This window comes from Cajanus cajan, chromosome 7 (assembly GCF_000230855.2).
Source record: "Cajanus cajan strain Asha chromosome 7, NIPB_CcT2T_4, whole genome shotgun sequence".
In the NCBI taxonomy this organism is placed as follows: Eukaryota; Viridiplantae; Streptophyta; class Magnoliopsida; order Fabales; family Fabaceae; genus Cajanus; species Cajanus cajan.
The window spans coordinates 52,921,628-52,992,482 of record NC_138523.1 but is presented as its reverse complement, the minus strand read 5'-3'; the positions used below and the strand labels follow the sequence as shown (position 1 = coordinate 52,992,482).

General features: G+C 30.2%; 8 protein-coding genes across 14 annotated transcripts in view; 7 read left to right on the top strand and 1 right to left on the bottom strand.

The window, feature by feature from the left end:
• Positions 1 to 3,792, top strand: part of LOC109794997 (putative polygalacturonase) — a 3,851-nt gene extending 59 nt beyond the window's left edge. The window contains exons 1-6 of the mRNA XM_020354391.3: positions 1 to 595; positions 796 to 1,128; positions 1,260 to 1,380; positions 1,482 to 1,656; positions 1,770 to 1,840; positions 1,997 to 3,792. The exon at positions 1 to 595 is cut by the window's left edge and continues 59 nt beyond it. Of these exons, the coding sequence (XP_020209980.1) occupies positions 551 to 595; positions 796 to 1,128; positions 1,260 to 1,380; positions 1,482 to 1,656; positions 1,770 to 1,840; positions 1,997 to 2,685 (1,434 nt within the window). The 5' untranslated portion in view covers positions 1 to 550 and the 3' untranslated portion in view covers positions 2,686 to 3,792. The remainder of the gene's footprint in view (positions 596 to 795; positions 1,129 to 1,259; positions 1,381 to 1,481; positions 1,657 to 1,769; positions 1,841 to 1,996) is intronic.
• A 6,898-nt stretch (positions 3,793 to 10,690) lies between these two features.
• Positions 10,691 to 13,179, top strand: LOC109794177 (putative polygalacturonase). The gene is made up of 6 exons (XM_020353653.3): positions 10,691 to 10,870; positions 11,037 to 11,369; positions 11,475 to 11,595; positions 11,696 to 11,870; positions 11,976 to 12,046; positions 12,326 to 13,179. The coding sequence occupies exons 1-6, from the start codon at positions 10,712 to 10,714 to the stop codon at positions 13,012 to 13,014; spliced, it is 1,548 nt and encodes a 515-aa protein (XP_020209242.3). The 5' UTR covers positions 10,691 to 10,711; the 3' UTR covers positions 13,015 to 13,179.
• Positions 13,180 to 27,644: 14,465 nt separating this feature from the next.
• On the top strand, positions 27,645 to 29,856 carry LOC109792169 (putative polygalacturonase). The gene is made up of 6 exons (XM_020351550.2): positions 27,645 to 27,750; positions 27,884 to 28,219; positions 28,329 to 28,449; positions 28,556 to 28,730; positions 28,833 to 28,903; positions 29,075 to 29,856. The coding sequence occupies exons 1-6, from the start codon at positions 27,706 to 27,708 to the stop codon at positions 29,758 to 29,760; spliced, it is 1,434 nt and encodes a 477-aa protein (XP_020207139.1). The 5' UTR covers positions 27,645 to 27,705; the 3' UTR covers positions 29,761 to 29,856.
• A 6,429-nt stretch (positions 29,857 to 36,285) lies between these two features.
• Positions 36,286 to 38,906, top strand: LOC109789073 (heat shock protein 83). 2 transcript variants are annotated; one of them, XM_020347940.3, is made up of 4 exons: positions 36,286 to 36,474; positions 36,556 to 36,697; positions 36,785 to 37,065; positions 37,150 to 38,906. In XM_020347940.3, the coding sequence occupies exons 1-4, from the start codon at positions 36,352 to 36,354 to the stop codon at positions 38,704 to 38,706; spliced, it is 2,103 nt and encodes a 700-aa protein (XP_020203529.1). In that variant the 5' UTR covers positions 36,286 to 36,351; the 3' UTR covers positions 38,707 to 38,906. The 2 variants fall into 2 exon arrangements, with proteins under 2 accessions (XP_020203529.1, XP_029126457.1); XM_029270624.2 differs by lacking the exon at positions 36,286 to 36,474 and having other exon boundaries at positions 36,575 to 36,704.
• Positions 38,907 to 40,531: 1,625 nt separating this feature from the next.
• Positions 40,532 to 44,424, top strand: LOC109815646 (uncharacterized). Of its 3 annotated transcripts, none has more exons than XM_083060062.1 (7): positions 40,532 to 40,987; positions 41,530 to 41,628; positions 41,707 to 41,762; positions 41,867 to 41,979; positions 42,117 to 42,213; positions 42,420 to 43,835; positions 43,939 to 44,424. In XM_083060062.1, exons 1-7 carry the CDS (start codon positions 40,914 to 40,916, stop codon positions 43,941 to 43,943), a joined length of 1,860 nt encoding a protein of 619 aa, XP_082916188.1. In that variant the 5' UTR covers positions 40,532 to 40,913; the 3' UTR covers positions 43,944 to 44,424. The 3 variants fall into 3 exon arrangements, with proteins under 3 accessions (XP_082916188.1, XP_082916187.1, XP_082916189.1); XM_083060061.1 differs by having other exon boundaries at positions 43,931 to 44,424; XM_083060063.1 differs by lacking the exon at positions 41,530 to 41,628 and having other exon boundaries at positions 43,931 to 44,424.
• A 223-nt stretch (positions 44,425 to 44,647) lies between these two features.
• Positions 44,648 to 48,977, bottom strand: LOC109815658 (protein REVEILLE 6). 4 transcript variants are annotated; one of them, XM_029270622.2, is made up of 8 exons: positions 48,624 to 48,964; positions 47,852 to 47,909; positions 46,978 to 47,101; positions 46,731 to 46,901; positions 46,498 to 46,599; positions 45,666 to 45,775; positions 45,415 to 45,474; positions 44,648 to 45,059 (listed from the first exon to the last, which is right to left on the bottom strand). In XM_029270622.2, exons 1-8 carry the CDS (start codon positions 48,821 to 48,823, stop codon positions 45,042 to 45,044), a joined length of 843 nt encoding a protein of 280 aa, XP_029126455.1. In that variant the 5' UTR covers positions 48,824 to 48,964; the 3' UTR covers positions 44,648 to 45,041. The 4 variants fall into 4 exon arrangements, with proteins under 4 accessions (XP_029126455.1, XP_020236024.1, XP_020236032.1 ...); XM_020380435.3 differs by having other exon boundaries at positions 44,648 to 45,064; positions 48,624 to 48,963; XM_020380443.3 differs by having other exon boundaries at positions 44,648 to 44,995; positions 48,624 to 48,962.
• A 10,888-nt stretch (positions 48,978 to 59,865) lies between these two features.
• LOC109793119 (heavy metal-associated isoprenylated plant protein 12) lies at positions 59,866 to 61,025 on the top strand. The gene is made up of 3 exons (XM_020352593.3): positions 59,866 to 60,024; positions 60,130 to 60,205; positions 60,447 to 61,025. The coding sequence occupies exons 1-3, from the start codon at positions 59,902 to 59,904 to the stop codon at positions 60,773 to 60,775; spliced, it is 528 nt and encodes a 175-aa protein (XP_020208182.2). The 5' UTR covers positions 59,866 to 59,901; the 3' UTR covers positions 60,776 to 61,025.
• Positions 61,026 to 62,791: 1,766 nt separating this feature from the next.
• Positions 62,792 to 63,855, top strand: LOC109812643 (heavy metal-associated isoprenylated plant protein 39). Its single transcript, XM_029273016.2, has 3 exons — positions 62,792 to 62,948; positions 63,238 to 63,313; positions 63,432 to 63,855. The coding sequence occupies exons 1-3, from the start codon at positions 62,943 to 62,945 to the stop codon at positions 63,713 to 63,715; spliced, it is 366 nt and encodes a 121-aa protein (XP_029128849.1). The 5' UTR covers positions 62,792 to 62,942; the 3' UTR covers positions 63,716 to 63,855.
• The last annotated feature ends 7,000 nt before the right edge of the window (positions 63,856 to 70,855 follow it).

The window sequence follows — 70,855 nt, the reverse complement described above, 5'->3', positions numbered from 1 at the left end:
CTGTAATTAAAATATACAAGATTTTTCAAATTAAACTATTTATATTTTTGTACTGAAATTTAAAATAATACTCAATCAACTAAAAGTTATTAGTTAAAAAAATTTAATACTTGTCTTCTTAGATTAGAGATTGAGATTCAATTTTTATAAAAAAAAAAATATAGAGTTATGACTTAAAAATATCATTTCATTTATGTAAGAGTCGATCCAATGAGAATAAACTATAAAAAAAAATCAATTAATAAACATGAAATCAATTTGTTAATTATTATTATTATAATTTTCATCATATCATATCATATATTTCATCCATAAAGCGTAAGCTTTTAGCTAAGTCGATAAATTTTCCATACTATTAACATTGTTAAAAAAATCTTTTTATGAAAATGAGAGAAAAATAAAAAAGGGAAATAATACTATTAATTAATGAGATTTTTATATTATAAATCTTCCATATATGCATTTAGTTTTGAGAGTCCTCTGTATATATTTGTCCATATTTGTATCTTCTATGCGAGAAGATCGAGTAGAAAACTAAAACTTCAGTGTCATGTCTCCGACCATGAAGTTGTGTCAACGACTTCGAAATTCCTACGTAATTTTATTTTTGTATCTTGAAATTTTCTTATATATGAACACATTTGTAATGAATCCCCAAATACAGTTTTTCTGATGAATGTACACATTTCCGTTTGAATTTTGATCATTTTCGTAACCAACTTTTTGGTTAGTGTATTGTTCATACACATGTTCTCTACCATGGTCTCATTCTTTAACGTTGTTTATTTTGTGCAGGTCATTGGTGTGATATCCTTAGTTCTAACATTGGGATCACTAAATGTGAAGGTAGCAGAATGCAGGGTCGCAAGTGGACCGGGAAACATAGAATACCCTGCCATCAATTGCCGAAAGCATAGTGCAGTTTTGACAGATTTTGGTGGGGTTGGTGATGGCAAAACATCCAACACTAAGGCCTTTCAATCTGCAATAAGCAAACTCAGCCAATATGCATCTGATGGGGGTTCACAACTTGTGGTGCCCCCAGGAAAATGGCTAACAGGACCCTTTAACCTCACTAGCCATTTCACTCTTTTTCTCCATAAGGATGCTGTTCTTCTTGCATCACAGGTATATAGCCTATATGCACTACTTATAGATAACGTTTTGTTTAGCACTCAGCAGCAATTGACGACACACTTTATTACTGTATTCTTTCATCATCCACTAAAAGGTCACTAATTACTTGACCATATTGACAGGATGAATCTGAATGGACTCAAATTCCTGTGCTACCTTCTTATGGAAGAGGAAATGATGCTCCTGATAGAAGGTCTATCAGTCTAATTTTTGGAACTAACCTCACCGATGTTGTAATTACAGGTAACTATTTAGCCCAAGTAATAGACCTCTATACTTGTTAAAGTTCATTTTAAAGTGGTTTGAGTCAATTTTAATTTGAACTTTTTGAATCTGATCATTAGGTCAAAATGGTACAATTGATGGGCAAGGATCTTATTGGTGGGACAAATTACACAAAAATGAATTGAAAGTGACTAGGCCAGTCCTGATTGAGATCATGTACTCTGATCAAATCCAAATATCACATCTCACTTTGGTCAATTCCCCAAACTGGTTTGTCCATCCAATTTATAGCAGGTTAGATAAGGCTTCTTTGTTCAAATTTCTTAACCATGGTGCATTCCTTTTTTTTCTTTTTTCTTGATGTATAAAGTGTGTTGCATTACTCTGATCAAGCTTTATATCTTCAGTAACATAATAATACAATGGCTTACCATTCTGGCACCAGTGAAGTCTCCCAACACAGATGGAATAGACCCAGGTAAAGACTTTATTCTTCTATACTTAGATTACATAATAGCAATTTAAGTGGTGAAAATAGTGGCATTTATATTAAAAAATCTAATACTAAGCTGATTATATATATTAGTTGACAACCACTGTCTAATTGTTCTATATATTTTTTTTCTCTATACAGATTCATGTACAAATGTTAGGATTGAGGACTGCTATATTGTCTCCGGTGATGATTGTATAGCAGTGAAAAGTGGGTTGGATGAGTATGGAATTAAAGTTGGAAAACCAACCCAACACCTAATCATTAGAAGGCTCAGTTGCATATCCCCTACTAGTGCCATGATTGCTTTAGGAAGTGAAATGTCTGGTGGAATTGAAGATGTAAGAGCTGAAGATATCACTGCTATCAACACTGAATCAGCAATTAGAATCAAAACTGCAGTTGGCAGAGGTGGATATGTGAAAAACATATTTGTGAAAGGAATGAACCTAAACACCATGAAATATGTATTTTGGATGACTGGCTCTTATAGATCACACGCTGACTCTAAGTTTGACCCCAAAGCACTTCCTAACATCGCTGGAATAAACTATAGAGACGTTGTTGCGAAGAACGTCACATATTCCGCACAACTTGATGGGATTTCCAATGACCCTTTCACAGGAATCTGCATTTCTAATGCGAGTATCCAAGTGAGTGCGGAGCAAAAGAAGCTTCAATGGAATTGCACTGATGTTGCTGGAGTTACAAGCAATGTCACTCCTAATCCTTGTAAGTTGTTGCCGCAGAAAGGGAAAATTGATTGTCCTTTTCCAAATGATAAACTGCCCTTTGAAAATGTTCAGTTGAAGACTTGTAATGTCTTTTAATAGCCTGGGTTTATTTCAATTTTGAAAACTGTTATATATCTTACAAATAATAATTAAAAAATTAAGTGTTAAAAGGATGAAAAGGTATCACTCACACCGTCAATTTAGTGTTTTAATTGATAAGTTATATACTCCTTATTTAAGGTGAATAAATATAGTTTTATTTGAATCAATGGTTTGGTAGTTGATTAAAAATAAATGATTAAAGTTTACTTTCTTTTTAACACCTTTTTTGTATTACTTTTTGTTATTGGTTAAAGTTTATTGAAAATTGCATATTAAAGTAGACCTTAAAAAAAATTCATTAAATAAGATATAAGATCTACAATTTTTTTAATAAATTTTAAATAATAATAATAATAAATAAAAAATGTCAGAACAATATTTTAAAAATCATATAAATCCGTGAATTAAAACTCGAATCGATGGGTAGCCAATTAAATTACATGACTTAATTTTTATTAAGTTTTTTTAAAAAATATTCATATCATTTATAGTTTACAATTATAAATTTTAACATTATTTTTGTATTACTTTTTTTAACACTATTTTTGTATTTTTTATTGGTTAAAATTTATTAAAAATTATATATTATAGTAGATCTTAAAAAAAGACTCATTAAATAAGATACAGGATTGATAAAAAAAATTATTTTTAATAAATTTTAACTAATAATAATAAATAAAAAAATGGCATAACAATATTTTAAAAATCATGATAATAAATTAGTGAGTTAAGACTCGAATGGATGGATCACCAATTAAAATATATGAATTGATTTTTATTAAGTTTTTTTTTTTAAATATTCATGTCATTTATAGTTTATAATTATAAATTTTAATAAAATTCATATCAAATCTTAAAAAGTCTTGAAAAAAATTATAGTCAATACAATATTGATAGAACAATCAAATTATAAATTGATTGAAATATTAAATTAATTGATAATCTTACATTAAAAACAAAATACATATATTATTTAAATTAATTGGATAATAATAGAGCGTATTAATTTAATGATCACTAAATAATTAAATAATTATATTTACCTAAATTCAAGTTTTATCCTATCTAAAATAACTTTGGTTTTTATTTTATATGAAAAAATATATAAATTAAAAGTATACTATAAAAAATATTTATGAAGTAAAAAGTCTGATTCATTAGTTAAATCGAATAAATTGATATAGCTTAAAATATAATAAAATAATTGTGTATAACTTCTTGTACTGCATAGTTTGATATATATTATATTTGGGAAGTAAAGAGATGTAATTACATTTAGACTAGTGTTACAGTGGACTTAATGTATCTTTCAAGTATTTTTAGTTAACAATGCATTTAAAACTTAAAACTAAAATGCATGGGAATCATTGAGCATAGAAAGCGCAAGAAGGAGCATGGGAAAGCGTAGCAGAAAAAGGTCCCAAAAACCGGCCGAGTCATGTCGGCTCATATACTTCCTATCCAACAAGAAGCTCAAACTGGCTTAGGTCCGGTTCAACCGCTCCCAGATTAGTATTCATCAAAAATAATATATAATAGATACATATATTTAATGTACACTTATAAATACATAATTAAATTCTACTTTTAGTATTTGTGTACTAGTAAGCACCCTTTCGGTCATGTAATAGGTCGAAAGGGGCGCCCAAACTAATGAAACGCACCAATTGGCACCCTTTCGGTCGGACAATAGGCTGAAAGGGGGGGCCCGAACCAAGGAGCCACACCAACTGCCCCCTCAGGTCAGGAAATAGACCGAAAGGAATGTCCTAGCCGATGAAACACAACACCCCTCCGGCCCCAAGCTTGACCGAACACCCCTTCGGCCCCAAGCTTGGCCGAACACTCCCTCGGTCTCGTGAGTAGCCAAAAACCCAAAGAGAAGGGATCTGAAGCTATTCAAAATACCCCTTCGGCCCCAAGCTTGGCCGAACACCCCTTCGGCCACAAGCTTGACCGAACACCCCTTCGACCCCAAGCTTGGCCGAGAACCTGAAGAAAGAGCCTATGATAAACACGTGGCAAGCCAACTGCCTACTTTGCATTAATTACCATACCAGATTAAGACAGGATTAAGGTTAAGTCATGTATTACCCATTTCCCAAGGATGAAGACCCATCAGGCCCACATATGTCACTATAAATATACAGGTGGTGTGACATAAATGAGGTACGTTACTATTCCCGCTAATGCATTTATTGTTCTGAATCGAACACTGACTTGATCGTCGAAGTGCCTGTGCAGGTACCCTCCCCCACCACGTGGAGCTAGTGTTCGGTCAACACGGAAGATTCAGAAGGACTTGAAGGCAACTAGGAAGGATCAAGGAGAAGAGTGTTCTTACGCAGGAACAATTTGATTTGTAATTTGTAATTTTTTATTTTTAATTAAGTATTTTTATTTTTTATTTTTTTCAAATTACGTAATTTTATTCTCATTTATCGATTGATTGTTAATTAACAATTAATTGACAATGATTTAACATTAAAGATGATACATCATTTTGGTGATAACGTGACAACTTACAAATATGATAAAATGACACTTTAGTGATAAAGTGGATTATTAACACTATTCCAACAAGATAAAAAATATAAATTAAAAAACATATAAAAAAGTAGTCTTGTGAGGATTGGAATCCTTATTGCTTAATGATAAATTAGTTATATAAGTTATTGCTTAATATATTTTAATATAATAAATATAAATATATAAATTTTATCTTGTATTTCTTTTTTAACTATATTTTTCTTTTTTTTAATACATCGGTAATGTTATATTATTTATTTTATAATATGTATTTATATTTATTGCATAAAAATATTTCAAATAATAAACTATATAACTAATTTACTAAAAAGTAATTAACTAAAGCAGTAATTTTATATATAATACCGTGTTCCAAGTTATATATATAAAAAGTAAAATAAAAAAAAGTTAAGTGGCATATTAGTTTAAATAGTGAAATTATAGTAAACGTCATGAGGTTTAGACTGCATAAACTTTTTTTTTTTTTATACCATTTTTATAAAATTATATTTCTTTATTTCAAAAGTACCATGTCATTAACCCACATAATTATTAAAGGCCATTTTTTATTCATGAAATTTATCACGTCACCACCAAAGTGACATTTTATCAAGCTATGTTATTATTAATGTTAAGTAATCGTTAATTAATAGTCAACTAATAATTAGTTGAAAGATGAGACTAAAATTATATAATTTTAAAAATTTAGAGGCTAAAATTATATAATTAGAAATATATAGATCAAAATTACAATTTAGAGATTATTTGGATGGCTAAAAGTGTAATTTGACTTAATTAGTTATTTATGTTTTCCTTTTTAACATTCACAAATCACGAAAAAAAATTCTTAATACTAATATTTGTATTCTTATGTAAAGAAAACATTTAAATAGTCTTTAAGTCATTCAAATCATCACGATTACTCATAAGATTAGTTTTTAATTATCAATTTTAAAAATAAAAAAAGTTGATAAAAAATCTATAATATTAAACTTCCAAAAGCACAATTTAATTTAGTGTTCCGTTTATAACAAAAGCACAATACAATTAAGGTTAAATTTCATTTTTATTCTCCTATAATTATGAGTCCGTGATTTTGGTTTTTTTTTTTTTTTAATTAAGCAATTTTAATTTATCCATTTTTAAAATTACATAATTTTTGGCCCCTTTATCAATTAAAAGAATATTAATAATGATATAAACTTATAGTGTGTTACTTTGGTGATAATGTGAGGACTCAATGAATTGATGAAGTGACACTATAGTGATGATGTTAGCGAATGATATGACATTAACATGTTAAATATGTAAAATTTATTTAAAAATGACATTAGGAGGACTAGAACTCATTACCTTAACTAGTTAACTATAAAATTCACTATTTACACCACTAAATTATTTGAATTTTATAATTTTTATTTAAATAATATATTATATATTACATTACTACACAAGTTTATTATTTTTTAAAATTTGTTATCTAATGTCAATCTAGTTTAAGATTAATAAATAATAAATTTATTTAATAAAAATAATAATTTTTAAGTAAATTAATTGTATAGATTTTTATTTAATATATATTTTACACATTAAATATATACATTCTGTAAAAACATATTAAATAATAAAAATTATATTTATTAGATAAAATGTACAGTAAGAACAAAAAATTGAAAGAATATATGTATTCGTTATTTAGTATATTTTTGTACAATAAATATAAACATATAATTATTTTGTCTTTTATTTCTCTTTAACTATATTTTATATTTTTAATGCACCAATAATATTGTAATATCTATTTTAATATTGTAAAGTTCATATTATTTATAAAAACTATTTTATATAATATACATTATAATATTATATTATTACTGTATTTTTTCATCTAAAAAAATTAAATTTCATTATTTAATATTTTTTATCTGATAAATATAATTATACGATATAAAATAATAATATATGAAACAATATATATACTAATATTTTATTTGTTATTTTTGTTACAGTATTTTTTATATTATATAAAAAAATATATGAAATAATCTTACTAAAAGGTATTTTTTTATTAAATAAAATTATTATTTATTAATCTTAAACCAAATTAACATTAGATAAGCTCATGAGTTCCTATGTTATATATAGTACATTGGTAAAATTATAATCGAAAATTTAAGCAATTTTGTGATTTAAATAGCATTTTTATAGTTAAGGTCACGAGTTTTAATTTTTATAAGATTATTTTTTTTAAATAAGTTTTTAATATTTTTGTCATACCAATGACTCATTGTTGGTGTGCATTATCACTATAATATCATCTCATTGACATGTTAGTTGTCACATTACCAACAAAGTAACATGTCACTGGTCCATGTTAATATTATTGGTAAGTTACGGTTTAATTGACTTGGGATTAAAATTGCATAACTTTAAAAAGTGTAAGAACAAAATTGTGAATTGATAATTATAAAGAGAACAAAAATACAATTAAACTTACAATTTATTAGTCAAAATTTGAAGAGCAGTTAGCAGGATGTGTTGGATTAAAATTTTAAAAAAATTATTTTGATATCAAAATGTGAATTTTAAAATATTATATATCGGCTGAAGGGACCAAAAATATTATATAAAATTGTAATAATTTATAATTTTTTAGCACTTATTTATTTCTAAAAAAATTATAATCGAGTGTAATTAAAATAATAATATATGTATGTAAGATTTGAAAATAGTATATAAAATGTGTAGATTAAAAAGGTATTTGAATGTTTTTTCATTAAAAGTATTATAATTAAAAGTTTATTGTTAAGATTTGTAAGAGAAAAAAAAAACCAATTAAATAAAAACAAATTGTACCCACTTTCATCTGTTTAAAAGAAATACACTTTCTCTCTAATTTTTAAAAACCACTCATCTTTCTCAAAAGTAATGTCGCTAGTTAAAGTATGAGAGAGAAAAAAAATATAATTCATATTTTATTAATTATATACATGTTTATTCTTTATTTATGAGTTACATATAATATTTTATCTTTTTTATGAAGATTTTAATTATTTTTCAATTTTCAAAATAATAATTTGTTAGTTTATTTTTTGAAATTATTCCTTAAAATTGATGTATTTTTTTAAATCACAATACACATAATATTTAAAATATATTTTAGGAATTTAATTAAATTTAGTAAAGAATCAAGTTTCATTCAATTATTAATACTTATATTAATAATGTATTTTTTCTTAATAGTGTACAAATAGAATTACCTTGTATAAAAAATTGTGCATGTCACTTATATAAATAAATAAAGGATGTTAGTGTTCATTTAAAAATTAAATGAGAGATGTGTATCTTTAAAACAATGATAGGACAAATTAGTACAATTTTTTCGTTAATTAAATATGATTTGTAAATTTTAAAATCTCAATGTTTTTAATAAAATTGTTGGAAGTTCAATGAAGGTAATATGTATATTTTTAAATAAAGGATAAAAATCTCAATTTGATTCCTCTAAATTTTAAGATTTGATTCTAAACAATGGATGTAAATTTTAAAATAATTTTTGTTATTATTAATGGCGTGACATTTCTTATTCATTTGTACTGCATTAGTACTACTTTTTAAGAATGATCATTTCCTAACATGACATGATTAGATATATATTACATATTAAACATGATAGAAACTATTAAAAATTTAGGACGACTGAAACAAAGGAAAGAAAAACACAGATAAAATTATATTTGTATGAATTAAAATATATTTTATTCCATTAAAAATTTAAACTCTCATTTCTAAAGGTGACCATATTTTTTATTTGTTTTTTTTTATTAATCTTGTTTAATATCTTTGCACGTAATTTAATAAATTTTTTTATCTTGATGAGTTAACATAATAGTTAAATACCATTTACTCAAATAGAACGATTAAATTGGTGAATGACTTTATGTTCAATCAGTGACGGTTATAATATCACAAATAAAATTAGTTTCTAAATAAAATAGAAATAATCTTAATAAGGTCAGAAAAATTATACTCTTTCAAAATTTTCAACTCATTAAATGTTTTCGGATTTTCCTTTCACTATTTTTTTTTCATATTAAAATTTCCTTTTTATATTAATATTTCAAATTCCCAAGTCTTAGTTTGAATTACTTTTAATTTTTCTTAAGTTTTTATTTTTCTTTAATCTCAAACTTTGACTATTTATACGTTGAAAATAGTTATTTTCATTTTTTAACGAAATATGTTTTACCTCTTAAATTAAGCTGCTTATATTTTTCTATTGAAATTAAAAAAATAATATTCAGTCAATAAATAAGTTTTTAATTTGTTATTTTATTTATTTATAAATATAATTATCTTCATATATTTCATACAGAGTAAACTTCCTATAAAAATAACTGTGTCTCATGTCTTTGATCCTGAGTTTAAATTTTTCAATCCGATGGATTGCCACAGCAATTTAATATCAGCCTCTAATTTGGAGAAAGAGCAAAAAAAAAAATATTGAATTTAAAAATATTTCTTTGGCCAAATTATTGATCAGAAGATTTAGCTTGTATAAATTGTTATTGGTTTAATACCCATACAAATTCAATGATATATCCGTTAGATAAAAAATATATAAAAAAAAATTAAATCCTCTTTTATTTATTTTTTATTTTAGAAGTATCCAATTTTTGGTGGTGAATCGATAAAAATAAGTATCTTTTATATCTATTAATTAATATTGGATTTTAAAAATTTATAAGAATTAATTAGATTGTAAAAAATATAAAATAATTCTAAATTCAAATTTATATAAAAAAAATGAAAAAATGAGTGTCTATTATTATTACGGATCAATAAAAATATATATAAAGCGAGGAGGGTAAAATCTTTCATTTTTTATGATAAAAAATTCATTTATACTTGTTATTTAATAAAAAAAAAACTCAGGATCGGTTAAATTTCAAGTATTCCATCTTACCAATAGAATAGGAAGACTTACTTTATATTTTGAATTGAAGACTATTTGTTTCAAAGGAGTTTATGTAAAATTCTGGAAACGATTACTATCTTATTGTCAAAGAAAGATAGAATATTTTATAAAATAGTTGTAGAGGATAAAAAAAATATTCTTTCAACATTTTCAACTCATTAAATGTTTTTAGATTTTCCATTTACTACAATAATTTTTCATATTAATATTTCAAATTCTCAAGTCTTAGCTTGACTTACTTTTAGTTTTTCTATATTAATTTTTTTTTATCCCAACTTTGACCATTTATACGTTAAAAATAGTTTTTTTTTCTCAACATTTTAACAAAATACGTTTTACCTCCTAAGTTAAGCTATTTATATTTTTCTATTGAAATTAAAAAATAATATTCGGTCAATACACAGATTATGATTTATTTATTTTATTTATTTATAGATATAGATATAACTGTCCTCATCTATTCCATATAGAGTGAAAAAAACTTTCTACAATAAAAAAGTCAAACAGAGAATAATGAAAATTGTGAAATGGTTAAATGTTGTTCCATCTATGCATGTAGCATTGATAGTCCTCTATATATACTTGCCCATGTTGTGCAAGAGTAGAAAACTAAAACTTCACTGTGCCATGTCTAAGACCATGAAGTTGTTTCCACTACTCAGAAATTCCTATGTAATTTCATTTTCGTATCTTGAGATTTTCTTATATGAACACATATTTTGTCATGAATAACCACCAAATATAGTTTCTCTGATGCGTTTATACACATATCCATTTGGATTTTGCTAAATTATTTTTCATAAGGGCTCTGATTGGTTTTTTGTTTTATTTTGTGCAGGTCATTGGTGTGATATCCTTAGTTCTAACATTGGGATCACTAAATGTGAAGGTAGCAGAATGCAGGGTAGCAAGTGGACCGGGAAACATAGAATACCCTGCCATCAATTGCCGAAAGCATAGTGCAGTTTTGACAGATTTTGGTGGGGTTGGTGATGGCAAAACATCCAACACTAAGGCCTTTCAATCTGCAATAAGCAAACTCAGCCAATATGCATCTGATGGGGGTTCACAACTTGTGGTGCCCCCAGGAAAATGGCTAACAGGACCCTTTAACCTCACTAGCCATTTCACTCTTTTTCTCCATAAGGATGCTGTTCTTCTTGCATCTCAGGTATATAGCCTATATGCACTACTTATATATGTTTTGTTTATTCTGTTGTTTCTCCTATTATCCACCCAAGCGTCTCTTATAATTATTACATGACCACATTGATAGGTTGAATCTGAATGGCCACAACTTCCTGTACTACCTTCTTATGGAAGAGGAAGAGATGCTCCTGGTGGAAGGTTTAGCAGTCTAATTTTTGGAACTAACCTCACAGATGTTGTAATTACAGGTAACGTTTTAGCACAAGCAATAGACCTCTTTACTTGTTAATGTTCATTTTAATGTTGTTGAGTCAATTTTAGTTTGACTTTTTTGAATCTGATCATTAGGTCAAAATGGTACAATTGACGGGCAAGGATCTTATTGGTGGGACAAATTCCACAAGAATCAATTGACACTCACCAGGCCATACATGATTGAGATCATGTACTCTGATCAAATCCAAATATCTAATCTCACATTGGTCAATTCTCCATCCTGGTTTGTCCATCCAATTTATAGCAGGTTAGATAAGGCTTCTTTGTTCCAATTTCTTAACCATGGTGCATTCCTTTTTTCATCATGTATAAAGTGTGTCTCACTATTCTGATCACAAGCTTTATTCTCCAGTAACATAATAATTCAAGGGCTTACCATTCTGGCACCAGTGGACTCTCCTAACACAGATGGCATAGACCCAGGTAAAGACTTTATTTTTCTATTATATACTTATTTCCATGGACTTTTGATGGCAAACTGCCAAACTAGAAGGATGAATGATATATATATATATATATATATATATATATATATATATGTAACAGAATTTGTAAGCTTTCTCCCGTATATTTTTATACTTTGCAATTTAATTGGTGAAAATAGTGGCATTCATATTAAAAGAATCTACCACTAAGACTGATTATATATATATTTGTTGACAACCAGTGTCTAATTGTTGTATACTTTTTTCCTCTTCACAGATTCATGTACAAACACTAGGATTGAGGACTGCTTTATTGTCTCCGGTGATGATTGTATTTCAGCAAAAAGTGGGTGGGATGAGTATGGAATTAAATTTGGAAGGCCAACCCAACACCTAATCATTAGAAGGATTACTTGCATATCCCCTGATAGTGCCATGGTTGCTTTAGGAAGTGAAATGTCTGGTGGAATTGAAGATGTAAGAGCTGAAGATCTCACTGCTATCAACACTGAATCAGCAATTAGAATCAAAACAGCTGTTGGAAGAGGGGCATATGTGAAAAACGTATTTGTGAAAGGAATGAACCTCAACACCATGAAATATGTATTTTGGATGACTGGCTCTTATGGACAACACCCTGACAATAAGTTTGATCCCAAAGCACTTCCTAACATCACTGGAATAAATTATAGAGACGTTATTGCAAAGAACGTCACATATTCCGCAAAACTTGAAGGGATTTCCAATGACCCTTTCACAGGAATCTGCGTTTCTAATGTGACTATCCAAGTGAGTGAACAGAAAAAGAAGCTTCAATGGAATTGCACTAATGTTGCTGGAGTTGCAAGCAATGTCACTCCTGTCTCTTGTCCATTGCTGCCAGAGAAAGGGAAATTTGATTGTCCTTTTCCAAATGACAAATTGCCCATTGAAAATGTTCAGTTGAAGACATGTTCCTCTGTGTAAATGTCTTCTAATACCATGGCTACATTTGAATCTTGAACACTGTTTATGTCAGAAATTATAATTAGAAAATAAAGTGTTAGAGATGAAGGGTATGCATTGAGGGGCCATTTTTCTTGTTTAAAGGATATTATTCCTTCGAATGAAATCAATAAGTATTTAATTGAGAGGTTATTTAATGGATATATATGCGTTATAAGCAAACCCATAAAGAAAATAAAGAAAAAAAAAAGAAAAATGAAGGAGAAGAGGTTAACTAATTTGAGTGATTTTGTAGTTTTTTTTTTTTTAATTGAAGTGAGAGAGATAGGGTTAGTAAAAGGTAAAATCTTCTTCAGCATAAAGTTGCAAAGAAGTAACTAATGTTACTGGCAAAAACTATTTTCATCCATGCTTTTGTTTTAAGAAAATGAAATAAAAATGTCAATGGTTGATTGTACTGTCTGCCAAAAGTCCAAATTATTGCTGGGAATGGAAAAGAACAGGAAGAAACTGGCTTTGGTTATTGAGAGGTGTCTAATCTTTGCTCTGATTTCTTACCAAACTAGTTGTGTTTGTTTCATTTATTCTCGTTGATTTTCGAAATATGCACGTAGATGAGGCTAAACGACTAATTTGGTGTAGTTTTACAAACTAATTACTAAAATGGGGTTGTTTTGAAACATATTACACCTTTGGGGCTGTTTTGTACGGTGTCGCTATGGGCCATAGCGACACCAATGACACGTGGCAATTTTTTTTTTTAGGCTGGATTGGGCTGGACCAGTGTCGCTGTAGGCTTGCCCATCACGCAAAAGTGGCGCTGTGGCTCACAGCGCCCCCTTTTTATATATTTTTTATTTCTTTATTAAATTATTTTTTACATTATTTGCTCAAGAGGCGCTGTGGCCCAGCACGCCTGAGTGGCGCTGTGGCTCACAGCGCCCCCTTTTTATATATATTTTTTTTCTTTATTAAATTATTTTGCTCAAGAGGCGCTGTGGCTCAGCACGCCTGAGTGGCGCTGTGGCTCACAGCGCCCCCTTTTTATATATATTTTTTTTCTTTATTAAATTATTTTTTACATTATTTGCTCAAGAGGCGCTGTGGCCCAGCACGCCTGAGTGGCGCTGTGGCTCACAGCGCCCCATTTTTTTTTTTTTTCGTTTTGTAAATAATTTTTTAACATTATTTGTTTTGCAGGGGCTGTGGCCCAGCACCTAAGTGGCGCTGTGGCTAACAGCGCCCCACGTTTTTTATTTTTTTCGGTTAAAATTTTTTTTTTACATGATCTGTTGCAGAGGGGGCAAGTGGCGCTGTGACTCACAGCGCCCCATGTAGTGGCGCTGTGACTCACAGCGCCCCATTTTTTTTTTTTTTTTTTTGTTTTTCAATTATTTTTTACATTATATTACTTATTTTTTTAAATGTACATTTTTTCTTCTTTGAAACCTTTTTTTTTCTTTTATCTAATATTTTTTTATAAATTTTTAAGCAAATATTATAATTAAAAAATATTACATATATTTTTATTACAGGCGCTGTGACCCACAGCGACTTGTACACTATATATACCCCCATTCTGAAAAATCACGTCAATATCTCAACTCTATCTCTGCCATAGTATTTTGTTACGGTATTTGTTATTTTTTCAGTAAATCAGTCAGGTTGGTTCTTTACTCCCGTGAAGTTAAGTTTTAAATTGTTATTTATGATTGAAATTTTTTGTTATTTAAATTGTATGTGTTGTACTAATAATTGATTTTTTCTGCAGATATCATGGATCAAATTATAGCTTATATTTACACTGGAAGGATGTATGAAAGTGCAGAAGGTGTAACATTTGAGGGACCAAAAAAAGGGATGTATATTAAACGAGGTTTAACTTTGGATATATTAAAGAGAAGGATTCACAACAAATTTAATCTTAAGTCAAATCAAGTTATATTATCTGTAACTTACAGATTTGTTGTTTCACAGCATGATGAGAACAGATATTCTTCATTGGAATTGAGTGACGATGATGATGTACAATGCATGATAGAAGGTTTTATGAGTCAGAATGTAATGGCAATAATGGAATTACATGCTGAAATAGGTAACTTAGAATCTTCAACAATTTCGTTAGAAAATTTGTCAATTGAACGATCACCGGTGATGACAAGAGACGAAGATGAAGATGACGAAGATGATGAAGACTATCATGTTTCATTGTCATATGAAAGCAATGATGAATCAAATGAAGATGAAATCGATAATTGTGAAGTATCTGATAGTGACGTGGAGTCAGATGCTATTATTGAAAGTCCAATGGTTGAACCTATTTCAATGTATCCATCTACTGAAGGTAACATTTAAAAATTAAATTTGTTAACAATTTGTGTTATTTGTTTAAAAAATATTGTTTAAATTTACATTATTGAATTTAAAATATTTACTATGATTAAATTAGGTGGAAGTCAATTTTGGGGTAATTTACCTCACTACACTAATATCAATTGGAGTCATCCCGATGAAGAAGAAATCCCAGGGATGGATGTGGCTAATAATTGGTCTATTGGCGAAGATTTATATGTTGGATTAGAGTTTGAGAATAAAGATGCAGTAAAAAATGCAGTAAAGCAAAATGCAATGAGAATGCATCAGAGTTTTTATGTTGTTGAATCGAAAACGACAAAGTGGGTTGTTAGATGTCCAAATGCGCATGATGGATGTCCATGGTACATGAGAGCTATTGAGTCAAAGAAATCTGACAAGTGGAAAGTGACTCAATGGGGTGGACGTCATACATGTTTGAACATGTCTTTGTCACAAGATCATAATAAGTTAGATTCTGAGCTAATTGCATCATTTATACAAGGTAAGTTCTCAACTGCAACTTATAATATTATATTAATAATAATTTATATCATTGATTTTGAATATTTAATATGTAGGAATGGTTAACCAAGATCCAGCAATCAAGATTAGCCTTATCCAAGAAAGAATAACATCTCAAACTGGGTTTAAGATATCATATAGGAAGGCTTGGATGGCTAAACAAAAAGCAATTGTTAAAATATTTGGTGATTGGGAAGAATCTTATGCTTTTTTACCCCGGTGGCTTAAATACATGAAGGAAATTGCGCCTGGATCCTTTTATGATCTGTGTCATGATGAGTTTTTCGTTGGTAATCGTTGTCACCGTGGTTATCGTCAGTTTCACAGGTTATTTTGGACATTCAAGCCGTGTTGTGATGCATTTGATTATTGTAAACCCCTGATACAAGTTGATGGCACTCATCTGTATGGGAAGTATCGAGGCACACTGCTTATTGCCACAACACAGGATGGTAATAACAATGTTCTTCCTCTGGCATTTGCAGTGGTGGAAGGAGAAACATTACTTGCGTGGTCGTGGTTTTTGGCTCATTTGCGGCTACATGTTACAAATAAACAAGGAATATGCTTAATTTCTGATCGCCATCGTAGCATTAAATCGGCCATTGACAACGAGGCACTTGGTTGGAGACCGCCAAATGCATACCACAAGTACTGCATTAGGCACATTGCAAGTAATTTTAATACTCGATTCAAGGATGGCAAGCTAAAACAACAACTTGTGAAGTTAGGTAAGGAAAATTATTTAAAATTATTCGTAATTTGATTATTCTAATTGTGCCCCATTCATAATTTGTATGCAGGTGGGCGCGGTGGATGGTACCAATATGTGTTCTGGGAGACGGAAGGATAAGTGGAATCCTGTGAAGGAACGTAATAAATCCCTTCAGATCTGTCTGGCATCGCAGGGTATATGTGGTCCACAGCCTCAATTGGCGTTCTTCGTCGTCCTAATCCTGCTGCCTCCCTAGACGATTGAGGAACATTGAATGTCCCCATCTCATATGACTCCGAAGGGGGGGTGCTTCCTCAGCTGCCTCAACGACACGGGCGACATAGTCATCAGATACGGATAAAAATCGTTTAGTTTGCTCTGTCACTGCCTCCAATGAAAAGTCATGACTGCCAACAGGGGAAGTCAAGTATGCCAGACATTCAACTACATCTCCCTACATATACAAAAAATGTCATTCGAACTTTATATTTAGACAAAATATTGTATTAAAATATAATTACCAAACGGCACATACCAGAACTGACTCTTTAACTTCATCTGGATCAACGTGCGGCTTCCCTTTCCTTCGGTACCATCTCATATATTCTGAATTCGGACCTAATAGTCCGACCTGTGGAGGCGTAGGTGTGAAGTGATATGCATATCGATGACCCCAATGCTGTAATGCTGGCATTAAAATTGTAGCCCAGTCATCGTCTACCTTGCCGTGTAGGGTCAACGCATGCACATTTGTAGGAGTCATTGGAGGATGTGGAATTGGTTGTTGGCAACCAAATTGTCTCATCACCCTATCTGGCTGATGCCATTCACAAATACACAAACAGAGTAAGGGAACTACAGAACCCCAAATCTGCATCCCCTGTGTGCAGTCAGCAGGCATCTGTTCAGCAGGGGGATATGGCTGCCAAATTATCTGTAAAATAAACCTTTTAATTAGAAAATTAAAATACAATTAATATTGATAAAGTTATATTTAAAACTACAAAACGTTAATTACTTACCGATTTCCTAGTAGTACGCTCAAAGTATTTGCGATAATATTTGATATCATCGCTCATAATTATTTTAGTCCCTGTGTTTGACCACCTGAAAAAACATATTGTAAATAATTAATTAATATTTTAACAACTGATTAATTGTCAAAATATAAAGTTCCAAATTTGCTCGTACCTTAAACCAATTGGACTGGCTGGAGGAATAGGTGGAAATGGTGAAGACATAATGGTTGGGAATCGTTCCCATGCCCATAGCTGTAACAAAAGGGTAAATCCACCACAACTTGGGGTTTTGTAATCGGTTGAGGTGCATAAATTCCGATACAAATATCCAAGCACAGCTGCACCCCATGCATAAGTCCTAATAATATCTAAATCGCGCAGAAATAGCAACCATCGAAAGGACACATACGCTGAAGATCTATCAGGAAAAAGCAGTCCTCCTAGATAACGTAATATCCAGGCTCTAGCATAACGAGCCAAGACATCTACATCCTCTATGTCATCAGGAATGTCCCCAAACATTGCTGCCAACCAAGATAGCCTAACGCGATGTCCTTTTATTTCAGTCTGTGGTGGAACAACCCCTAACAGCTCCTGAGCTACATAAAATCAAACAAAAGAATTAACTATTATTAATATTATATGAATATACTATAAATTTACGAATAATTTAAAGTCAACTTATAATTACCTATTTCCAATATATTTGGATCGCCTCGAGATACTATCGGTTCACCATCAACCGGTAGACCAACAAGCATGCCCACATCTTGAAGAGTAATTGTGCACTCTCCGAATGGCATGTGAAATGTATGTGTCTCTGGTCTCCAACGCTCTACCAAGGCTGTTAGCAAACCAGGACTCACTTTGATATAACTCAAACGCGCGATCCAGCCGAAACCAGCTTGATCTAGCAACGGAATTATTTGTTGTGGAATTCCTGTAATTCCAGTACGCGATGGAGCAGCACGTCGTGCTACTAGTCTCCTGTCTTCATCTCTGTTCCAAACATGTTGCGACACATGCATATGTTGCAACGACAATAAATCATCGTCGACTGGTCCACATGTCACACGCATGCCCGTAGAAGATGATGATGATGATGCCATCTATAACAAAATGTAATCAAATTAATAATTTTAAAACATATCATTTATTTTTTAAATTTCATTGACATTATTAAACCAAAATAATAAATAATAACACACTAACATCATATATAATTTTCAAATAAATGTCAATAATTAATCAATTAAACTAATAATTTCATAAAACCTATACCGACTACTTAATTTTAAAAGAAAAATAAATATTCAAACTAAAAATGATAAATACCTGGTAATATCTGAGATGACGAAATCCACCAATAAATTCAAATTAACTAACAATAATCTGAAAAAAATAAATAACATAGCAGTTATAAAAAAGTATCTTCAAAAAGGTTCTTAAAGCAATTTAAAATATAAATATAAATAATTTTTATTTTTTACCATAAATAAATACAACACACAATTAAATTAAATTAATTTAAAATTTAAATAAACTTATTTTCTAATTAAATAAAATTAACACAGAATTAAATTAAATAAATTAACTTATGAAAAAAAAATGAATCACACACAAATAAATTAAATCATTTTAAAAATTAAAATTAACTTTTTAATAAATATAAATTACACAGAAATAAATTATACCAATTTATATTTTAAATATATTTATTTACGAAAATAATTTAAATTAAACAAAAATAAATTTAAGCAATTTCAAATATAAATAAAATACTTATTTATTTAAATAAATAAAAATCACACAGAAATCATTTTATAATTTTAAAAATTAAATATATTAATTATTTTAATTAATATCAATTATACTGCAATAAATTAAATCCATTAACATAACACATAAATAAATTAATTAAATAACAGACAAATCAATTCACATAACAGATAATTAATTAATATAACTAATAAATAAATTTATTTTAATTAACTTAACAGATAAATCAAAAATTTGAACACATTGCATAAATAACACAGAAACAAAATAAAAAACTAAATTTTAATTAACAATTATTAAGTCAATATTTTTGAACTTTAAATATCCTATAGCGACTTTAAAATATTTATAAAAAAAAAACTTAAAACAAAATTACCTCAAATGCAGAAACTCACGAGCACCAACAATCCAGCAATCCAAATCAACAATAATCTAATTAAAAAGTATAAATTATTATTAATCAAAACGTAATATAAATAAAATAAATTTTTAATAAAACAAAATTTAAAAAACTGAAGTAGAAAATAAACAAAAACTTACCCGGAGAAGGAGGACAAAACGAAGGTAAAAGTGGGGGAGGGGGGGGGGGGACCATCTGCATTTTATAAGGGTAAAAAATTAATTATCTTAACGGCAGCGCCACGTGTCAGCCTCTCATTGGCCAAATCTGCGGTGAAAACGTGAGGCGCTTTGAACCCCAGCGCCTCAAACGCGCCCATGGCCACGTGTCACTACGTCATTGGTCAAAATTGCGGTAACAGGAGGCGCTATGAGCTGTAACGCCTAAGAGGCGCTGCAAGCCATAGCGCCTCATTTTATATTTATTTGTTTTTCCTTTTCAATTTTCATTCACGTTCTATTACTTATTTTTAATAACTAAAATTTGTATAAATGTCTTTTTTTTTTTCTTTTCTATCAGACATTTTAAAATTTTTTTTTTTGCATATTATAAATTTTTAAAATATTATAAACATTTACACAAAAAAACGCCATTTGAGGCGCTATGAGCTGTAACGCCTAAGAGGCGCTGCAAGCCATAGCGCCTCATTTTATATTTATTTTTTTTTTCTTTTTCAATTTTCATTCACGTTCTATTTTTAATAACTAAAATTTGTATAAATGTCAATTTTTTTTTCTTTTCTATCAGACATTTTAAAATTTTTTTTTGCATATTATAAATTTATAAAATATTTTAAATATTTACACAAAAAACGCCATTTGAGGCGCTATGAGCTGTAACGCCTAAGAGGCGCTGCAAGCCATAGCGCCTCATTTTATATATATTTTTTTCCCTTTTAAATTTTCATTCACGTTCTAATGCCTATTTTTAAAAACTAAAATTTGTATAAATCTTTATTCTTTTTTGGTTTTTTATCAGACATTTTTTAAAATTTTTTTTATCATTAAATAAATTTAAAAAATATTATAAAGTTAAAAAAAAACACTAGTTGAGGCGCTATGAGTGCTAACGCCTATGAGGCGCTGCCAGCCATAGCGTCTCATTTTTTTCTATTTATTTTTCCTTTTTAATTTTATTTCATTTTATATTACTGTATTTTTTTAACTTTATATTTTCTAAAATATCAGTTCTTTTTTGTCTTTTTTATCAGACTTTTTTAAACAAATTATTTTTTAATTTTTATATTTATAAAATACTAAGTATTTTTCTTAAATACGAGGCGCTGGAAGCCATAGCGCCTCATATTTTATATTTTTTTTTCGTTTTTAAGTTTATTTCATGTTATATACTTTATTTTTTCTGTTTATATTTTTTAAAATTTAAATTCTTTTTCTGTTTTTTATCAGACATTTTTATAAATTTTTTTTTTAATATTTATAATAAATTTTTTTATTATATATTATTTATATAAAGGTGGTGTTATAGGCTACAACGGTTGTAATTTAAGCCAGGATGAGGCGCTATGGGCTATAGCGCCTCTTCAGAGGTCTCTAGCAGCTACAGCGACTCACACAATATGGCTTTCATGGCTTATATTCAAACTCAAAAGTCCACGTGTCACGGGTGGCGCTATGGCCCATAGCGACACCGTACAAAACAGCCCCAAAGATGTAATATGTTTCAAAACAACCCCATTTTTGTAATTAGTTTGTAAAACTACACCAAATTAGTCGTTTAGCCCGTAGATGACAAGCGACGAGATCTCATCGTTATCTACGAAGCATAGGTACTGTTATTGTGAATTAAATTAAAGAGTAGTATTTTTTAGTCATGTATAATTTTTTAAGATAGTTAATAAAAGAATAAAATTAAAAAAAAAATTGTGAAAAAAGAGTAATATCTTTTACTAGTAGTATACATTCAAGTAATATTGTTATAGTAATTTTGTGGATACCGATATATCTAGTGGTAATATTTCAATATTCTCAATTGTATGCAATATTTTATTATTGGATATTACCATAATTACTCAGATTATACTTTGTATATTGTTACTTTCTTTTCGAAAAAAAAACTCATAATTACCTTAATTAATAAAGGGAAATTAATTTAATTATATATAATTAATATTATTTACATTAATTACCTAAACAAGTTATAATTAAATATCATATTTAATATATCTTTATCAATAAAAAAAATAAAAAGTCTAATTATATTTAATAATTTAAATTATATAGTGTTTAGTTAAAAGGAAGGGAAAGAATTTTTATAAATTTATTTTTGTTTGGCTAATTTTTAGAAAGTGAGAGAAGAGAAATGAAGGGGAGCGAAACTCCTCTTCATTTAATTTTATCTCCCTTCTAATATTGGGAGAATTTGGAAGGAAGGAAGAAAATTTTAAAATATTTTCATATAACATCTAAAATATTCTTACTTATGTTTTTAAATTTAGAATTATATATAAGAGTATAAAGATAATTTGGTTTTTAAAATTTCTCCTTTCTCTTTCGTAAACCAAATAAGAAAAGAATTATTTCATTTCCTTTTTCTCCACCAAACAAAATTTCTAATCTCTTCTTCTCCCTTCCATTAAATTTCCTCTTTTCCTCTCCTTTCTTTTAAATCAAACATACTCTTAATGAATTGCCGTAATATATTATTAATTTTATTTTTTCTAACAACATTTAATATTACACATCGAAAACAAGTTGCAATATCAAGAAGGCTAACACAACTTATCCTAACCTACTACTAGAATAGATGTCAGGTTGAATTAAATATGTTTTCTCATTGAGTTAAAAGTCTTAGCCTAATCCAACACAACTTGTGGTGACTAGTTGAGTTGAATTGAGTTGGCTTAGCTAACTTATTTATTAAAAAAATAATCATTTTCATTCCATTTATTTTAAATTTATCTTAAATATATTTTTAATTCTTCAAAATATAACTAATTTTATTTTTAGTCCCTCATAAATTTAATGGATATTTTTAGTCTTGATTTATATTTTCATCAATATGATTAGTCATTGTTGTTAAGTTTAACCATTAAATCGTTGACATGGTAGTGACTTTGACACATTGGTGTTTGTTACATGTACTAGTACGATAAGTTGCCTGCCATATGTGTATGATGAGAAAATAATTATGAATTTTAAAGTTAATTAAGTAATATTATTTAAATCAAAATTATAAATATGAAAAACAAAAAGAAAAGTGAGGAAGGGATTGGAATTACAATTTAATTGAAGAAATTTAGAGATTTGAAGAAATAAGGGTTTTAAAAGGATTAGAAATGAGATTGAATTGAAAAAATTTAGAGATTTGGAGAATAAAGAATTTTAAAGAGATTAGAATTATGAACAAATAGAAGGAACTTAGAAATTTGAAGAAGAAAGGCTTTGTGTTGTTGTGTGCAGTTCAAATGATGATTCATATGCGTGTCCAAACATCTAATTAGTCTTCGAGTATGTGTCTCAATGATATTTTATAGTGTTTTTCTTGTGCTTCCACGTGGGAGGGATAACTTCACTTAAGATTCATTGTTTGTATACTTAGGATTGACATATAAGTAATTTTATACTCTAAAAGTTTGTGTGCAATCCTACATTGTCAATCCTTTAGCATTAGATCCCTTATGTCGTAAAGGACTCTACCATTATTATTGATGTGAATTTCATTATGTTCAAAGAGTAAGACTTGTGGACAATTTGTTTCCTATGTGAGACAATGAATGTTATCATACTATCAAACAAACACTGATTTGTCAAAATAATAATAACATCAATGATTTAATTGATAAACTTAAAAATAAGGACCAATCATATTAACATAAGTATAAATCAGGAACTAAAAAAGTTCGTTAGACTTATGAGAGATTAAAAACAAAACTTGTTATATTTTGAGAGACTAAAAATATATTTAAATCTTTATTTTTTTTTCAAATTTTATGATGAAATATAAACAAAAAAAGAAGAAATGTCATAAAACTATAATGATCAAATGTTTAATGAGTCACATACTTAATAAGTTTATAAACAATAAAATAAAAATAAAAGGTGTATTGGATTGATATTTCATAAAATTATTTAGCATAATTTTTTCTTTTGTGAATTTTAAAAGATCTTATAAAAAATTTAACGACTTTTAAGATTTTTTTAAAAGTTTTTATAATCAAGATTTTGTAATATAAATTTTAATGAATTTATATCATAAAGTTCATAAGATTTGGAAAGACTTTATAAGGTTTCAAAGGATAATGTGATTTTTTTTAAATAATTCAATTAATAAAAAAAGTAATATAAATGATAAGGTTTGAATTAAGAATAGTAAAATCAATAAAAAAATTAAATATTTTAATAAATAATTGATTATAACTTTATGTCCTCCTAAATAACATTCATTCATATATAACCTTCCATGTATTGATATTTTCAGATTTATGATATTCACTAAAAGGTAAAATTGTCAAAATTAACTCAACTGTATGGGCTAACCCATTGGACTATTAGACCAAACCTAATTAGGTTCATTATTTTTAAGTTTGAAAAAAATTGAGTCAATTTGACCTAACTAAATAGTCCAATTATGTTAAGCTTAGCCAATAAAAATTAGGCTTGAAAAGTATCAAGTCTTTTTGATTTGGTACTATTGACATTGATGCATAAAATTTGATATGAAATAATATCTTCATCTCTCCATGACAATTTAGTGATAAATGTTCCGACAATAAGATATAACATTTATTACCATAGCATTTAGAATGAACTCTATATATCTCACTATGTTATAACTTATCGTTAGAATAATAATAATAAAGATAAAATTGTCGCATTATGATTTTTTTATAAAACCAATAAAATTATCTAAAATAACTACTTCGCGCTACAGTAACCATAGTTTTAGCATTTAAAAAATATTTTAAAATAAATGATATTTTTACTTTTTAATATAATATTAAATATTAATTAATATATTTTTTAATTTATTCATTCATAGATTATTCAACCATCAAAATCAAAGATAATATATTTATTTAAAAAGTAAATTATTTTAATAAAATTATATAAAAAATTACATTTATTTTTAACATGAGTGTAGAAACTTTAAACTAATATTCATTGTGAGATGATGAAAGTATTAAATATTTAACGTGCACTTAATGAATTTTTTACAAATCTTAAATCAATGCTATTTGAAAATGCATTAACTCTTGAGATTAATGAATTACTTGAAAATTCATTTACTTGAAATTAATACATTTAAATTATCACCGTTTCTGTTTGAAGTCCGTAAATGTTAAACTTTCAAAAGTACAAGACAATTAATGAATTCAAATTTTAAGAGTAATGATTTTAATTTATACTTATTTCATAATGATATATGTATAATAAAATTACACGATATTTTTTATTATTATTTATTTATCATTAATAAAAAATAATAAATAAAGCAATGGAAAAGAGATATTTCTTATTGCATCATTACTTTAAAGAGTTAATCATCTATACACTGTCAGTGTAAAGTTTTTTTACACTGACAGTCAATTAGAGCTGTTAATAGTGCCTTTTTATCTGTTCATTTAATTAAATTAAAATAAAAAAGGCATTTTTAATGACTTTGATTGACTGTCAGTGTAAAAAACTTTACAATAGCAGCGTATAGGTGATTAACTCTACTTTAAAATACTATCCGGCTATGCTACGTACTACTTTGAGAATAACTTCTAACATGACTTAATTGGATATATGTTATGAGTTAATCACTTATACACTGTCAGTGTAAAGTTTTTTTACACTGTCAACCAATTATATCTTTTAATTGTGTCATGTCACTATAAACACATTTATTTTTAACTATAACAGGACACAATTAAAAGATATAATTGGTTGCCAGTGTAAAAAAACTTTACACTAACAATATATAGGTGATTAACTCATATGTTATTGCATTATTTTTAAAGCTGTTTATATTTCTCTATTGAAATTAAAAATAATATTCAGTCAATACACTGGTCATTAATTTGTTAATTATTTGTCTATAATTATAATTGTCTTCATATATTGGAAACCTTCTACGAAAATAAGAGTCAACAAGAGAAGAATAAAAAAATGTGATATAATACGAGTAATTGATGTAAGAATTTTAAATTAATAAAACATTAAAATATGAAATAATACTAGTAATTAATATGAGGTTAAAAATAATAAAACATTAAACATTGTCCCACCTATATAAAAACTTATTATTTATTCCTTTCCTATGATAAGTGTTGTCTTAAATTATTTTAGATATGTTTAGACTTAAAAATAAGTATTTTTAAATAAATATTTTAAAAAAATAAATTTTTAAGAAATAAATAAGAGTTGATTATTAAAAAAAAAAACTGTTTTTTTAACAATTTAGACAAACACATAAAAAATAAAAAATAAGTGTTTATTTTATTAAAAAACATTTTTAGAAATATTTTCTTAAAATAAATAGACTTCTTAATAGAACTAAGAAAAAATAATAAATAGGTGAAACAGAATAATAATTTATAAAATTAATCTTACGATTAATTTTCTTTATTAGAAATAATATAAAATAAAAATTACTTTTTACATCATATTATTAAGAATATAAATGAAAAAAAAGATAATTAATAATATATTAAAAAATTAACATGATATTTATTTGAGACTTATTTTTTCTTTTGATCTATCACTTATTAAGAAATAAACATTTTTGAAAACTAAAATATCAATTATTTCCTTAAGTCCTGTGTAAAAACTTTAAACAACTATAAAACAAAGGAGGGAGTAATAGAGTATAATAAATTATGATTTATAAGATATCCCCCCACTCACACACACTCTCTCTCTCTCTCTATGTATATATAAATAAATAGGCGTAAAATTTTAACGATTTAACCGTTCAATTTAAAGTTCTTAATGCATAGTTGGATCGTTAAAATTTAATCTATACATTAAAAACTTTAAATTGAATAGTTGGATCGTTAAAATTTGATGTAGAATATGAGTTATTGAACGGAGTAAATATAGGTAGACTTACTCCTAGAGTAAATGGATCCTTCCTCTATAGACTATAGTAACACTTTTTATATGTGATTAGATGTAAAACTTTTTGCAATGATTATTTTTATATCTAATATGTTAAGATATATTAATATTTCATTTATATTTATTCTATCATGTATTTTTTTTTTACTTTACGACAAAATTGTCTTAATTTTTTTTATATTATTATAATATATTTTATTTTTTGACTGAAAATTTATTACCTCTTTATTTATTAAAGATGTCATAATTTAGTTTACAAATATAAGTTATTTTTTAATTTTTATTTTAGTTTTTAACCCTTTTGATCTTGTATATGTACATTATGTGTTGGTAGGAGAGGATCCAAATTAAGAGAAATGTGAGTAATTGTCACAAAAGGTTTTTATTTTTTTTTACTTAAACATATTTAATAAAAAAATAAATTTACTCTTATAAAAAAATAGGTGTTGTTTTCATAAAATATTTTTGTTTTAAATGAACGTAAAAATTTAGAAAAGATACAAAAGAAAATAAATAATAATTATATTGTCTTTATCTTAATAATTTATAATATTTTGTTCCTCTAAAATTAAATAAATCACCAAAAATTATAACATTATACTTAAAATATAATACCAGACAGAGAAAAAAAGAAAAAATTGTCACTTTATTTATGAAAAAATTTTAATTTATAAAAAATAGGTATATTAAATTTTTTATCACAAAAATATAATTTTTAAAAATTATTATATTTTTAATATAAAAAATTATAAAATATTTTATTACCCCTACTTTAACAATTTTTCAGAATGTGTGTATATATATCTCCCATGTTAGTATCTTCTGTACTACAAGAGTAGAGAACTAGAACTTCACTGTGCCATGTCCCAGACCATGAAGTCGAGTCCACGACTCCGAAATTCTTATGTAATTTTGTCATCGTATCTTGAGTTTTTCTTATATATGAACACATATTTTGTCACGAAAAACCACCAAATACAGTTTTCTGATGCACGTAAACACATTTTTTTTTTGTTTGACAAACTATTGTTTTGTGTAGGTGATTGGTGTGATATCTGTAATGCTGATATTGGGATCACAAAATGTGAAGGTAGCAGAATGCAGGGTAGCAAATGAAGTGAGCAACGTTATTGAATACCCTGCCATAAATTGTCGAAAGCATGGTGCCTTATTGACAGATTTTGGTGGGGTTGGTGATGGCGTTACATCCAACACAAGGGCCTTTCGATATGCAATAAGCAATCTCAGCCAATATGCAACTGATGGGGGTGCCCAACTTGTAGTGCCACCTGGAAGATGGCTAACAGGACCCTTTAATCTCACTAGCCATTTCACTCTTTTTCTCGAATATGGTGCTGTTCTGCTTGCATCTCAGGTATATAGCCTATAAATAACGTTTTGTTTAGCACTCAGCACCATTGAGAACAGTATTCTCCTATTATCCACCGAAGGGTCTCTTATAAATTACATGACCAAATTGACAGGATGAATCTGAATGGCCACAACTTCCTGTACTACCTTCTTATGGAAGAGGAAGAGATGCTCCCGGTGGAAGGTTTAGCAGTCTAATTTTTGGAACTAACCTCGTTGATGTTGTAATTACAGGTAACTATTTAGCCCAAGTAATAGATCTTTATTCTTGTTAAAGTTCATTTTAAAGTGCTTCAGTTAATTTTAATTTGATTTGACTTTTTTTGAATTTGATCATTAGGTCAAAATGGTACAATTGATGGGCAAGGATCCTATTGGTGGAACAAGTTCCGCATGAGTCAATTGAATCTCACCAGGCCATACACGATTGAGATCATGTACTCTAGTCAAATCCAAATATCAAATCTCACATTGGTCAATTCCCCATCCTGGTTTGTCCATCCAATTTACAGCAGGTTTGATAAGGCTTCTTTGTTCAAATTTCTTAACCATGGCATTCCTGTTTTTTTCTTGATGTATTGTGTTTTAATTATTCTGATCAAGCTTTATATCTTCAGCAACATAATAATAAAAGGGCTTACCATTATGGCCCCAGTTGACTCTCCCAACACAGATGGGATAGACCCAGGTAAAGACTTTATTCTTCTATTATATACTTTCACTGACTTTATTCTTCTATAATTAGATTACATAATTGCAATTTAAGTGGTGAAAATAGTAATCTATTACTGAGACTGATTATATATATTAATTAACAACCACTGTCTAATTGTTCTATCTTTTTTTTCCCTCTTGATAGACTCATGTACAAACGTTAGGATTGAGGACTGCTATATTGTCTCCGGTGATGATTGTATTGCAGTAAAAAGTGGGTGGGATGAGTATGGAATTAAATTTGGAATGCCAACCCAACACCTAATCATTAGAAGGATTACTTGCATATCCCCTGATAGTGCCATGATTGCTTTTGGAAGTGAAATGTCTGGTGGAATCCAAGATGTTAGAGCTGAAGATCTCACTGCTATCAACACTGAATCAGCAGTTAGAATCAAAACAGCAGTTGGTAGAGGGGCATATGTGAAAAACATATTTGTGAAAGGAATGAACCTCAACACCATGAAATATGTATTTTGGATGTCTGGCTCTTATGGATCACACCCTGACCCTCACTTTGATCCCAATGCACTTCCACTCATTACTGGAATAAATTATATGGATGTCATTGCAAGGAACGTCACAAAATCCGCAAGACTTGAAGGGATTTCCAATGACCCTTTCACCGAAATCTGCATTGCTAATGTGACTATCCAAGTGAGTGCGGAGAAAAAGAAGCTTCAATGGAATTGCACTGATGTTGCTGGAGTTACAAGCAGGGTCAATCCTTACCCTTGTCCTTTGCTGCCAGACAGAGGGAATTTTGATTGTCCTTTTCCAAATAACGTTCTGCCCATTGAAAATGTTCAGTTCAGGACTTGTAATGTCTAATTCTAGTTGCATGGGTGTATTTGAACTTTGATAGCAAAAGTGTTTTTATCCATGCAGTTGTTTTAAGAAAATGAAATCAAAAGAAGTAATTGATTATGTTATCCTCCATAAGTCCAAAATATTGCTGAGAATGGAATAGAAAGTGGTTTCTTATTTTCATAAAACATGACAGTAAAGATGATAGCTTTATGCATTCTATTTGCAGCAGAACAATGGAATGCTATGATTAGGTGTAGCTCACAAATCATTAGATATTAATAAACTGCAAGGCATATCTACTTTAAGTAGATTATTAAAGTCAACCAGTTCGTGAAGGGTGTTCAATTATAAGTTGTGCTACACTGAGAATGAATTGAACTAAGTAAAAACAATTCAGTAATTTGGTAGAATACTGATAGTGTATTATCGGGTTATACATGGGGAGTTACATTTACCTTTCAAACCAATTTCGTGAATTTAAGTTAGACTCTTAACTTACTTTCTTAAGATGATATTAATGTTTATTTTAACGATTTTTGTTGTTGAATTTATTGGACTATCCACTATTGAACGTTATTGAACTACTTACAGATATTGTTATGAAACTTAAATTAGGAGTTTTGTTTTGCTTGGTATTCCTAGAATAATATTAATGGTGTTAATTATGAGTGACATTTAAAGATGCAAACGTTGTTTTTTCTTTATGCTATAAATAAGTGTAATATTTCATTTGCAATGTGAATGAGAATACAGAGAGTTTATTTGCTCCCAATTTATGCCTTTTGTTCTTAACAAATTGGCATCAGAGCTTGTGTGTGTGAGGTGAGTGTGTGAGCGGACCTGCAAAAGTGTTGCGGTGTACCCAGCCCGAGAGAAGAGTGTCAAAAAGTCTTGTGAGGTGTGTGAGTGGAGCGTATACACTCAAGAGAGATGGCAGAATTAACTAATGGCATTCCACTACCCAAGTTGACTAAAGATGTCAACTACGATAACTGGAAGCTGCAGATGAAGACCCTTCTCGGCTCCCAAGATAACTGGGATGTGGTTGAGAATGGGCATGAGGAACCGGTGACTACCGAGGGGTATACAAATGCCCAACTGAATGCATTGAAGGTTGTTCGAGCAAAGGACAAGGCAACATTGTATTTGTTGTACCGAGCTGTTGACAAGTCGGGTTTTGAGAAGATAGCTAATGCTAAATCTTCAAAAGAGGCATGGGATATACTCGAGAAAGCAAAAAATGGAGATGAACGCGTGAAGCAAGTTCGGCTTCAAACCCTTAGGGGCGAACTGTAAAACATGAGAATGAAGGAGTCCAAAGGAGTATCCGAATTTATCACTCGGGTAGAAACTGTGGCGAACAAACTAAACAGGAATGGAGAGAATCTTCCCTCAAGCCGAGTTGTGGAGAAGATCTTAAGGTCATTGACAGATGACTTTGAGAATATAGTGTGTGCAATCGAAGAGTTCAAGGATTTGTCAACGCTCACTGTCGAAGAGCTTACTGGGTCCCTGGAGGCGCATGAGCAGAGAAAGAAGAATAAGAAGGAGAAGGGGGAGTCTCTTGAACAGGCTCTCCAGGCGAAGGCAACAATAAAGGAGGAGTAGGTGCTCTATGCTCAGAGTACTAGAGGTCGACGAAGAGGTAGAGGCATAGGTGGTCGAGGAAGAAGAGGACGAGGTGATGAGTATGTCGGCCAACAGGCTCGGCGTGGCCGAGGTCAGGCTCGGGGAGGCCGAGGTCAGACCTGGGGTGGCCGATCAAACACAAATAACAATATTGAATGTTATAACTATGGAAAGTATGGACATGTTGCCAAGGAGTGTTACTCGATCAAATGCTACAATTGTGGAAATCTGGGTCATATTTCCAAAGATTGTAGGTCCGAGAAGAAAAAGGAGGAACCAACAAACTTTCTTGCCGAGGAAGAAGATGAAGGATTGTTGCTGGTGACAACCATTCAAAAAACCGAGATCAAACCGAGCTGTTCTTCCGAGATCAAATCGAGTTGTTCTGATAACTCAGTTTGGTACTTGGACACCGACACAAGTAACCACATGTGTGGTGACGAGCATTTATTCAAAATACTTTCAAAGGAGGAGTTCGGATCCGTTTCTTTCGGCGATGCATCAAAAGTAGCCGTCAAAGGCCGAGAAACGAACTGGTATCAACAAAGAAATGGGAAAATCGGAGAGATCAGAGATGTATACTACGTGCCTGATCTCAAAAGCAACCACTCGGGTACTTGAAGAGAGGAGATGAAAAAAAGGTGCTGAGACTGAGAAAAGCCCTCTACGGGCTAAAGCAAGCTCCTCGTGCCTGGAATGAAAGAATTGATGGGTATTTCAAGAAAAACGGGTATGAACAATGTCCGTACGAGCATGCCTTGTGCATAAAGAAATCAGAAAAGGATATGATGGTAGTTGCTCTCTATGTCGACGACCTCATATTCACTGGAAGCAATGCAAAACTGATTAAGGAGTTCAAGGAGATAATGAAGAAAGAGTTCGAGATGACAGACTTAGGCCTGATGAAATATTTTCTTGGCCTAGAAGTGAAGCAATCGGATGAAGGGATTTTTATATCCCAAGAAAGGTATGCGCTTGAAATCCTAAAGAAGTTTAAAATGGAGGATTGCAACCCGGTTTCTGCTCCAATGGAACCAGGAACTAAACTCTAAAAAATTTGATGGAGGAGAACGAGCTGATTCTGGGAGATATCGAAGCTTAGTCGGAAGTCTCAGATACCTTACAAGCACGAGACCAGACTTAATGTTGAGTGTTGGGATAACGAGCAGATTCATGGAGGATCCAAGCTACACACATTGGAAGGCCTTGAAGAGAATTCTGAGATATGTTCGAGGAAGCCTATCACTTGGTCTTTTCTATTCAAAATCAGATGACTACCGATTAGTGGGTTACTCGGATAGTGATTGGTGTGAAGATGTTGATGATCGGAAGAGTACTTCGGGTTATGTATTCTTACTCGGGAATATGTTAAGTCTCAATTTTACTTCTTTTTGGACAAGGCTTAATGAGCAATTCCACTCATTCTTTGAACCATTGCAATATAATTGTTCTCTTTTTGGTTCATTTTGTGTGCAGATATAACTAACCCAAATTTAGCTAACAATACCTTAATACACCTCATTTTTTGTGCAGGTATTGAGCTAGAGAATTGAGGATTGAAGACTCTTAGGATTGGAAATATAAGAAGCTAAGGAGCAGAGCAGGGTGGCTGCGCCGGGCGCAAGATGACCCGCGCCGGGCGTGATCGAGATAGAGAGTGACTCAAAGTCTCTGGAAGACACTGCGCCGGGCGCAAAAGGAATTGCGCCGGGTGTGTACTGAGGCAGAAAATGCTTAACTTCTTGGAAGGCCCTGCGCCGGGCGCTACGACTTATGCGCCGGGCGCGGAAACCCTAATCTGACTCCCCAAGCTCGTATTTGAAGCCATTTTCGAGGGTTTCTCCCTTATTCACGCAGGGGCGCCTCCAGGAGCTGCGGAAGGGATTCCCAGGGCTTGGGACCATTCGTGTGTGGATCTTTCCTTCGGTTCTTCACTTCTCCCTTCATCTCTATTTTGTATTTACCCTCATTGTTGAGTGGTTCTACCCATTTTTGTGGGGTTAGATGTAACCAACGTACTCTATTGTAATCCTTACGTTTTTAATGATATATATACATGTTGTTTCATTCTTTGTTGTGTACGTTTCGATGCTTAATGCTTGCGTTGGATTGATCACCCTTTGCATGATTTAAGGTTTCATTTAGTATTGGGAAATACCATTGAAACTAGTTCTGGAACATATGCCTAGTGGAGATTGTATCTAGGGATAGAGCTTGACCCATTAGTAGTCTTAAACTCTAATTTGTAATGCGGGTGTAGGTATTGGGTACTCAAGGGATTGATATTCAATATCCGCACCTAGGCTCTTTCTCTAAGGGATTAGGTTTGAGTAAACTTATGGGTTGACTAAGCAATGTATGTAACAAGAGATTAAGGATTCATTAGTTTGACGTTCGGTGAAATCTAACCCCCACAACCTCACAAAACCATTATACCATCTCTAACCTTTTCCACTCACAATAAATTATTTTTGTAGTTTAACATTCCAATAGTCATAACCTTGAATTCCCATGACAACTATGAAATTGGAATCATTCTTTAGTCACGAATAGTCAATAAATGCTTATTTTACCTTCTAATCCCTGTGAATACGATATTTTTACTACTTGAACGACCAATATACTTGCCGTGTTTGAGACCGTTGATAGAATTAAACTGATTTACAATTATAACAAAAGTACTTCAACGGAAATCTCAACAGAATACGGCTTTTACTTGGCTGTCAAAGAAGCAGCCCATTGTAACTCTGTCGACCTGCGAGGCCGAGTACGTGGCGGCCTCTTGGAGCGTATGTCATGCAGTTTGACTTTCAAATTTACTGAGGCATATGGGAGTGATCCGAGATGAAGGGGTTGTGATCCGAGTTGATAACAAGTCGGCAATCGAGTTGGCAAAGAACCCGGTTAATCACGGAAGGAGCAAGCACATCGACGTCCGATTTCATTTCATCCGAGAACAGATCAGAGAAGGAAAGGTCGAGTTGGAGCATGTCGGAAGCCGAGTTCAAGCTGCGGACATATTCACCAAGCCACTGCCAAATACACTGCTGGAGAATTGTAAAAGGCTGATTGGAATGAGAGATGGGAAAAGTAATTAAGTTTAAGGGGGAGATTTGCTATGAAACTTAAATTAGGAGTTTTGTTTTGCTTGGTATTCCTATAATAGTATTAATGGTGTTAATTATGAGTGACATTTAAAGATGCAAACGTTATTTTTTCTTTCTGCTATAAATAAATGTAATATTTCATTTGCAATGTGAATGAGAATACAAAGAGTTTATTTGCTCCCAATTTATGCCTTTTGTTCTTAACAGATATTTAATATGGTCTAATTTGACATTCTAACAAGTCAGGTCAAATTAGAGATAACAAGACTTGTGTAAAAGGTAGATCAAACTATACTATCTCATTTCTCATCATTTTCTAATTGGCTAACTTCGGTTAGGTTGAGCTATTTGACGACTTTACTTATAATTTTTAACAAAATTAGTTACTATTTTTGATAATAAATATTTCGTACCAACATTATGATTATCCAAAAATATATATCTCTTGAGTATGGATAAACAAAGGACAAAATTATCCTTACTTTAACCTAATTTGTTAGTTAGACTATTTATTTAAACTCAAACTCAATCTCATTGATACAAGATAAGAATGAGTCAACTTGATTTTCCAATACAATAAATTAACACTAAAATTATATACAATTATGTCACAAAATGAAAAATTGTAAAACTAAATTAAAATATACTTTATAATAAATAATTCAATTAAAAATATAATATTATGTTATAAATTAAAAATTATTATTAATACATAGTTGTTTAAAAAAATTGTATTTTTTAAGAGAATTATCTTTTTAATATATACAATGCATGAGATAAGTATTATTTTTATATAACTAAAATTTATAATAAATAAATATTTTTAATATATAAATTATATTATAATTAAAATTTATAATAATTTTTTAAATATAAAATACATTTAAAATTTATAACAAGTAATTTATTTTGTAATATCACCATAAAATTTAAATTTTACTTTTACAATGAAGACAATTAAAAATTAAAATTAAGTCTCTAATTTACTTGAATTTCTCATCATTAACTTAATTTTTTGTCTATGAAAAGATGGGTTTATTTTAGTTTTAGTCTAATAATAAATTGTTTAGTTTTAGATTTTAAAAACTATAAATACCGTGTGTGTATATATATAATTATTGATGAAAAATTAAGCTCACAAATTTTTATAATAATTTTTTAATTATTAATTACCACTAATTATATTTAAAAGGAAAATTGCATCATGAGGCTAATCATTTTAAAATATTTTATAAATTACTGTTTAAAAATAGTATAAAATGTATATTTTATTGAGTATTTTAGTAATTATTTAGAAAACACAAATAACTTATAATAATAATTAAATAATTTTGAAATTTATTTTAACAATAATAAAACTCTTACTAACTATTTGCTGTTAATGTGTATAAAATAGTATTCTTTTGCAAATTCAATTTAGTGTAGAATTAGAATTCTTAAATGATTAAAATAGCGTTAAGACAAATCACGTTGAAAGGGAGGAAGTTAGGAGAAAGTTCCAGATTCTGGAACTAACACCAGCCTGAGCCTAGGGAGAAAATTCGCGATTCGCTGACGAAAATAAGTAACCTATGTACTCGCAGAGCCCAAAATATTATGATTTATGATTTTGAAGTTATAGTACATTAGTAATTGGTAATTACATTTAAATTTGTGCATGAGTGGAATGGAACTAAAGCGCCAAAAAAACCCGAAATATAAAAAATATATATTTTCAAAGGATGGAGAGAAAAGTAGAAGATTCTAGAGTATGCGTGGCGTGGGTTATCGAAATCCAACGCTGGGCTCTGCTATTTAAATCCCCTTCATCTGCCCCCTTTGAATCAAAGAAGGAAATAGAGATTGTGATCTGTAATCATCTTACTGTTGTGGTGCAATGGCGGAAGCCGAAACGTTCGCATTCCAGGCGGAAATCAACCAGCTCCTTAGCCTCATCATCAACACCTTCTACAGCAACAAAGAAATCTTCCTTCGCGAACTTATCAGCAATGCCTCTGACGTAAGTTACTCTTCTCTCTTCTTCTAAGTTCTAATTCTCCGTTTCCTTAGTTTTCAACCTTGTTAATTTGAATACTTGTAGGCTCTGGATAAAATCCGATTTGAGAGTCTCACCGATAAGAGCAAGCTGGATGCTCAGCCAGAGCTCTTCATTAGATTGCTCCCTGACAAGGTTAACAAGACGATCTCCATCATCGACAGTGGCGTCGGCATGACCAAAGCAGGTAAATGGTAATGCATGCGCCTCTTCCTTAGTTACTATTAATTAATCAATACTCTGTTTGTTAATTAATTAATCGTGTGTGCTTCAGATTTGGTGAACAATTTGGGAACCATTGCACGGTCTGGCACCAAGGAATTCATGGAGGCCTTGCAGGCTGGTGCTGACGTCAGCATGATCGGTCAATTCGGCGTTGGTTTCTACTCCGCCTACCTCGTCGCCGAGAAAGTAATCGTCACCACCAAGCACAACGACGATGAACAATACATTTGGGAATCGCAAGCCGGTGGCTCCTTCACCGTTACTAGGGATGTCAATGGCGAACAACTCGGAAGAGGAACTAAGATTACCTTGTTCCTCAAGGAAGATCAGGTAAGTAGAAAATCTTTAATTAAATAATCAATTATCAACAATTCAACTCTCCATGGTTAATTTTATGTTGGTTGTTTGTTATAGTTGGAGTACTTGGAGGAGAGGAGGATTAAGGATCTTGTGAAGAAACACTCTGAATTCATTAGCTACCCTATTTACCTCTGGACGGAGACGACGACTGAGAAAGAGATCAGTGATGACGAGGATGATGAGCCCAAGAAGGAAGAGGAGGGGGACGTTGAGGAGGTTGATGAAGAAAAAGAGAAAGAGAAGGACGGTAAGAAGAAGAAGAAGATTAAGGAGGTTTCTCACGAGTGGCAACTCATTAACAAGCAGAAACCAATCTGGTTGCGCAAGCCAGAGGAGATTACCAAGGAGGAATATGCGTCATTCTACAAGAGTCTCACCAATGACTGGGAGGACCACTTGGCCGTTAAGCATTTTTCAGTGGAGGGTCAGCTTGAGTTCAAGGCCATTTTGTTTGTGCCCAGAAGAGCACCTTTTGATTTGTTCGACACCAGGAAGAAGATGAACAACATCAAGCTGTATGTTCGGAGGGTGTTCATTATGGACAACTGTGAAGAGCTCATTCCGGAGTATCTTGGATTTGTCAAGGGTGTGGTTGACTCTGATGATCTCCCACTCAACATCTCTCGCGAGATGCTGCAGCAGAACAAGATCCTCAAGGTGATCAGGAAGAACCTTGTGAAGAAGTGCATTGAGATGTTCAACGAGATCGCGGAGAATAAAGAGGATTACAACAAATTCTATGATGCTTTCTCGAAGAACTTGAAGCTGGGGATCCATGAGGATAGCCAGAACAGAGCGAAGTTGGCTGATTTGCTCAGGTACCACTCTACGAAAAGTGGGGATGAAATGACGAGCCTGAAGGACTATGTTACAAGAATGAAGGAGGGTCAGAAGGATATTTACTACATCACCGGAGAGAGCAAGAAGGCCGTGGAGAATTCTCCGTTTTTGGAGAGACTCAAGAAGAAGGGCTATGAGGTGCTCTTCATGGTGGATGCTATTGACGAGTATGCTGTTGGGCAGCTGAAGGAGTATGACGGGAAGAAGCTGGTGTCTGCTACCAAGGAAGGGTTGACGTTGGATGACGAGAGCGAGGAGGAGAAAAAGAAGAAAGAGGAGAAGAAGAAGTCTTTTGAGGAGCTCTGCAAGACAATTAAGGAGATATTGGGAGACAAAGTTGAGAAGGTGGTTGTCTCTGATAGAATTGTTGATTCCCCATGCTGTTTGGTGACTGGGGAGTATGGTTGGACTGCGAATATGGAGAGGATCATGAAGGCTCAGGCTTTGAGGGATAGCAGCATGAGTAGCTACATGTCTAGCAAGAAGACCATGGAGATCAACCCGGACAATGGAATCATGGAGGAGCTGAGAAAGAGGGCTGAAGCTGATAAGAATGATAAGTCAGTGAAAGACCTCGTGTTGCTACTCTTTGAGACAGCACTCTTGACTTCTGGTTTCAGCCTTGATGATCCCAACACGTTTGCTGCTAGAATTCACAGGATGCTGAAGCTCGGTCTCAGCATCGATGAAGAGGAGACTGGTGGGGATGAAGATATGCCTCCACTGGAGGAGGATGGTGCCGAGGAGAGCAAGATGGAGGAAGTTGACTAAGGCCATGGGATGTGTTTGATATTGATAGTATGTTTGTGGGGTGTTAGTCTTACAATTGGTGGTGGGTGCGTCTGAGAGTCTGTCTATAGAGTGTGTTTTCTTGTCTTTGGTAGTAGTTCTGTGGTGTCAATATGTGTTCTGTTGTGTGCGTATGACTGGTATAAATATCAATGAAGAGGATCATGTGAATTTCTCCTAAATTTTGTTTCCTAATATTCAGCGGTTAGTCAACTGAAATTGGACGATATTATGTTCATTTACCGAGCCTTCTTAAGAAAGGATCATGATGATAACTAAGAGTGTAACTTACTAATTCGTTAAGTTCATAAATCATCATATTTTATGTTTGCATATATATCGTCAGACGTCAGATGCTTGTGATAGTTCCATTTGCGCAGCGGGAGGATGAATTTGTGGCTGAGACTGAAGCCAATTTTCCCTGCAAGAGTAAGTTACGTTGTATGCTACATAAAATTAAAATCATTTATCATGTAAAAAGAGCGATTTAGTTTTAGAAAAATCATAGATGAATGATAAGTTTTTGTTAAATTTCACTGCAACTGGGATATCCAATTATGGTCCTCCAACGTTACCGCGCCTTCTCCCAGTTTCTTGATTGTTTAGGTTCCGAGACAAAGCCTCCAAATCACAATCAACATTTTGTCGTTTGCTTTATCTGAGGTGGAGTTACCGGACCAGGGGTTTGTAAGGTTATTTTTAATGCGTGAGAGAGAAGGGGTTATCTAATTTATCCAAATAGAAAATGGGTCAAACAACTTTATAGACCATGGTTAGTTAATTAATAAAATGAACCAATCATTTTAACAATTAATTACACTATTTCTACGGTGTTAAGTAAGACATTTTTTTTAGAAGTGTCATAAAATTATTGAATTATTGAAATGTTACAAAATTTTTAAGTTCTAATCTTATTTATTTTCAAATTTAACAGTAATTTTTAGAATCTGATTAGAATGTATTATTATGCATGTCATATACTGACATTGTTGATTTGTGTAATAATTGTTTTTTTAAAAAATATATTTATAATAATATTTAATTGATGAATATTATAAATTTGTATATATTAAAATATATAAAAAAAAATTTCTGAATAAATTTGTATTAATTAGAGTACCATTAACATTTATTCATAATATATAAAATTGGAAATATAGGCTTGCATTAACATATCTGAGGTTTGATGTGTTATTTTGTCATTTCAACATTTTTACTTAGCTGTCACTCGCTTTCCATATTCAATATAAGCACTTAAAAACATATTGTTATCTAATATTATTATTAAAATTATTATCTTTAATTTAAATCTTAATTACATTTTAAACTAATTTTACTTATAAAATTTACTCTTCTTAAATTCAAGCATTTAATATTCTATTTAAATTTTCAACTTATTTATGTATATCTCTTTTATAATTTTAAATAATTTTCTCTTAAATAGTTTTTAATTTACATTTTCAAAGTTGACCTAAATTGAAAAAAATATTTATGAAATACTTGTTGTTAGGCAATAATAATGTGAATGATAACAAAACAAAGTATGAGGAAATTCACATTACTTTTTCAAAGGAATATTTGTATTAATAATATAAATAAATATTACTAAGCTAAATATTCACCAAAAAAATAAAATAAAATCTCCATAACAAACTACTAGTAGTATATGAAAACATGCGCGAATGAGCGTGACTAGTACTGGCGAGGGTAAAACGCGTGGCGTCGTGGTCAGTGTCTACAAATAGAATAGCAATAATAATTCCAACAGATTCTCACACTTACTCTTCACTCTTCCTTCTTCACCAAGCTTTTTGTTTCTGCTTCTATTTTCTCTTTCTCAAACAAGTTTTACCGAGAAACTTCTTCTCAGAGAAAATGTATCGTTTGCCTCTTCCGCAACCACCTCCACCACCACCACCACCACCACCGGATGCTATTCCCGCTATTCTTGTTCTCGTTATCGTTGCTGTTATTGTTGTCATTTTTCTTTTCGGCAAAATTCAAAGATAGTACACACTTGCGTTCACTCTTAGGCGAGATCTCAGTAACAATGTGCTCGTCTTTAGGTTTCGTAGCTTCTTCTTGACACGTTTAACAGCATTCTTGCAACTTGTTTTCCAACTCTTGTTGCTTCAAAAGACTCTAGCATTTCGAGTCAATAATCGTTGACCAATTATTTTCCTTACAAAATGAGCCAAGAAACTGCAACTGCGACGTTCTCGGCGCCGTCTCCTTCTCATGTTCAAGTCCAAGAGCCTAACAAGTAAACACTGATAGTGATCAATAGTTATTATATTAACATTCTCTTAATCCGAACGATTATTTTATTCATACTTTCTTGATTCGAATGATTAATTTATTTATATTGTCCTCATTCGAATGCTTATTATATTGATATTTTCTTGTTCTGTACAAACCAACTGTTTTGGTTTATGGCATGTCTTAAGCTTCTGCTGCTCTTTTTTTATTTTATTTATTTATTTAACTTATAGCCCATGCCTTTTGAATTTATTTAGTAATTTCTTTAGTATAATCTTCTTTCTGTCTGTCGGCTAAGAAACTACCAAGTCATATTATAGGACGTTTACCTTTTTTCTTTTTCTTGTTACGACTGAAAATCGCTTGAGCACAGTAGAATCTTTAAAGATTTTTATCAGCGAGGTTTTAGTTTGGTGAGGATCCAGAGTTATGCAACTGATGATGAAAAAAATGACTCATTGATGCTGCAATTTTTTTCCCTAGTAACTAAGTAACACGTTTTTATGTCTCGAATTAAATTAAGATCCTAAAGATTTGGTATTGCAGGCGGTCAAAAATTTCATATACAAGAGAATTTCTTCTCTCCTTAGACAAAGCGGACAGCACAGTAAAATTACCCGCGGAGGCTCAGTCCTCAATTTCATGGTTAAAAATAATACCTCTTATGGCATTGTGTTTTTAGAAGATTAACTCTTGTTTAATTCGTGCCTGTTTCTTTAACAGCGCGGTTGACGAGGCATCCGGCCTTCTATCTTCACCTTTATGTGCTCCAGTTCCAGGTGTGTTACTATTCAAGATTTGCCAATCTGTTTACTAGCGTATTGCATTTTGTAGTTTTGTTCGACAAAAATATTTTTAAATATTCATTCATGCTTTCGCACAGATTCCAAATGTCAAAGAAATGTGCCTCAAATTTTTTCTTTCAATGTTCCGGATGATGCTAATCAACTACTGCATAAAAGTGATGAGCCGTATCGGCCTCCATATCGCTACAAGGTCTGATTTGAACTTTATATAAAACTTTTGAACGGAGTATCTTCAAATATGGTTCCTATAGAGTAACAAACTGTAAGGTAGATTTAGGCATGCAACCATTTATTTCCGCTGTGTCAAGGGTCCATGTTCTTTTTCAGGCACTTCCTTCTTCAACTAGAGATAGCAGTGATTTCCTTAACGGTGACACTTCTGGATCTTTTCAAGAGGTAGCAGATATGGAAATACGGAGAAAAGGTCTAATATCTTTTTATGTGATTCTTTATCGTCTTCTTATATAGTTATATTGTCAACTTGTCGTCCATAAGGTTATTATATCATTTTTCTCATTATCAATGAGTATCCACTATGTAATTCTGTTGGTACATAAAGAAAAGGCTAGACATTTTTGCCGAAATGAAAAGTATCAAGCTAAGATTTTCATGAAGATAATTTATATGCAGATACTGTCGGTGTGCCCAAGGAGGCCAAATGGCATTCTGATTCCAAGGATTCTTCTGACGAATTTCTGAGGTCACCAACTACAAGAAACTCGAATACCTTGCAATTTACTTCTACTGTAATCAGTAAGCAATTAGATGGTTCACGGAAATCATGTCAGATTCAAGGTGCTATAAGAGGGGATGCTGGTCCGTCCACACTGCTTGAGACTGCTAAAAATTGTCCTACCCCAAGTCAGGAAGTGCAAGATTTAACTACTAATGGATCAGTAAATCCATGGCTGAAAACTATAAACCACATTGATGCATCTTGGCTTCTTCTTTCAATGATGGATAATGGCCATATAGAGTCAGAAGAAAGTTCAAACTTGGATGTGGAACTTCAGGAAGGGACTGCCCGTGTTATGGAATCCCTAAACAAAAGCATATCACCAAGCTTCTTAAGCGAAGAGAATTGTGGAAATCACAAGAAGAATCATTGTGTAGTGGAACATGAACAAGGTTTCTTGGACTTGGAATTAAGTAGTACATCAGCTTGCGTCTATGATTCCTCGGAGGCTTATATCTCTCCTACTAGTTTGGAAGAGGAAAAACAGTTTGTTTCAATGATTGATGACTGTGAATCATCTACGGTCAACTGTAAAGGCATTTCAGTTTGCATGAAGCAAAATCCATCCAGCTCTGGTTTCCAAATTCACCGGGAGTTGGAATTAAATTCTTCCAGTGGCAGCTTAGATGGAGAATCAAATTCGAGCTTTGAACTTTGTTTGCCTGACGAGGACAGTTTAATTACATTTGAAGAATTCTTGATGCCTGATGTGGAAAATTTGGCCGTGGTGGATGGTTCCATGTCTAGTAGCCCTGAAAGGCATACAACTGAAGCTGATGTGTTTAGTCCAAGGTCACCGCGTGAAATGGTTGAGAAGCTAGTGGATTTTATACTCAATGATGAAAGCTCTGCACCACATGTGGATGATCCAATAGAGCACCATGGAGCTGGACTTGGGGGCTTTTCCCACTCTCTGAATACTCAGGAAACTCGCACAGAGTTCTGCTCCAATCAATTGAATCCAGAGAGGGATCAAGATCATAATGGTTTTCAAAGAAACTCCATTGATTCAGCCGTATATTCCTTTTTCTCCCACTCTTTCCCATCCAACACTTTTTCTCAACCTCTCCCTCTTTATCATGAAGAGCTGAGAAGGTTTGATCATGAAGTTAGTCAATCAATGTTCCAGCAGATGATAAGTCCAGGCAAACTTCATCTCTGCTCATTAAGTGTATCACAAAGTGGAGTGCCATCACATCTGCCTGCACTCCAGATGGCTTCTTGCACACAGAAGCTAAATTCAATCCAAGGTTGTCCCTTTGCGTATCAGGAACCACAAAACTCGGGGGATTTTATAAGACCAAGTCCCGGTAAGTAATCACTTGCATACCATTTTAAAACGAGTCATGTAGAACTGAAATTTAACTAATGTAATAGTTACTGATTATATTCTATGAGCCGTTAGATTTTCAGGGTGATAGCAACATCAATCCAGCTGCAGTTGATAATTTCCTTGAAATGAAATTGCGATCACGTAACTGGCACCCTCATATGCGAGGTTTTTAGTAGCAGAGTGTTGACCACACAACCAGCAGTAGCGGAGGCGGAGATAGAATAACGGTATCAACAATGGAAAATAGATGACAATTGTCTACCCAGATCTTTCATATTTTTGTAGTGAAATAGTTGTGAAGCTGTGTAAATAATAAACCTCTCCTAGTTACCGTCAAATCAGGTATAGTTAGTAGGACGATTGTATATGGAAATTTCATGGTTAGAAATACGGTATGACACAGTAAAGGCTTTTAGTAAATAGGCGGATATGATATAAGAGTTAGTACAGCAAGCCAGTAACTTTCTCGAATTCATACATGCGATGTCTGTAAGATTGAACAGCATGATGTTGGTCCATCAATTTGGTAGTCTCAACTTTTAATAGTTTGTTCTACCCTGCCTTTATTACTATTCTTTTGTATAATTTGTGTTACAAAGTGAATTCTTGATAATTGTTAATATTCATTTGGATTTCAAGTTAATTCTTTCACCTAATTGACTTGCACCATAAAATGAATAACAAGGAAGACACTGCGTGTCATGTTTAGGTGTATCAAAAGTTAATAATGCTATGCTATGCATGTGGGCCGATTGAATCTCAGTTGAGTTCTCAGTACACATGTTCATATCCCAGTGTTAAAAAATTTTACTGTAGAATGTTAGTAAGTGTTTAATAGGAACTGCCTCGCTCTCCAGATGGCTAAATCTAGAAAACAAATATCTGGTACTGTGCATATCTACGCAAAACTATGTACCCTATACATTTCCACATTATTTTCCTTTACTATATACATAACCAAATTGAATTAAGGAATTTATTAAAAGCCTTGTTTAGCTGTGATCACGAGCAGCAACATCTTTTACAGCCAGAGTTGCCATGCCAAGGCATCATGCAAAATTTCACCCCCTGCCTGCATTCAGTAGCTGAAAAACAAAGCCATTTTCTGCCTCCACCCATCTAAGTAGCACTCTTCAACTGCACATCAAGCATATTGATATAATTATCTGTCTCGGATTCCACCTCATATGATGCAAGCAGCCTTCTCTGCATGAATTACACATGCATACTTATATAAATTTTATCATCTTTTCTTCTTTCCATGATCATCCAGTTTGATGTTAGCTTTAGTCATTCAAGTTTCTATGAAGGTGAGAATCCCAAATCATGTATGATGCATTTTTAGGAGCATGATGTGAAATGGACAGTTTTGGAAAGATGAGGAACATATACATAGACCATCTCAAGCAAGAATCCTCAGAAAAGGTATTTGTAAAAATACTCAAACTTTGATGTTAACTTAAAACAGGGGCGAGGCTCAAGTAGAAAATAAGGTGCATTCATCATTATATTTTCATAGTATTAGTAATAGACAGATAATTGATATGAATACTTACATGGTCCTCAAAATCTGGACTTGTTAAGTTGATAGACAGGTTTCTCATCAACAATAGCACCTAAATATAGCCAAGGTCATAGAGAGAGTAAGTACTAGTTGACACATATATTAACATAAAGGCTTTAGTCAAAATTACTAATTGTTAGAAGCTGTTGAAAAAATGATTAGACTGTCAAAATTAATTATAAAACATTAGCCGAGAAGAATAGGAAAGAGTCATTGACAAAAAGAAAAGGCACAAGTACGTACCGTCTCAACATCTATAGGATCCATCCCTTTTAGTTTCTGTAGATGTCCAGTTTCCTTTGGATCAAATACACTGCCAATGAAGTTGTATACTTCAGCAAAATCCGGAAGAACTGCATTAAAAACAGGAAGATAAAACATTAAATCAACATTAAAAGATTGAGAAAAACCACCAATATCATTATTAAGAAAACTTCCTTGGAAAAACGAGAAATTATTCAGGAAATCGTGCAAATAAATTTTCAAAAGGATGTCTGTTCAAAGTGGGTTGGGTCGGTGGGAGTTATGACTCCTTCGGGCAGAAAAAACCTTTCTGTATATAAAGATTAAACCCTACACATTAAACTCTAAAGATTAAACGATTCACGGAACAAGAAAAACACGACACACTATCATTTCCATGTGGTGACCGGTGATTAAAATGATAAAATGTTCTAGACAAGGGACTGCATCAAATTTAATAAATCTAAAGTACTATACAGTAGTAATTACTAAATATCAGAATCATAAGATTATTTATCAGTTATCACTATCTGAAGAGAGCCACTAAATTCAGATAAAAGCTAAAACTTTAAAAAAGTATACATATTTGGCAGTTAAAGCACAGTTCAAACGAATATTTTGGTGACTAAGCCAAAATTACTCTGGACCCACAGTTCTTTTTTGGAATTTAAACTGGAACAAAGCAACAGTGTTCATACTGAAATATACAGCACATGCTATGCACACAGATTATGCATATACAACACTCAACTTTGCGATGCACACATTAAATGTGATGTAATAATGGAAGACGACAACATAGAAATTAGAAAGAAAACCATTAAACCCTTGCCTCTCAATGGATGGCTATTAATATTCCCTCGACAATTAGATTCACCAACCAACTGTGCTCTAGGACTTTCACTGCTACTGCAACAATTATTTACCTTTTTCCCTAAAACACAATATATGGTAAACATAATAAATTAATTAGTATCTTAGGAAAATCATGCAAATAACACCCATAAACTATTTCCACTATTATATAATGTAATTTTGAAGTACGGAAATTTCAGCCTTTAGTACCATGCAATACATTGGTGGTTTCCTGCAGAGAGTTGTTTGACCAGGAAGACACTGCAGTGTTAATAATAGGAGTTCTAAGCATTGCTGAAGAATCAGGCTTTATTATGTATCCAGGTTCAAGCAAAGCCGATGAAGATTGAAAGGATCCTGATACTTGTGAGAGTACTGGGGCTGCCAAATATCACTAACAACTATTAGATACAATTGCATTTTATTGAGTAGCGAAAAATGTAGGCAAGATTATAACCATTTTTTGAAGCTTTCTGAGGATATGGATGGGCAGCTTTTCTTTTTGGTCTGGGTGGAGGAAGATGTTCACTTGTCCCACTCTTTTGAACTTTTAGAAAGTATTTCTGAGCATGGCTACGTATCTACAAAATCAGTAGTAATTTTTCATTCCTTTTTATAGGTATTTGAGGTATCCATTTAACATTGAAACTCATGGAAAAAGTAATAGAAATCTCCACAATCCATACAACTTCCACATATATACAGATCATTAATCCACATAAGCTGAAAAACGCAACCAATGAATATTAAGAGATATACCAGCATATTTCCCTAGAATTTTTTTTATTCCTGTTAACAACATCAAAGGTTTTCTGCTTTCCAAGTTAAGTTAGTCAACTGGTGGTATCCCAGAAGGAAATTTGCATATTCGTGTTCACCCAAACTTACATCTAACAAATTAAACTTTTAGGGTAGTTGGTTCATATGCTTAAAGTTTCAGCTCAGGTTGATCCTTATATAGCAGACACATGGAACTCATAAACTTTCTTCGAATGAACAACTGATTGTTATGGTTGTTAAGTTCTGCACATTTTTTTCTCACCAAAGAAAAAGAAAAGTTTTATGGAGTACGGGTTAAACAAACCACTTCAAAAGCTATAAAGGCAAGGAGGGAAAGAGAAAGGAAAATATCAATTTTACTTTTTTGGTATTTCATGTCCAATAACCAATAGTTTCTTTGGAAAATGCCAAAATCCTTAATGTAACATTAGCAATTAACCACACTCCAAAAACTTTGACAAAACTAATTCAATCCAGAACAGTTATGGCTAACCCAACCCAGAAACAACAGCTAGTGTAAATTTTCAGTCACAGGTTGCATTGGAAATTACCTGGATAACTGTCTTGGATCCAACAAATGCTTCAATCTTTTTCCAGTCACGGTCAAACCTGAACACAGAATGAAAGGAACTAAACAATATGAGATAATGCAAAAGGATGACTAAGGCCAGAAAAGGGGAAAACAAACACGTAGCTTAAATTTGACATAGTCAATTTTGTTTGGAAATAGGAAACTATGTTTGATCATTAAATGAACCTCTTCAACATAAAGATGCGATTAGTACAATATATTCTTGATTTATTATCAAAATTTACAATTTAAACAACTTGGTTCTTTTCAGGTGTACTTGATTGGAGAGGAACGACAGTATTTTCAAGGGTGTGACTTTGCCTTTGCCTTTGGTTTTCTTTTTTTCTTTTTTTTTTTTGTTGGATAGGTTTGTGTTTATGGCTTCCATTAGGTGTCTTTCCTATGGTTGTTTCAAGGGAAATTTATTATTGAAAGACAGAGAGATCAACCAGCTCTGTTGCATTTTCCCAGCCACTGCTCAGTGTTTTCTTCTCATTCTCTTCTATTTAGGAAAATTTCTTAACCTCCCCCAAGATTTAACTTCTATCTTTTCTTTCTAATGGTGGAAATTTAACTTCTACCTTGTTTGTAACCCAACAAATCGGAACCATCATGTTTGTCCACAATTTAGAACCTTGTATACAGTATACTACTAAAACCCATGTCTCCATTTAACTTAAAAATCCACACATTACATACAATTGAAGTAGAGAAGAAAATAACAAAAAAAAAAAAGAGTAATTTTTACGTACAATTGAAGAGCTTCGAGAAACTTGTCGTGTTCGGGTTCAGTCCAACTCTCCCTAGACTTGGTGATAGTGTAAGGCTTGCGAGTCTTCTTAGCAGGGTCCTCCAGCGAATCTCCGGCGAAGGGGAGGATTCCGGGGAGCGACATGGCGGAAGGGTCCAAATAGAAAGCCTCAGAGGGGTTGGGGTTTTTGGACACCATCATGCTTAGTAAGCTTCAAGCTTTGTATAATGTGAGAGAAAGAGATGCGGGTGTCAGTTAGAGACACAGATACAACTCAACACTCAACTCAAGCACACACTATTTAATACTCTGCTTTTCGCTTCCCCGCCAATCCCCATTTGACACCTCACCAACTAACTTAATCTTACACATTCAAGTTTAAAACCCTTTCGACCCTTTAAGGTTCGCGTTGTAATTAAGCTTCCGATTCTAATTTCTAAGGTTTGGAATTTGGATATTTTCAAAAACCGTACTACAATAATGCATTTCATTTCTATGACAAGACTACGGATCACTTCTGAACTTGTTCTTATCATACTGGTTACTTGGTTTCATCTATGTACACTTATTCAATGACAGTTCTGTCTAAATATCTTTTTCTTATGTTTTATTGGTAAAATATCATACTAGTTTTTTTTTTTTTTTTTTATAGCTTTTTTGTTACAACGATTATTTTCATTTTTATTTTTTTAAATATTCTTGTCACCTAATATTAGGATTACTTTTTAGCTCTGCAAGTCTAATTCAAGACAAATTATAGACATTTCGTTAATGATTATGATAGAATTAGAGAAAGATTCATTCGTGTGGAAGATTGTGAGTGTTTTTTGAGCTAAATATCTCCAAATCGTAAGCACACTTGCCACTTGGTGTAATAATTTCTTCAGAGGATGTGCCTTGTCCCATTTCCTGTGACGTGTTACGTGTGGTCGAGGCTAAGAAAGAATTATAATAGGATACTATGGAAGCTAATCAGTATCATGCAAAACTTGACTTTAAAGCATACTTAAAATAAAACAAACAATCATCTGATTTTGAATTTACTTCTTCATGAGAATTTCTTTTATAAATAAAAAATATTACAATGACGACAATAATCTAACCCATCCTACGTTTATCTAGCTCTATGTATACATATGAACAGTTAGGCTTTTTTTTCTTCTTTTTTTTTTTTTGTAGGTTTCATACATCACACACTGTTGACTCTAAAAACGCAAAAACATGCGATCAGTTGAAAAAAAAAATGGAATAAATACCATGACATAGTGAAATTCCGGGAGGAGAGGGGCATTCCATATTCATGAAATCATAATGTAACCTAAACACACCCACTGTTAGGCGCAAAGGCAAAATAGGCTAAGAAAGAAAACCCTATTGATGTTAAATTTTAATTTGACCAAAATAAACAATTTTATTTTCCATGTGTCGGCTTTGCGATATGTAAGTAAAAAAATTCGAATGGGAAGATAAAATATATTATTGCGTTTATTTAGAGGATTAAAATAGGCGTACAATTTAAATATTAATATTTTCTTATTATTTATTTTCATTATTTAATTTCTTTGGGTTTGAGTAAAGAAGAAAAGTAGCATCGGAGTTAATAAATAGTGTATGAAGTATGAAGTATGAAGGAGGGGAAAATAGAGTGGGTTAGTCCTTTGATTTGTTGAAGAAAAACGACAGGAAAGTGGCAATTAAGTGTTTAGTAACGTGTCGAGAAGAGGTGGGCTGGGTGAGAAAGGTATGGCCCACAACGTATCCGTTGTTGTAAGGTGGGCAGTGACACCCAAAGGTAGGCCACATGATATTAAGCAAGATATTTCTGTGCTGGGCCCGCTAAAAATGTGATGGGCCCGTATCCATCTCACGTTGTGAGGACCCAATGCCCCCTTTGCTATTCTTTCCTTTTCCATTTTGTTTCTTTCCCTCGTGTCTGCCTAACTCTCTTCTTTGTTGTCTATCTCCATATACATGTTGTTATTGCACTTTCGTGTGTTGTGCTAAATCACTTTTTCAACTCATATTTCTGTCTATGTGCAATTAAATCCTCTACCATCCATTCTGGGAATGCCACTGATTCGTGTCAAACAACTAAAAAGCAATTTAAACATGTTAAGAATGTGTTTATACTTGCACTCCTTCAAGTTTAACAAATTTCCACCGTTATTCCTACTTTACTTAAATACATCTTAATTTATATGATAACATAATTCCATGAACCTTTATTGTTAACAAATATGAAATATCTCTACTTATTTCATTAAACATCATGCATTATAAGTGTAATTTGTCCGAATTAAAAACATACAACAGGAATTAAGGATGAATTAAAAAGTTAAGATTTAAAAATTATTTTGCTCCCAAGACATTATGATGTGAATTAACAGAAGTTACTTTTGTCCAAAGTGCACGTGTAGACCGGGATTATGTAGCTGTGCTTGCCTCTTCAAGCTAATATGGTATTGGTAATTAGGTATGGGATGCAACTTAGTCTTGTTTCAACAACAAGAACAGATGAAGTAGCCATAACTGCACAATTTTTATTTTTATTTTTTATTTTTTTTATGAAGACTTGTATAAACTTGTTCACGCACACTTTGAATATGTGAAGTTGTGAGGTCATAATCGAAATCCTGACTTTTGTTGAACAACTTTTTCTTTTCTTCAGTTCTTTGTGGTCACATTCAGGATGGAACCAAAACTTCAATTTAGAGAAAGCTAAAGAAAAAGTTGATTAAAATAAATTTAATTTTTTACATATATTAGAAATAAAAAAATTAATATTATATAACTAATTTTTAATGAATAAAAATACACAATTATATTGAATATAAAAATAGTATACGAAATGTTTAAACCCTAAATCCTAAAACATTTATATGCATATTTAATATTTTAATAAGACCATAAAATTATTTTTATAATAACTTAAATGAACCTTAAAAAAATTAAATGTAAGCATGGTCCCATCCCATTTCCTTCCTCCATCCCCTGGTCACATTGGTTGTTGAAGCTTTTTTCTCAAAATAGTATAGCTATGCACTCTCTTCCTCTAGTTGGTGAGCTGATTATGTGTAAATTTTGAAGGCTTTCTTTTCCCACGTAGGTTTTGTCCGATGGTCTAATTAATTGATGCCATCAAGGTTCAAGACATTGAGCAATTTATTCGAAATTCAACTATGTTTGCGTACCTATAACACTTAAAAAAAAAATTAAACACAAGTTAAACAATTGTAGTTTATTATATAAAATCATAATTTTGTGTATAATAAGTTTCTGATTTATAATGTAATTGTGACTAATCAATCAATTTGTCTTTTAAAGCTTAGAGAAAAAAGCAAATTACAATCACGTAATTTATCTACAACTCCTATCTACAAAAATCACTTATGATTGTTGGTATCTACAAATCCTATTAAGAAAATATTTATAAAACATAAGTAGAGTTGGAAGATTATTGTTAGGGTGATTATTGATTAAAGTTAATTAAAATAGTTTTATATATATTTGATTGTGTATTATGTATGTGTATTAATGATGATGTATGATTGTTTCAGGGGGATGGAATACATGATTCTATCAAGAGAACTGTGTGCTTGCTAAGTGAAAGATTATATTATGTATTTAATTGTAAAGTTGTGTTGCTTTGCTTCCTAAGAACACGTGGATGGATTAAGGTTTCAGGATTTAGAAATGAAAAAAAATTGAATGAGAAAGTTTTGTAAACTTTGATTCTTTTGTTATTGAGAGTTGATACTTGTTTGCCTATACATTTTCTTGCTCTATTTGTATACTAATACTTTCGTAATGATACTTACTGAACAATGAATTCATTGTTTTGTTGGTGCTTGAATAAAGACACAAGTAGTATATATGTGAAAATGACTTATTAACTTTTGTAAGAAGGGGAAAAGCTTAAAAACTTTAGTTTCAAGCGCAAACACAGAAACACCATTTTCATTGATAAACAAAATAAAATGCCAATAATTATATATGAAATATAGGATGTATTGTATAAGGAGAATGAAAGCTTTTTCTTGAAATGACTTATATTGCATCGGTAGAGAGGGGAAAAAACCTGAAAACTCAATATAATAATGGATTCAAGTGAGAAATAAAAAGGAGTTTCCATATTAGCACAATCTCAAACTAAAAATGAATTGTATCTCAAGCATCAATGCATTAGTTTACACTTATTTTTTTACTTGCCATATTGCACACTATTTTATACACAACTGGAACTAGGTTCTTATAATAGCTTCTACCTTAATTCCAGTTAAATTCCAAAAACTACATTAGCAAGAATGTATAGGTTGCCATTCAAATGTATGTTGCCTAAAGAAGAAAGATTTTGAACATGTTATATTCTTGATTGGAGTTTAAAAAAATGAATCCAATCATCTTAGATAAAGAATGTTAGGAAGCATTATTTAATTTTTAAAAATAATGCAAAACAAATAAATTGTTGGTCCCATTAATATCAACTTGGAAGGAAGAAACTGTAGAATTAATTGTTAAGTTGCATAAAATTCATCACTTGCCTCCAGTATTATTCTCAATCCTTTTCTTTGCCTTATTTTCATTATCATTCGGTCTCTTTTCTATCTTTCATTTCTCATTTGATATTTTAATTTCTTCTTTTTTTTTCCTCCTATCTAGGATGCATTTTTGTTATGGTAGATTGATGTGTGTTTTGTTCTTAAAGAAGGTGCAAAGGTCTAATGTTTTGTTCTTAAAGAAGGTGCAAAGGTCTACCTGGATACTACACCCAGCAAGTTTAAAAAGTGCTAAAATTCACAAGTAATATAACTTTTTGATTAGCATGTGTAATCCCTTGAATATAAAATTGAAGGTCAAAAATTGTCATATAATACACAATTCTTTTGTCATGTTCTGTCTGTTGCTTAACTTAAATTGAAAAATAAGGTATAAAAACCATTTTTGGCATATTCTTTGGAAGTTTAGGAACCTTTCAAGAATCATGTTTTTCAAAATTGTTCACTACTCATTACTTTAGTGATTGATTCCAATTGATTTTTTTTTATAATAAATTAGCAAAGAATGTATTGTTAAAGTTTTCTTGTATGTTATTTTTAAGTGCAATTTACATTTGGGGGAAATCCGTTGACCATGGTGTTGCTTCAATTGACTTACCGGAGGTTTTGTGTGTTTTTGTTTTTTGTTGTTTATAATTTTTTTTATATTGATGTAAAAAATTGTTTCCTATTTTTCCATTAAGGAGCTTATTATACATTTTGTAGCTTCATGCATGTTGATAGCATGATGTTTTCTGTTTGTCAGATAATATAGTAAATTCCAAAGTGCATAAACCCCAACTCATTCCCTACACCTTAAACACCTACACAAAACAGGCAACTGCATCATGAAGGAAATTAAGAAGAGATGCTGATAATGATTGTAAGAGGAATGAGATGCTGATAAAATTGGAGTTTAGAGATAAAAAATTTGAACTACACTTTTTTGTATATTATTTCTGCATTTAAATCTTATGGAACTGTGGGAAAGGAGTAGGTTATATTTTTTATTTTTTTTTTCATTTTCTTGGATATTGGAGGTGCCGAGGTTAGAGAAGGGGAGGGAAAGAATAATTTGTAATTGAAAGCGCATAAGCTTTGGAATAGAGAGTAAAAAAGGTCAAGAGAGTAATGTTTGTTTGCATCATTGATGGAAACCAAACTTGATTGCATACTCTATTTTACTATGTAATATTGAATAATATGTTTATTTCTAAATTATAAATTAATGTTTATGGTTGTTGAAGTTTCTTTTATTAAGGAAAACTTGTTCAAAAGCGACGATTAATTATAAAATAATTTAATCATTTCATCCCAAAATTGTTATTCAATTTTTTTAAAACCTGTGTTTTCTCTTTTTTAGTTTTGGAGGCAATACAACGCATTAATTTTAAGCCGTTTTGCATATGTCAAGCCTCAATGCAAATGTGACTTCTATTCCAAAGAGAATATAATGTAAGTTTTCTCCCATTTCACATGCTAACATTGGAAAAAAAAACAAAAAGGAATTCATTGCATACTATATTGCTATTGTTGTAAAATGAGTAATCAACAAAAAAAAAATTAATTTAATTTAGATATTTTTTTATACATCCGAAAAGATAAAAAAAAAATGAAAATAAAAACATAATTAACTACTTTTGTGGAGTGTTGCAACCCCACAAATATAGGCCACTAGCAAGTTGCTTATTTAATTAATATATTTAAATTAAAATGTAATATTAAATGTGTTGAAAGAATAAATGTATTAAAATAAAAATATTAGAGATTTATGAAACAAAATAACAAAATTGGATAAAATAAGATTAATTGAGCAAATTTTAAAATATTCAATATATAATTATTAGCTTCAATATAAATTAAATTATGTGAAAGATGTTCGAATATAGAAATAATGCTAATCAAATAAAAATATCTTTCTTCCCTAACAAAGTATTATGACAAAAATGTACATGTAAAAGTTTTCAAATAAAGGGCATGTAATTTTTTAAATTTATGATACATTCTAAAATATTATTTTTGTTTTTTTGGGATGTTTCATGAAAATCTTTTGTTGGGAGATGAGTGATTTGCTGATAAACGAATGATGTCACTTAAGTTTATGTATTGAAGATGTTAAATGGATTTTCTATCTTATAAAAAATTAATTTTTGGAATTTATTGTATATGTTATACATCACTTTTAGACTTGATTATTTATTCACCACAAATAAGGGACTATTTATAATATAAAAAAGAGAAAAATTTACCTTTAAAATAATATTTATTCTAATTTAATTTGTTTAAATACAAGTGCGAAGGCACGAGTTTGCTACTAGTACTCCAATAAAATTGAGACTCTAAACAATGATGAATAGTTAAGATTAATTATGTGAAAGATGTTCGAATATAGAAATAATGCTAATCAAATAAAAATATCTTTTTTTCCCTAACAAAGTATTATGAAAAAAAATGTACATGTAAAAGTTTTCAAATAAAAGGGCATGTAATTTTTTAAATTTATGATACATTCTAAAATATTATGTTTGTTTTTTGGGATGTTTCATGAAAGTCTTTTGCTGGGAGATGAATGATTTGCTGATAAACGAATGATGTCACTTAAGTTTATGTATTGATGATGTTAAATGGATTTTCTATCTTATAAAAAATTAATTTTTGGAATTTATTGTATGTTATACATCATTTTTAGACCTGATTATTTATTCATCATCACAAATAAGGGACTATTTATAATATAAAAAGAGAAAAATTTACCTTAAAAATAATATTTATTCTAATTTAAATTGTGTAAATACAATCAATTAAGCGTGCGAAGGCACGAGTTTGCTACTAGTACTCCAATAAAATTGAGACTCTAAACAATGATGAATAGTTACAAAAGACGTTTAGACATTCTAGCTAGTTAATAATGATTTGCGAAAATTGCATTAGTGTCTCTCCATATTTTTCAAATGATACGATTTTCTCTCTCTAATTTTTAAGTGAATATTTATCTTCTTTATTTATTTAATTAAATGATACATACAACCTTTTATATAAAATAATATCATTTGTGCATTATTAATAAATAATAAATTATTAATATAAGTATTAAAAATTGATAAAATAATATCATTTGTGCATTATTAATAAATAATAAATTATTAATATAAGTATTAAAAATTGAGCGTGACTTGATCTCTTACTCCATTTTAACTTCTAAATTATATATTAAATATATGTATATTGTGATTTTAAAAAAATAAGGAACAATCCAAATAATAAACTAAGAAATTATTATTTTTGAAATTGAAGAGCAATGCAAATTTTTATGAAGAAAACAAATCATTGTTTGTAATTTAAAATTAAATGGTAGACTTATATATAATTAGCATAAAATGAATTAATTTTTATCTTTTTTCCTTTTTTCCACTTGAACTAATGATATTATTCTAAGAAAACTGAGTGATTTTAAAAAATTAGAGAAAGATAATTTAAACAGATCTAAGTGAAAATTTTCCTAATAATTTTATTTGATAATATTTAATAAATACTTATTCTTTATTATAAGGACATTTATGACATTATAAATACTTATCTTTGTCATAGAGACACACTACTCTACCTTAATGTAACTACAAGGCAACTTTATTTTGAGATGGGGTACCCACTCTCAAAATTGTATACTAAGGATCCTATGCTTGACTTGACTTTAGTCAACATTTTCAATTACAGGTTGAGGTGACATTTTGGATCAAGATAGTCTATTACATAAAGTGGATCTTAAGCCAACTTGGAATAAATCAAATGCTCCCCTAAGTTAGCATGCTTAAAGGATAACAATGTTGTGCTTCAGATCTCTGTGATTTTTTAAGATTGTACACTGCAAGATTAAGCCTGACCCTCAGAATGGCAACTCTCTTTCCACATGTGTTTCCTAAGCTTTTTATTTCCACCGCTTGTTTGTTTCTCCTAATTGAGCATTATTACTTTAGCACTTGTTCTTCATTTCTTATGTAATCTTACTTGTTTGGCTTACTTTTGTTTGATTCACTCCCTTAAGTTGATTCTACAAGGTAATTATTATGGTCATTCTAGCACTGGAACGTGGCTAGCAGGATGGTCAAGTAACTAACCTCGAACCTTGACTCAGTTTGGTTGAAAGTTTAGACATCTATGGGATGAAAGAAATAACGAGAGCAAGTTTCATTTGAACAGAGAGACTGTTCATAAGAACAAATATTTCCTAAAATGACCAGAAAAAAAAAAAAAAAACCCTAAATGACATCCCCTTCTATATTATTTTTTTTCCTGTTGTCACGTGTTGAGTCTAGACTATATTCCATCTCTTAGGGGACTTTTGATCATATTCACGAGAATTAGGATTTAGTCCTTTAACTTCCTATTTGGTTTCTAAGGTTATTGAAAGAGGAAAAAGAAAAGGTGAATGGAATCGGACGAAGGACACGTCCTAATAATACATCAATATCTTGCCAAGAGATATTGCTTAAGGTTTCTTCAACTCTCATTTTAGATGAGATCACACTCCAACGGCCAAACAATCTTTTAACTGTATTATAATGCTTAAAATAAAATTGAAAAACTTTTATGCCATTAAAATTTTGAATTCTTACTCAAGACAATTCTTAATAAAGTAAATGATTGATGTCTTCAAAATGAAAGTTCTTTAGAAATGTTTTTCTTGTTCAGAATAACACCTTGAAAAATATTTATTTGTATGTTTAGAATGTTGAGTTCAAAAGTTATTTTCTTATAAGAAAAACTTAATATTTTCAAAGAAAATTTGTTCTCTTCTAATTTTTTTACATGTCATTTCTTGTTTAACTTAAGTATTTTTTGACTTGTCTTTTCAAGTTATTATCTAAATATTTTTTGAACAATGAACTCTCTTCAAGTTTCAACAACTAAGTATTCTTTAAAATAAAATTTTTCTAGACTTCAACTACCAAGTTATTCTTTACAATAAAACGATCTTCAAACTACACGTAATAATACAAAGTTAAAGTTAAAAAATTACTAATTGCTTTGTCTTACTGTTAAGACATAATACAATCAAATTAAGTACAAAGCTTTTTACATAAAGAATGAATATATTTTTTAATGAATGTTCTTCTTTTTTTTTTCTTCTTTCTAAGTCTTCAAGCTTCTTTTTATAGGTGTTTCATGAAAATGATCATTACAAATCCTTTAATATCTCTCATAGAGTTGTTTCATCTATCTTTATTTTCCTTCCTTGTGGAGAGAAGTGTCTGTTGACACATTAAATATATTTTACCAAATTGTCACTTCTTATATACTTAAAGAAACTACTTATCATCTTTAACCTTTATTTGGTGGAGGTGATTTAATAGGGAGGGGATGGATAATAGTGGATTAGAGTGAATTTGAGAAAAAAAATGTTTGGTAGAGGTATTTAAAGAGAATTGTGAGGAATTATTAGAAGTATGTTCCACATTATTTTTTATACCTTCTCCATCGAGGAGATTTTTGTGGATTTTGAAAAATGTATAAAATTACATAAAATTAAAAATATTAATTCTATATATTATAAAGTGAGGGCAAAATAATAATTATAAATATTAAATTTAATATATTTCGCACTTAATTTCACTCAAACAAACAACTACAAATTTCATTCTATTTCACTCAATTTCTTATTTAATTCTTATTAAATCAATTTTCACATATTCTCTTCTATTCCTTCCTCCCCAAACAAAGCCTTAAAATACTAATGGAAGGAATTGGTGGATGTCTCGATCAAAAATAACTTTTTCTTAGACTTCAAATGTTTTAAAGGATTAATTTGTTTGTCCTTTTTATGATGAAAAGTACGTCTTCATTTCTTTCTGAAATACCAAAAAAAATTTTTTATTCATTTTGATTTGTTAAGCAATAACATAAATAAATATAATTTAGTTATTAAACATTATAAATAATATATATATATATATATATATTAAATGCATTTGTCTTATAATCAATATAATTTATAGATTATATCATAATAATAAATCGTCATATTATAATTCATCTCTTTAAAAAAGTCTAAATTTGTTAATATTAAAATTGATACCTTGATGAATTCAACATCCTCTTTTGATATAATAATTATGTTAATTTTAAATTATATAGAATTTTTTTTTTTCTAATTGTAAAAAGGTTTATCCAAAGAGAACCGAAGTTTAAATTGTACACGTGACATGCACCTAAATAGTGAAGGATGAAGCAGTCAGACGCGGAGACGAATATGCAACGAAACAACGCAGTCCTCAATATCATCATCACCAAGACTTCTTCTCACCCACTCATGTCATTTTCTACGAATTTAAACACGAAATACCCTCATGCTTTCCTCGAAACTTTCCGCGCCACACCTTTCACCTAAATATTTCAGCTTACCCAACTTTTTCAATTAAACAACTAAATACTATCATTTTATGTATTTAATTATAAATAAGGTTTTTAAAAAATTAATAACAAAGAAATTTAGATAGACCAAAAGCCACAACAGTTGCCATTCTCTGATGGAATTTAAAGACAGTAACATATATGATGTCATTCCATAAATACTTTTTAAAAAAAATTATACCAAACATTGTAATCTAATCTTTAAATTTCTAGAAACTAAAAATTAAAAAATACTTACAGTACCAAACAAACAATGAGTATAGATGGGAAAACAATAGCATTCATGGACTTGTTGGATTGACTTGACTCTGCCTGTCTCTTTACCAAGTACTATAAATGTTCCTGAACCTTATTATCATTTCACAACATTTTGAAATCCAAACACTATCTCTTCCTCTTCCACAATTTTTACTAACACTCCTTCTACCTCAGCTCTCAGAAACATCAATGACAATGAAGGTCAGTCTTCCAATTTCAACCTGTGCTTTGTCTTTGATCCTTTCCTTGCATATTCAAACTAGACTGTTGAGTAGTCCTAACAACTGTTTGATTTTTCTGTAACAGAAAGTTGTGTTGAAGGTGGAAATGCATGAAGACAAAATCAAGACAAAAGCCATGAAGGCTGTCTCTGGCATTTCAGGTATTCAATTGAATTGAATCTCAACTTCTTATGTTCCACCTCTCTTTGGCTTCTCTGCTTTCAATGCTCTGACCAATTGAGAAAAGGAGGAAATCAAAATCAAAATGAAGACAAAATAAAGAGAAAAGAAAATAATATATTGCAATAAAGTGTTTCAAGAAACAAAGTCCATATCATATAGCATCAATGATTCTCTTATATTTAGTGGTATACTAAAATTGCATTTGAAATATTGTTGCAGGGGTTGAGTCAGTTTCTGTGGACATGAAAGACAAGAAATTGACCTTAACTGGGGACATCGATCCAGTTCAAGTAGTAGCCAAGCTAAGGAAGCTTTGTCGCACAGAAATAGTTTCTGTTGGACCAGCAAAAGAGGAAAAGAAGGAAGATCCTAAGAAAGATGATAAAAAGAAGGAAGATCAGAAGAAAGATTCAACAAAAGACAATGTGATAGATCCACTCAAGTTCTACCCAACCTGTGCCTATTATTATCAGATGAAACCACAATACAATCCTTATTACAGTGCCATATGTGTGGAAGAGGATCCTAATAGCTGTGTCATCAGCTAAATTTTTTTATTACTGAGTGCATTTAATTCAGAAAAATAATCGAAAAAATTATGTATTTTTTCTCCCTTTCTCCGTTTGTTTTTTATGATTTATAATGAGGGATAGTGTGGCCAAACCAGTAAGAGTATTATGGAGTACAGGATTAGATTTTGTTGGTTTTAAACGTAAATTAAAATTTATGCTGAACATTGATGTCTTATTCATATGTCACAACTATGAAAAATTCGGCGATCGAGTAAATTTAAGTGCACGTGTGTTTCTTTCGATATTTCAAGCTTTTTTGTTTTTATGTTTGGAGACCACATGCATAAAAGTTTTTAGTTATTGTTCTCTATAAAAACTTTACACACATCAGTGACTTACTCTTAAGAATCAACTCTTAAAGTGTTGATTATGATATTTGGGAAAGCTTACTAAAAGTCTAAATCTATAGGAGTTAGTCTTACTGTGGATATATTATAAAATAAAAAAAAAAAAAAACTCAATGTAAACAAACTCTTAGAAATTTTGATGAATACATATTTTTTACCATTCTGGTAAGAGTGTCATATTAGGATACAATGATAGATAATAGATATATCAAGAGATTGAGGTAATATGTACCGTATTAAGTTCGAACTCTAATGCATTCATTATAATTCCAATGGATAAAAAAAATACTACATGATTATAATAAAAACAAAATAACTTCTAAATTTAATGTCTTGTAATAGTGTTATTTTATTGAATTAATTTTTCTTTTACAAAGGATGCTTATATGTAACAAAAAAAATCAACAATTTTTTTAGTAAAATGATTATATTTTTAAAGATGATTTTTTTATGCAAGAAAGTAGAACAATACAATTAAGTATTATATTTAAAATCAACAAATTATTAATTCAAGCATAACCGAATCAATCTCTTCAAACATGTTATCAGGTTTAAACTTTGTAAATGTAAAACACATAATTGAGAGGAAATACTCCATCAAAAATAATTAATAAGATTTTTTTAATGAAGAATAATCATTAATAAAAATTAACTGATACTTCATATAAATAATATAGTTATTAAAAAAACATTATATTCAAAAACTATAACTTAGTATCACTCGAAGGCATTGTTATTGAGAATCTTCATAAACTTAATTGACTTAAGAAGGATGGATCCAAGAAAGAGGTCTCCATTGATTTCTTTAGTAAAAAAATTACATATAGATATAATTTTTTTTATACAGAAAGTAGGACAACAATTAAGTATAATATTAAAAAAAACTATAATTATAAGGATCATCCCAGGACTTGCACTACAACAAAATTTGTTATTAACGACAATTATTTAATGACAATAATTTAATTGTCGCCATATATAAAAATATTAATGACTAATATATAATAGCCACTAAAAATGTATTTATATTATACTAAAGTTTATTATTAGTGACAATTATTTGTTAAAAAAAACTTAAGTCCCACATCGATTAGAGATAAGATAATTAAATAGTATATAAGTGAGTAATAATTATTACCTTACATGTTCATTTTATAGGGTTGACTCTTAATTCACTTTTCTAAATTGGTATCAAATCATCAATTATTATCAAATTTAATAGTGTTATAAAATAATTAGAGAGCAACTTTCACCTTATAAATCTCACATTTTTTAAGAAACAAGACAACTAAAAAATATATAAATAAAAGAGAACCCTCATCTTATAAATCTCACATCGAGATAAAAAAAATTATATAAGTTATGAATTTATAAAAGAAAATTATAAGAATAAATTATTTAAAGTAAATGAGACAATTGAAAAAAATAATTTTTAATAGCCTTTAAAATGGTTACTAGAATTGCCATTAAAAAAAATAAGTTTTTTTTGACAATTTAATAGATCTTTACCAGTATTTTATATAAATGTCGGTAATAGTATTAGCGACACTTGATACATCAGCCTTTATTTAAATGCTGGTAAAAAAATAATGGTTATTTATATGGCCGCTAAATAATAAATTAATTGTCACAAAAAATTTATTTTGGTGTAGTGTTGGTTGATACGCTGTTTCCCTGTGTTGATTTATTTTATTTTTCTTTAAATATCTTCAAACAGAGCTTCATTAGTGAATTCCATAGCAGGCTGCTTCGCAATTACCCTTTGGCTTTCGCTAGCAGCCTTCAACGCCTCGTCAATGAATGTTAGAAAGATTTCTTCTCACTTCTTAGTTTTGTAGTTTCTAGTTTCATGCATCACTCATCATCAACTATTATTTCTGCATTCATGTTTATTTTTTAAGTACTAGCACTGTTAGTCTTAGAGAGACAAAAGTTTGAGATCTCGTGTCAAAGTTTCAACCACGCCTTTTAAAATTACAGTGAAGATCGGTTATGTTATTCTCATAATTTTTGCCAGTTTTTATTACAAGGGTCCTAACTCCTAACACTAACAGACAGTTCTCTATTTTATTTTATTTTTCTTTATGGCAGAAAATTGTGCTAAAGGTGGAACTACAGGATGACAAAATTAAGAAAAAAGCCATGAAAGCAGTCTCCAATATTTCAGGTTTGAATTTCAATTTCAATCTCTTGTAATTTCGTTACTCACCGAATGAAGAAATTAAAAACCATAGCAAAAAGTGTGTTTTATATTATAGTATCCAAAATTGAATGATTTATTGCAGGGGTTGAATCAGTCTCTATGGATATGAAAGACCAGGAATTGACCTTAACTGGAGACATGGACCCCGTGGTTGTGGTGGACAAGCTGAGGAAACTGTGTTACACTGAGATACTCTCGGTTGGACCAGCCAAGGAAAAGAAGCCAGAGACCCCAGAACTAGAAGATCAAAATCAGTACATGCCTGGTATTGTGATGGTCTGCGAAGCCTATCATAATCAGATGAGCCAACCACATTATTATTACACAAGTGTGGAAGAGAATCCTAATCCCTGTGTCATTTGCTAACTTAAATTTAGAACACCATGCTACTCAAAACAAAATAACATGCTTGTTCAAGAGTTGTGCTGCTGCATTTCAATCTCACCTTTCGTTTCTCCCTTTCCTATTCTTAGTTAATTCCTGGTTTAAATATTTTTTTCATCTTCTATTTTCGTGTGAAATTTTAATTTGATTGTTTATCTTTTACGATATTTGTTTTGGTATTTTAATTTTTAGAGGTAATGTTATCTTATAAGAATGGCTTAAAACCAAATGACTTAATTAAAAGAAAATGAGGGTTAACAACATATTATTTAATATACTTCATTTAACACATTCTTGTATTTTGTTGATAAGAAAAAAACAAATATTATTTTATTAGTTAAAATTTGAGAATTACAAAATTCAATATTAAAGTAGATAATTTCACCATCAAATTTTATGATTTTTAATAAATTGAAGCTATTTAAAGAGTGCAAAAGTGTAATTTAACATTTTTCTTAAAATAATCACTTAAAATCACATCATCATTGTTACTATTCTTATCATTATCATTATTTTTATTGTCACTATTATTATTATTATTATTATTAATTTTTTTTAGTTGTTGTCATCATTATCTACATCTATTTTAATCAAATAATTAAATTTTTTAAATTTATTTTCATGTAAGAAAGTTATTATATGATATTCCTTTTATTTATCTATCTATCTCTATCTCTCTCTATTATATGATATTCCTTTTATTTTTTAGTTGGATGTATAATTTTATGTTATTTAATTATTATTATTTAACTTTTGTGTGTGTGTTAATGTTATCAGACTCAACTTAAATCGACTGGTTCGATTAGTTGACCTGAGAATCAAACACCTAACTGATTTGTGCAAAGTATTAGATCATATATGCTTATAAATCGATGTGAACTGGTTTAACTCGAGTAAGTTTGGACACATTAATCTATTGATCGTTGACTTAGTAAGACAATACTAATTTAATTCAGGCACCCTTGAGTTAGTAAGACTTGATGCATCGTACAATTTTTATTTTTTCTTTTTTTTAAAAAAGCCACTGGCCCATATGCATAAGAGGGAGTAGAAGTTAGCCCCCTTAGATTATTTAAAGAGAACTTAATTACCACTATATCACCACAAATTAGTTGAAAATATATGACAAAACCATTAACATAAATTATATATTTAATAATATACTGATTTATATTATTCAACTAGTAACTCACTAGTTCCCTCAATAATCCAATACTTTAACTAACTCAATCATCGGTCGAATTCTAATAATATTACTTATTTTTATATATGCATTCGTACCGATATACAAAGTTTACCTGTCAAAGTTGGATCGAGATTATACATATACTCTTGTATTCAAATTTACTTGCCATACTTAATATACATATATACAATGATAATTAAACATAAACAAATATTACTGAAACTTAATAGATCAGTATTCTTTGGTGTAAGAAAAAATATTATTATTCTTTAGTTCTCTTTGCGACTGTATGAGACGGGAATTACGGAGTCGTAAATTAACCATTTTATATTAGGTCTATCACTACTCTATTAGACATAAAAGTTTATAATTTTGTTATTACAAAAGTTTATTGTAATTTATAATTGTTTTTATATATGATATATAATAAAATATTTAAATATTATTTTAATTAAAATATTGAAGTATTTTTAATCAATATTTTTCATGAGTCCGAACGTCTAGGTTTGGAAATGTATAATTAACTGATGATATAAAACTTTTAGCAGTAATTATAAATAAAAATTAAGTTCTTCCTAATTTACAGCCAATAAATTTTTTCTAATTTCATTTCTGACGACTGTAACAGGTGAATGAAAAGCTTCGTGAATCCGAAAGTGACAGATCCCTATATGGTCTCCTTTGGATATTCTACTCTCTGTCCTATGGTCTTCTTTGAATATTCTAGTCTCACTCGTTCAAACATTTTCATGCAAGTGGTTTCTTTAAAATAAAAAAATAAAAAACAAAAAAAAAACACACTGGTTCAATCCAAAACTCCCTTTTCTGCCATTTAAAATCTCAAGCTCGATCATGTTAGAATTTAATTAATTTTCACTATCGTGGTAGATCAAAGTCACTTTCTCCAAAGGTTCATATATAGTTAAATTAGGTGCAAGTTGTATGATATATAGTCGGTCAAATCAAAAACAGATCACATGCATGGAGCATAGAGGCTTTGCTCTATATCAATTAATTAATAACGAGTGTTTAGGTACGTGTGAAAACAATTTATATGGACAAATAAAGGATCTATAGAAAATTTGATGGTTCATTCACCTTTGAACTAGTTGACTCTCCTTCATTAATTAATACAAGACAGGGGTCTCACTAGTTGGATCTGTCTGGGTTAACTATTTAAATGCACCAATTGAAAAAATATATATATTCCCCTTAATCAACATGTTTAGCCAGTAATGAGATCTGGAAAGCCACATAGCTACGAGAGAGAAAAACAAAGAAAAAAAGAAGAAGAGATATAATAAATGATATATTGTATATAATATGTGTCTCACAACTCAAAATATTAATCACGTGGCTTTCCTGCTGATAGAGTAAAGAGATTTATTTATTTATTTATTTTTAAACATATAACAGCTAAAAGGAAAATAAAATAAAAGTAGTAAACGAGAATAAAAGAAATAAATAAAAAAGTGAGGTTTTTTTTTTTTTTTTTTTTTTTTTTTTACATGTAAGAGAGAGTGGAGATTTAGGCTTTTGGCAAGCATTCTACGTAATAACTAGGGAAAGAAATTAAATACGGAAATAAAATGGAAAAAAAAATGATAGAAAAATAGAATATTTTATTGGGTATGATCTATTCATAATTTTCTTTTAAGAGCAACAAGTGAATTATCTAATAATATAAATTAAAGTTCTCTAATTTTGTTTAAAATTGAGAGACCTTACAAGTATTATACTAATATCATTACATGATGTCAACACTTAACATTTTCTTTTTTATTTTTGGTGAGTTCATTTAACCAATTACTTCTAGACAAGTCAATAAATTCAAACTCTAAAAACAAATTAGGTGAATGAACTCCTTCTTTTTCCCCCCTCACCTGGTTTCAAACTTTAATCTAGGTCATGAATCTGTAATATGCAACAAAATTACTATAAGAAATTTTAGCCTCGAAACAAAATCTATGACTATTCAAGAATGTGGTATATATTGTGATTTCGTCTTGACACTTATTTATATGTTTTTGTATTTTAACATTCTGCAAATTACCCTTCAACAGTTTTAACTACTAACACGGCCAATTACTTGTATTTAGTGTAAATTTGAATTTGTGTCAAAATTCTATAAATATGAGACACGTCCAAGTTGATTTTGTCGTAGAAACGTCAAATGTGGACGTATTAACCTCGTAAAAAAAGTGCTTAAAGAATAAAAAATGAGCTGCTTCTCTAATCCGCCAATGTCATTATAGGAGTATTCATCAACCTCCATAGCCTTAACTCTAGAATCATACCAGAAGGCAGGGTATCAAAGATTAAGTAACTATCCTTATTAACACCAATCAGATCCCCAGCCAACCACAGGAAGAAAGATTGTCTACTATATGCCATCTTTTAACAATATTAGTATTTTAGCCCGTGAATATTTATTATATATAACTAAAATTTATATTAAAAATACATGTATAATTAAATATTATATTTAAATGTGTAAATTATATTTTAAATTTATAAATAAATATTATTTATATACATAAATTATATTTTAGATTTATGATGTGATATAATAATATTTTTTAATTATATAAGAATTTAATTTATAAATAAATATAATAAATAAAGTTTGAAATAGGTAGGAGATGAAAAGAATTGATTTCTCTATATATGAAATAGGTAGGAGAATTTAATTTAGATCTATGTAGTTTGTATTTAATATATATATGAAGTGATTTATTTCACTATTAGAATTTCTCGTATTACATGCGATTTTTCCTGTTTCTACAAATTTTTCTGTGAAAATTTATCTGCAGTTAATATCTTCGTGGATAATATGTTTTTGCAAATTTTAAAATTCGCAAGAAATTTTCCTACAAAAAAAATTCGCTGGAAAGTTTCCTGCAAAAAAAAAATTGCAGGAAAGTTTCCTAAAAAAAAAATTTGCAAGAAAGTTTCCTGTAAATTTTTTCCTAAGAAATTCTGTAGAAATATTTTTTATAAAAAAATTAAAAAAACTACTATAAATTCTATCAATAATTCTTCAACTTTCAAATGTTCACAATAAATTCATTCGAAATATTTATTTCCACGCCTCCAACATGAGATACATAATATTTTAAATTATAAGATCATAGATTATAAGCTTAACACTCAACCATACAAATCAACTTGCAAGGTAAGTGTTGTCCCAACTTATATACTCTTTAATTGTTTTATTTTCAATCGATGTGGGACTTGATGTTTTTTTTAAAATATTAAACTTATAAATTTAAATATTTTTTTATTTTTCCTGCAAATTAAAATTGGCAGGAAAATCTGCAGGAAAAGTTACCTGCAAAATTTTTCTACCATTTAATAAACATTACTTGAGAATTTATTTTTGCAAGAAAATCTGCAAGAAACAAAATAAAATTCTTATAATATTTTCTGCAAAGTTTTACCAAGAAAAAAAATTTCTATGATCATTAAAATTGTAGCAAAATTTGCAAAAATTTCTTGTAGATTATTTTTCATAAAAAAATTTGTAAGAAACATCTGTAAATTATTTTTTGCAAATAAATTCGCAAAAAATTTATGCGAATATTTTTTTTTGCAGGAAAATTCGTAAAAAAAGATTTACGAATATTTTTTTCAGAAAAATTTGCAGAAAAATAACATTTTTCTAGTAGTGTTTATAGAGAAAAAATTAAAAAAAATGACAATATACTTAAGATAAAAGACTAAAATAATTTCATAATAATTAAAGAATAAAATGTAGAAATTATAACTATTAAACATATATTTATAAATATTTAATAGGATACAATTATTTAAAAATTAAATTAAAAAAGTTGAATAATAGATTAAATAAGCAAACAAGCAACAGTTAAAATTAATACATGATTGTTCTAAATTTTGGTATGCAACTCCATTCAATACTTGGAATGAAAGCCTTGATATAATTCCTAGATTCGTTGGTAGGCCACTCGCATTTGTCATGTTTTAGCAGGTCATGAGACCTTAGTGCGAAGGGAAGTGTTGGGATATATATCAGCAGTTCTATAGTCACCAATGTTTTCTTTATTTATATTGTAAAGGCATAAAAAAAATGAGTTAATTACCTATATACTATTAATATAAAGTTTTTTTTACACTGATAATAAATTATTTTTTAATAATTTTATATCAATTATTTATTTAATAAATTAAAAATAAAATAAAATAATTAAAAAAAATATGATTAGTTGTTAGTGTAAAAAAATGATTAACTCAAGAAAAATAAGGAGCATTGTTAGTAAAAATATAATGGGAGAAAACCGATATTATTCTATTTTGAATAACCTCGATACCTTTTGATAAGACAATATCAGTCGTAAAAAAAAAATGAACAGTATAGATAAGTGAATTGTTAAGCTACTGTGAATTCCCTCCCAACTGTACAATTAATCATAACAATGCCATAGCTATTTGATTTAGTAAAAATTCTTAACAAATAGCATCTCCTAGTAACAAACAGTTGTGTAGCTCTTAGGACAGGTTGGCAGTGGCAGTAATGTAATGTCCGAGCAGTCTTCCGAAGAGCCTTTTTTCCCTAGGAAGGAAAAAAACAATCCTCTCCATTTCTTTTTCTATCGATTTCTTCCATTGCCATGCTTTTGACAAAATAAATGACACTCTTGGTTAGGTGCTGTGATACATCGCTATTTCATTTATATCTTTAAAACTATTGTAATAGAAGAAATGAAAAGAAAAAAATGTAAATGATCTTAACTCGGGCCAGCTAGTCAATGCAAGCATTACCCTCCCATAATATATGTTTAATAATAATAACAAATCAATATTGGGCAATGAGAGAGTAAATATCTCTCATAATAGGAGCATGAGGATGAGCAGAGTTCTTTAACACGATCGTCATAACACCTTGAAAATCATAATTCACAATCAATTAATAGTATTGCGTGGTAGGCTATTTTTTATTAGTGATTGTCTCTGTTTATTTTTACTTTTCTTTTAATATAGCTTAAATATATTTTGATCGTTATAATTTAAGTATTTATTTTAGTTTCTATATAATTATTCTTTTCATTTTAGTTCCTGAAATGTACATTTATTTATATAAAAAAAAGTGTGACTTGACATATTCTCTATTAAGTTATCTTTTGAAAAAATTAGTATTTAAACATATACTATATATAAATTGAATCTTATATATAACTAAAATTTATAATAGATTATATGTACAATTTTTTTTAGGGGAATAAGATTATGTCATTAATTTCATTTAAAATAATTAGAATAATACATGAGGGAATAAATTCAAAAAGTGTGAGAGTTAACATAATATCGTCATGTCCTAACTAAATAGTGAGCGACTCGATTGGCTTGTCTCAGAATAAACTTTAATAATTAGTTCGGATAATTATGTAACAATCTTCTACACTTATTAAGTAGAAATTCATATTCTGAGTGGTGTGATTGAGTCCTAACACTACAAGAAATTTCGAAATTACAGACGATCAAAATCTGTGGATAATCAAAAAAATCCGTGGGTAATATTTCATTTCCGACGGATTACGTCGGTAAATTGCTCGTCTGAAACATTTACTGATGGATTATAATCCGTGGGTAACTTTCCGATGGAATTACCCACGGATTTTATCTGTGGGTATTGTTGATAATATTTTTAAAAAATTATTTTAAAATTATATTAAATAACACTCTTATTTAAGGCAACATCCCTCATATCTGACCTTTCAACAGTTTCACTCCACGACATCTCACTCAACTCCTCATTGGTCATAACCCTTCACCGATTAGAACCCTCTATGAATAACCCATGCAATTCCTCATTGGTCAGAACCCTTCACCGATCAGAACCCTCCATGAATAACCTTTTTTGAGATATTCATCCGCTTTTAGGATCAAAAATTGACCCACAAACCAATACAAGACTTTTC

Excerpts from the sequence above, each read along its gene's own strand:
- LOC109794177 (XM_020353653.3), top strand. The coding sequence starts at position 10,712 with ATGAAAATTGTGAAATGGTTAAATGTTGTTCCATCTATGCATGTAGCA. Across the intron at positions 11,370-11,474 it reads CTGTTCTTCTTGCATCTCAG|GTTGAATCTGAATGGCCACA; the intron begins GTATATAGCCTA and ends CCACATTGATAG. Across the intron at positions 12,047-12,325 it reads CACAGATGGCATAGACCCAG|ATTCATGTACAAACACTAGG; the intron begins GTAAAGACTTTA and ends TCCTCTTCACAG.
- LOC109792169 (XM_020351550.2), top strand. The coding sequence starts at position 27,706 with ATGTCCCAGACCATGAAGTCGAGTCCACGACTCCGAAATTCTTAT. Across the intron at positions 27,751-27,883 it reads CACGACTCCGAAATTCTTAT|GTGATTGGTGTGATATCTGT; the intron begins GTAATTTTGTCA and ends TGTTTTGTGTAG. Across the intron at positions 28,904-29,074 it reads CACAGATGGGATAGACCCAG|ACTCATGTACAAACGTTAGG; the intron begins GTAAAGACTTTA and ends CCCTCTTGATAG.
- LOC109789073 (XM_020347940.3), top strand. The coding sequence starts at position 36,352 with ATGGCGGAAGCCGAAACGTTCGCATTCCAGGCGGAAATCAACCAGCTC. Across the intron at positions 36,475-36,555 it reads TTATCAGCAATGCCTCTGAC|GCTCTGGATAAAATCCGATT; the intron begins GTAAGTTACTCT and ends GAATACTTGTAG. Across the intron at positions 36,698-36,784 it reads CGTCGGCATGACCAAAGCAG|ATTTGGTGAACAATTTGGGA; the intron begins GTAAATGGTAAT and ends TGTGTGCTTCAG.
- LOC109815646 (XM_083060061.1), top strand. The coding sequence starts at position 40,914 with ATGAGCCAAGAAACTGCAACTGCGACGTTCTCGGCGCCGTCTCCTTCT. Across the intron at positions 41,629-41,706 it reads GCTCAGTCCTCAATTTCATG|CGCGGTTGACGAGGCATCCG; the intron begins GTTAAAAATAAT and ends TTTCTTTAACAG. Across the intron at positions 41,980-42,116 it reads GGCCTCCATATCGCTACAAG|GCACTTCCTTCTTCAACTAG; the intron begins GTCTGATTTGAA and ends GTTCTTTTTCAG.
- LOC109815658 (XM_020380435.3), bottom strand. The coding sequence starts at position 48,823 with ATGATGGTGTCCAAAAACCCCAACCCCTCTGAGGCTTTCTATTTGGAC. Across the intron at positions 47,910-48,623 it reads TTTCTCGAAGCTCTTCAATT|GTTTGACCGTGACTGGAAAA; the intron begins GTACGTAAAAAT and ends TTCTGTGTTCAG. Across the intron at positions 47,102-47,851 it reads GATCCAAGACAGTTATCCAG|ATACGTAGCCATGCTCAGAA; the intron begins GTAATTTCCAAT and ends CTGATTTTGTAG.
- LOC109793119 (XM_020352593.3), top strand. The coding sequence starts at position 59,902 with ATGTTCCTGAACCTTATTATCATTTCACAACATTTTGAAATCCAAACA. Across the intron at positions 60,025-60,129 it reads AAACATCAATGACAATGAAG|AAAGTTGTGTTGAAGGTGGA; the intron begins GTCAGTCTTCCA and ends TTTCTGTAACAG. Across the intron at positions 60,206-60,446 it reads GGCTGTCTCTGGCATTTCAG|GGGTTGAGTCAGTTTCTGTG; the intron begins GTATTCAATTGA and ends ATATTGTTGCAG.
- LOC109812643 (XM_029273016.2), top strand. Across the intron at positions 63,314-63,431 it reads AGCAGTCTCCAATATTTCAG|GGGTTGAATCAGTCTCTATG; the intron begins GTTTGAATTTCA and ends GATTTATTGCAG.